General features: G+C 43.8%; 1 protein-coding gene across 2 annotated transcripts; it reads left to right on the forward strand.

The window, feature by feature from the left end:
- Positions 1-14944: 14944 nt before the first annotated feature.
- Positions 14945-55631, forward strand: LOC147615390 (SAWADEE protein). Of its 2 annotated transcripts, none has more exons than XM_086779490.1 (4): positions 14945-16116; positions 16446-18712; positions 55069-55150; positions 55251-55631. In XM_086779490.1, exons 1-4 carry the CDS (start codon positions 15772-15774, stop codon positions 55251-55253), a joined length of 2697 nt encoding a protein of 898 aa, XP_086635616.1. In that variant the 5' UTR covers positions 14945-15771; the 3' UTR covers positions 55254-55631. The 2 variants fall into 2 exon arrangements, with proteins under 2 accessions (XP_086635616.1, XP_086635615.1); XM_086779489.1 differs by having other exon boundaries at positions 55279-55631.
- Positions 55632-72089: the final 16458 nt, after the last annotated feature.

Consider the following 72089-nt stretch of genomic DNA (forward strand, 5'->3'; position numbering starts at 1 on the left):
TTTTTTCAAGCTTTTTTTTAAAGCTTTTCAAAAGGTTTTTTTAATAAAAAAAACTCATTTAAAAAAATAAAAAAAACTAATTTTAATAAGCTTTAGCTTAAGCTTATACAAAAAAAATTAGGAGGGGAGGGGGTGATTTTCGCCCGGCGGGCTGCAACGCACCCCCCCCCCACGTTGCGCCTGTTGAAGATAAGGAGAGGGGATCCTCTCTCCTCTCCTTCTCCATCCAATACACCTTCCTCCTCTCCCCTCTCTCCTGTGTTAACAAGGAGATTAACTTTAATCTTTTGATTAAAGTTTTTAATTAAACTTTATTTAATCATAATTAACATTAATTATGATTAATATTTATTTATTTTTTTAAAAACCCTTTTAAGAGAAATTCTCACAGAAAAAAGAAGGAAAAATCAGAATTGAGAGGCGAAGAGGATCCAACGCACACGGGAGAGCATTTCATGCATCAACATGCTGCCCCCTATTGAATACACTCACTAGCATGCATTAGAGAGAGAGATTAGCAAGAGGATTAGCAAGTGCAAGACTCTATCACACAATGGGAGGGTTCTCTGTATTATGAGATATTTTCACTTATATACATGGCCATAAGTGTTCACACTCACTTAAACTATGGCTAGCCGGACACTTTAGGCTTATAAGAGGCCTAATGTTATTACAATGACTACTCTCATAATATATCCATGAAGTACACCGTCCAAGTTGTAGATTTGGACACCATTGGTTCATATCTTGAATGTATGACCTTTTGGTGTATCTACCTTGACTCCTTGATGTAAGATAATGCAGTAGCACTTGTTAACCCTAGGAATAGGTTAACAGATACACCTAAATTCATGAAGGCAAGATGAAGGAAACAAAACAAGGATTTTGAAGCAGAGCGAGAGGCAAGGCGATGGCTCAAACAGAGGATAATGAGAATGACAAACCAGACCTGCTCTCTATGGCGGTCCATTTCAAAACCTACACCATTGAGGAACGAAAGGTGTGGTCCAATTGATGGCCAAATGAGTAAAGGAAAATGACAAATCTACATCTTATAATGGGCCAGCAGAAGTTAAGGAGATAGATATTGTAGAGCCAGGGGAGGATCCCAAACCTATCTACATTGCTAATTACTTAACTCCTGCTGAAGAAGAAGAGCTCATTGCTAATTACTTAACTCCTGCTGAAGAAGAAGAGCTCATTGCTCTCCTAAAGGAGTTCAAGGATTGTTTTACCTGGAAATATACAAAAATGAAAGGTGTGCCACCCAAGGTGGTTCAACACACTATCCCAATCAGGAAAGGATCGAGACCATCCAGGCAAAAACCATATCAAATAAACCCAAAATATGCAGTAATTGTAAAGGAATAAATTGATAAGCTCATTGCTGCAAATTTCATCTATGAGATTGAGCACACAGATTGGCTTTCACCAATCGTGATTGTTCCAAAGAAGAATAAAAAGCTAAGAGTCTGTGTTGATCTCAAAAAGGACGATGCAGCCCCTCCAAGAAAGACCACTACTACCCATTACCATATATGGAGCATGTATTAGAATGGGTAGCAAGGGAGAAAGCCTATAGCTTATTAGACGGGTTTCCACGTAATAGTTAGGTGTCCATAGCACCAAAAGACCAACACAAGACAACCTTCAATACGATGTGGGAGAATTATACTTATAAGGTTATGTTTTTTAGCCTCACTAATGCCCCAGCAACTTTCCAACAATTGATGTGCATGGCCTTCAAGGACTACTTGCAAAAGTGGCTTGAGGTATTCATTGACAGTTTGTGTGCACACTCACAATGAACTAAACACTTAGCTTGCTTAAGAAAGGTATTTGAGAGATGCCGATTATATCGCATATCTTTAAATCCTTTAAAGTGCCAATTTTGGGTTAAACATAGAGTAATCTTACGGCACATTGTGTCTAATAATGTTATTTCCACTAATGAGAGAAAAGTGAAGTTGATCTTGGAATTACCCCCACCAACAAACTATAAGGATGTGCTCATCATCTTTGAATGGACTGAAGAATGCCAAGAAGCATATGATAAGTTAAAGAAAGCACTAGCTAGTACACCAATTTTGTGACTACCCAACTCGGACCTCATATTCCATGTACACATTAATGCATCAAATGTTTCCATAGGATGCGTATTAGCACAACCTAGGGAATTCAAATTGGATTACCCAGTTTTCTTTGCCAGTCGACAACTCAATGATGTAGAAATAAACTACAGCACAACTAAGCTGAAGGGTTTATGCTGTTAAGAAATATAAGCATTACTTGTTGGGCCAACAAGTTTGTATTCTTTGTCGATCACCATGCCTTATTATATCTAGTGAATAAGCCATGCACCACAGGGAGAATCACATGATGGTTGCTTTTACTCCTAGAATTCTACTTTATGGTCACAATGAGAAAAGGAACACAACACCTTTTGGAATACCATATGTCTAGAATTCCAAATGGAGAACTTGTGCAATTGGCATTAATGATGACCTCCCAGATGCATGTCTGTTCAAAATTGATATATTTTTTGAGTGGAGCGAAGAAATATCAAAGTACCTAGCTCATGGTTTTCCACAAGATCGGCCCTTGAACAAAGATAAGATGCATTGGCTTATTAAGCTGGCCAAACCATATCAATTGATTTACGGAAGAACTATACAAGAAGCTAGGCAAAGACGATATTCTTAGGAGATGTGTGCAAGAAGATGAGTTCATCATGATATTAGAAGAAGCACACTTGGGAATAGCCAAAGGACATTTTGCTGAAGAAGAAGCACACTTGGGAATAGCCAAAGGACATTTTGCTGAAGAAGTTATCGCTTTTGCAAAGTACTTCAAGTAGGGTTATGGTGGCCTATGTTATTCAAAGACGCCATAGAATTTGTGAAAAGATGCAAGAAATGTCAATGATTCACTATTCTACAACAGAAGGACAAAATGCCACTTACCCCTGTAATTGTGATACAACCCTTTGAGAAATGGGGTATTGATTTTGTTGGACCCATTAGTCCAGCAGTGCATCTATCCCAAGCTCGTTATGATCATGGCTACGAATTATTTCACCAAGTGGGTAGAGGCAAGAGCCTCTAAGAAAGCTAATGCTCAAACTACAGCCAAGTTCTTGTATGAATAGATCATTTCTAGATTTAGCCACCCACTATAGTTAGTCAATGACCACGATTCACATTTCATCAATGAAGTGATTGAATCAACGGGATTCCACAAGCAAATCATCACCTTATTATCCAGAAGAAAATGTCCAAGCTAAGAGAACTAACAAGATTTTTTACCATACATCGTATAAGGTGGAAACAAGATACACTCCCTTTTGTCTAGCTTATGGCATTGATGCGGTAATGCCCATGGAATTCTTACTTCCAAGCCTACGTATATTGTGGTACAAGAAAGTCTTATAGAAAATGCATTAGTCGAGAGGCTGATTGACTTAGAAAAACTTGATGAAACCCAGCTTGTTGCATTGCATGGGCTTATGGCCGAAAAATTATGAAGAAAACACTGGTTTGACCATAACCCAAAACACAAAGAATTGGAATCGAGGGACCTTGTCCTCATGTATGGTATTGGAACAAGAAAAAGAAATTGAAATATAGAGGGTTCAGACCTTTTAGAGTGTCCGAAATCACCCCTCAAGAGTGAGTCCAAATTGAAACCATCAATGGGGTATAAATGAAGTGATACATCAACGGGATTAAGTTCAAAAAATATTATGGACTCCTGTCCCAAGAAATGCTCACACAAGAGCATCTTTTAAAACAAAAGAAAGATCTAGCCAAGGAAAAAATTAGACAAGCTTGAGAAGAAGCCAAGGCGAGGGAAGCCAAACCAAAACAGAGACTCCAAGGGAGAATGTTACATGTAAACATGACTTCACTCACCTTGATTGAACAGGATGACCTGGATATTGAGCCAGCATAAAGAGCATTGCATTGATTGATACGGGGTCAAGTCATAACTTGATCTCCTATGGGTAGCTCTAAACAAACCCCACCTAGAAGCCACTAATGCATAGGTTCACAGTGTGAATCTATCTTTTATGCAAACAATGGGATTTTCGATTGTTAACATCTCCATCAAAAATAATCCCTTGGTCGGGAAGGTATTTGATATGCCTGCTCAGGAACCATGAAAGAGGAGATAACTCTTGGACGATCCTGGATTTGCACCAACAACTGTAATATCCAATGGGAAAAATGGGCACAGTACAACTCAACAATGGCAATGACACAATCACCATCCCATTATGGAGTCCCTTGAATAAGGGAAAGTAGACAATGACATGCAACATAAAGCTGCCAATGCCAAGCAAAGTGAAAGAATCTACAAAACAAGCATCCACCTCAAACCAACATCACCATTTAGAAAGACCACAAACAACTCAACGATGGAGATAACACGATCACCATCCCATTATGGAGTCCTTTGAATAAGGAAAAGTAGATAGTGACTTGTGACATAAAGCCGCCAATCCTAAGCAAAGTGGAAGAATCTATAGAACAAGCATCCACTCAAACCAACATCACCATTCAGGAGGACCACAAACAAGGCAGTATATTTACCCAGTCAGGCAACAATGGATTCCCAAATCCCAACTTCAAGCCCAAGGATACTATGATAAGGACAATACCTCGTGGGTGTCAAGGTAGGAAAGCAGAGCTACAGGCAAGAGACAAGGGAATCAAACCAAGGAGAGGAAGCAATAACCCAAGCACGCTCAAGCACCACTTGGCATTCAACAACGATGGCTAAGGAAAATTTTACTAGCAGCATAGGGCTACTATCAAGGAAATGCAAAAGTATGGGTACTAAAAACCAACACAAGTCCCAATGTGACATGTACCTCCAAAAGCACAAATGAGAGCCATAAACACAAGCAGACTCAAGTCCCATTTAAATTAGCGGCGGTCAAGGCAGTATCAAAATTGGTCTGGAAGAAGAAAGCTGCTCAACCAAGTAAACAAAGGAGTGCGACACCTCTAATGTCACCCACCAAAGATATCAAGCTGAGCCAAGTTGTGGGGACCAAGGTAATGCAGGTGTGCACTCACATGCACATGAAACAAAACAAGTTCACCAGGATTCAGTATTTGTACTCCTCCACTAGATGGAAGGAAAACTTAGAAGTTCCTACTCAGAACTAAAGCAGCTACAGCAACACATACCCAGAAGATCCAAAGTATGAACTTGGTTCCCATGGTAATAAAAGTAAGGAGGGTGACAAAAGGAGTACCTAGCTCCAAGCATAAATCATTATGGGTATAATGTAAAGGGGTATGCATTTCACGACGTGAAACATGATCATACATTTCACATGTTTAACTCTACTCCTCCAAATGTATATCATGTGGCCTTGGAATGTTTAAGCATATAGGAGTCCATAGGGTATCAATAATTACATGCATAAGGGAACATGGCTGTTTCACGTCGTGAACCACAAGAAGTTGTTTCACATCATGAACCGCTTTGGGCTATTTCACGTCATGAAACACTTCAAGCTAGTTCATGTCATGAACTGATTCATGCCAGTTCATGCCGTGAAATGATCAAAAAGCCTCTACGTATCATATTTGGACACGTAGCATACCTAATAAAGATGGCCACCGGTGCTGATAACTAGATCATAAATGATTCGTTTCTCCTATTTCGTGTGTTTTCCTCATCTTTCTTTGAGAGCTTCTCCTCCATCATCATCTATTTGATTGCAATTCATCATGGCGCTCCATCCATCCAACGCTTCACGGTCATCATTTGCTGAGGTCTAAGCTTAACTATGGGATTGCTTCAATCGTGGTTATCATGCAACTATGATTAAAAATGTTTGCACATGCTCACTAGCCCCATCATGCTTGCATTTGTTGCTTTTCGTTTCCCTTATTATTCTTTTATCTTCCCATTGCATCATTTCCATCAACACTTCTCGCATTCAAAAAACAAACTTGTGAGATTTAAAATGTGAAACAATAGTCTATTGTTTCATGATATCAAATCCTCTTCTGCTCCTTCACAGAAACTAAACTGATGTCTTGCATCCACATACTAATGATAAATCACTGACGAAATAATGCAGATCACTAACACACATCACAGACTTTTAGCCGTGAACAATACCCTGCTAGATCACGAACTGCTAGTTCACGGCTTAGCCAATTCACGAAATAACACTTCACAAAAACTACTATAGCATTCATGGCTTAGCCAATTTACGTCTTAGCTAATTCACGACTTAACACTTCACAAATTGCTAGTTCACAGCTTAGCCAGTTTATGACTTAACACTTCACGATGAAATAACACTTCACAAACTGCTAGTTTTCACGGCTTAGCCAGTTCATGAAATAACACTTCACGAATTGCTAGTTTATGGCTTAGCCAATTCACGAAATAACACTTCACAAAAACTACTATAGCATTCATGGCTTAACCAATTTACGCCTTAGCTAATTCACGACTTAACACTTCACAAACTGCTAGTTCACAGCTTAGCCAGTTCATGACTTAACACTTCACGATGAAATAACACTTCACAAACTGCTAGTTTTCACGGCTTAGCCAGTTCATGAAATAACACTTCACGAATTGCTAGTTTATGCTTTAGCCAGTTCACAACTTAACACTTCATAAACTGCTAGTTCATGGCTTAGCTAGTTCATGACTTAACACTTCACAAAATAACAGCTCATGTCGTGAACTACACTCTTGCTAGTTCATGATTTAGCAAGTTGCTTCATGACAAATACTAATTCACAGATTCTTGATTGTTCACCATGTCACTCCTTTATTGTGGATTTCTCACCACACTAACACTCTTTCCATCATACTCCAACACTTAGAAAATCACTAACACACCAAAAAAACACACAAGCCACGCATGTGCCGCATGCTCCTACCAGTCAACAATGATTGATGCTCTATTAATAATGTTACAGATGGCATCCTCAAAAAACTCCAAACGAGAGTTTAAAGGAAATCCAGGAAGCATGCACCACGAGATACCAAGCTTACATACCTTGGACCATATGCACAGGATCTAAAGGGGACAATGCTCTAGGCAGATTTCCAAACATATAAAGGAAAGATGCTCTTCCAATACCATATCCCCGAGTGCCTCCAAATTCTAGAGGACACAGACGCGTAACATAAGCTGGAAAGGTGGGGCTAGGAATGATGGCAGAGGTACTACCCCAAAAATTTAACAAATCAATATGTGTAGAATTCCTCAATACTTATGACTAGAATACAAAGAGGGGTACAATAATGAAGTTGGATGGATCTACAGAGCAGGTACTCATCGAGGATGATAAGAGAGGCCATGTAATTGTCCCCCCCCATCCAGGCACATGTTCATCCCATAGATCAAATGCCACTGGAAGACATGCTCAAGAAGATTACATATAATTCAAATGGGGATGATTATGCGGAAGAAGTAGATGAACAAGCCTACCATGCCATGTCAATGTTCCTGCAGGTAAAACTTGTGGACAGGTACAACAGGGTACCACTTCACAGAATTTCCAAAGTCCACAAGGAGAAAGAGGAGGATTGGGCGTGGTATATCCACAGGGAGATGGAAAACTACCGCAAGTCACACCAGTCAAAGGTGTGCAATCCATACATTCTCACCAAAATACTTAGTCATACACGAAATATTACACTACCCCAAGGAACTCAGGAACATGAAGAATCACAAGCCCAAGCACAATGAGAGGTCATGGTGGCGGATCAGGCACAACTCAATGCAGAGTTGCAGAAAGGACAAGCTGTCCTTAAAGACACAAAAGAGATCCTAAAGGACATAACCAAAGAAGCCAAGGAAGGTAAGAAGCACGAAAACCCGAGAAGATGAGATGCAGCCTCCAACAAGTGGAAGTAGGACCAAGCGCCTGGAAGAGGAATGGTAGGGATGAGTGGTGAGGTGTGCTCACTCTCAAATAAATGCATCTTACATGTAATCTCTCTCTCTCTCTCTCTCTCTCTCTCTCTCTCTCTCTCACACACACACACACACACACACATGTACACACCGCACATACACTAATCTAAACGCACACTCTCTCCTCCCACACAAACTATCTCCTACGTAGAAATTATCTGTCACCTCTCTCTCTCTCTCTCTCTCTCTCTCTCTCTCACACACACACACACACACACATGTACACACCGCACATACACTAATGAAAACACACACTATCTCCTCCCACACAAACTATCTCCTACATAGATATTCTCAGCCTCTCTCTCTCTCTCTCATGCACACACACACACTCTCTCTCTCTCTTCACGCACACTCTCTCACATAGAAACTCTCTCTCTCTCTCTCTCTCTCTCACACACACACACACTTAAATAGATTTACACATATATATAATTTTAATTAATTAAATTTTAGATTAAATTTTAATGGTAGGGATGAGTGGTGAGGTATGCTCACTCTCAAATAAATGCATCTTACATGTAATCTCTCTCTCTCTCTCTCTCTCTCTCTCACACACACACACACACACACACACACACACATACACATGCACACTATTTATATATACATGCTTACATACCTATAGATACACATACATACATAATATATATAAGTGTGTGTATCTATAGGTATGTAAGCATGTATACAAAGATTTCATTGAAAGATGTGAGATGAGATCTTCTTAGATTCAAAATCAAAATTGCATTGGAAGATGTGAGATTTGGCTCCTCCTCACGCTTGCAGGAGGAGTGGTTATTTTGAAATAGCCCCACCTCCTTTGCCCACGTGGAGGGAGGTGGGGTTGTGGTTAATCCTGTATAGATGGGTATGCTACATTGGATGAAGAAGTATCTAATGTTTTTCAAGAAATCCACAAATTTCCTTCTAGTGGTTTGGGCCCAATTTGCACCTTAAATGATATACTTCTTACACTAGTACCTAGTCTACTCTATTACATATACTTTAATAACCTCAGTAATGTGTTGTAAGAGAGATGTTGACCAGCAATATGATAATATTTTCTCCTTTCTTCCAAGCCTGGGTTTTTCAAGCAATTGGGCCCCCTTTTTATAGTGGAAGCCCCCTTCTCTTGTATGAACATGGCCCAAATAAGCATACCCTCCAAGTGATCTAGTTATCTCATACATATTTGAGTTTATTGGGGCTAGACTAATGCATGCCTTAGATTATTGTGGGCTATCTAATATGGAACTCAAGTTTCTCAAGTTAAGCTAAGAGTGCTCTACACCACTAAACCACTAGCTAGACTCAAAACCATTGACCTTTTCCACTTTCCACAAACCATCTTGGCAAAACTATGGGTAGCCAAACTACTTTCCACTTTTCCACCTTGTTTTAATTTAAACCATCGTTTCTCCCAAACCTCTGAACCTTAAAGTATTTTTTTAAAATTTCCTAAGAGTGTGTACACGCTTAATCCAAGCCCATTTAATTGATTTTTCTCAAGATGCTACTAATATCTTTGCCCAAGCTCTTGGTCTTAGGCTAAACCCCATATTTTGGATTTAATTATGGATTAAATTTTTATAAATTCATTTAGCATCTAACACACACGTGTGCACATAGGGGTACACATAGGGGTACACATGTATGCACATGTGTGCACATAGGAATACACATGTTGGCACATGTGTGCAAATACACTTTTACAACTTTTATGAGCATATGAACCTTATAAATTTCAATGTTATCACTAAATTTAATTTCAAAGGCTTTTTCTTATTTTTGAGCACATTTCCCATATACACATTTCTTCTTCTTTATAAAAATTTAAGCCAAATTTTATTTTAAAACACTGGTAGGAGGGATCTTGCACTCCCAGCAAGGCATGTGAACCTTAGCATTTAGGGCAAAATTTAAGCTTTCCATTAAATTTTTTTTTCAAGGACTTTTACCCTTCTCTCATAAATTTTCCCATGTGTTCATTTAATTTACACGTTTTACCGTTCTTTAAAAGAATACAATTTTATCATTCTTGGGCCAAAAAAATTTCATTTAATAATTTCTTTCTACATAAGTAGGAGGGATCTTACATTCTCCCCCACTTAAGCATCTAGATGTCATCTCATGAAATGGGGATAATCTTTGGCTAGATCCTCCTCTTTTTTCCAAGTTGCACCTTCAAGAGGGATCTTTTCAGTTTGGCTATTGGTCTCCGAATGATAAGTTATGCACATAAACTTTTTGCACCTAGAAGGATTCGAACAAAGTGCAATATAAGCTCTTCGTACAACCAAGTAAATTTGACAATTTGTGTATTCTTATATTGAGCGTGTGTGAATGATGGCATTAGATCTTCTAAAACTTGGTCAATCACCATTGCTAATTGGTCCAAAATTGATCACCTAGTTCAATAGATGAATGTATATATGTGTCCTTACCTATTGCACCTCATCTCCTCTTTCAATGCTTTTATAGATGGAAGTTGAATTTATGTGTGAAAGGCATCAACAATTATTGGACCAAGTTCCTGTGGCACAATTGCATGAAAATCTCTATGATGCTTGTGTGAAAACATTGTTATTACTTTTCTACCCACAAATCTTTGAAAAAGATCTTGAAGAACCCCAAATATATATGTAGGTTCTTATGTTTTCTTTCTTCTTGATTCTCTGCACGGCATCCTTTAATGGTTTGGTGCATTCAAAATAGAAAGTTTGTTGCATTCAAAATAGACAATCGGCACTCAAATGAATGAGAAGTTGACATATTAAATCATCATTTTTGTAATATTATAAAAAATCCTTTGGTTTTGGTGAAAATCCTTTTTTCACACAGTTGAGCAAAAACCTGGACATAAGTTCTTGTCTACGATTAAGAGGAGTTGAGCTAATCGCCTCTAGGATCCTTCGCAGGGCTAGCGCTCCACTCATAGGCCGCTTCCTTGGTCCCTCATCCACCGTACCGGAAGCTCACCATTTAAATCGAACCGAGGCTGGTCAAGACCTCGGTCGACCTTGCTACGCGAGACGTCCTCCATTGACTCTGCGCCAGCAGTTGCAACTTTATCAATTAGGTCTCTATGACCTTAATCCACAAGATGGTCAAAATGCTTCCCCAACATTCTTGACATAAAACAGTCATTTACAAATAGGTCACAAAATACAGTTTCTATATCGAACTCTCGTCTTTCCACATTATCCCTCCTCAGTCCACATTACTTATTCCACATTCCATTCATATGTGTACTCATTCTCTCCCACTCCATTCATATGTATATGCATTCTCATCCATTCACTCATATGTGTACTCATTCTCATCCATTCACTCATATCAACGACACATTATTTCACATACACATTCACATTCATTATTCTACATACACATCCATGTTCGTACATCCACATCATACATCCAATCCCATATCCGCATTCTTACATACACATCCATATCCACATACATACATCCACATCCACATCCACATCCACATCCACATTCACATCCATACATCCACATCTACATGCATACATCCATTTTCACATCGTCATTCATGTATCCATATCCACATACATACATCCACATCCGTATCTACATCCATACATCCACATCCACATTCACATTCATATCCATACATCCACATCTACATGCATACATCCACATCCACATTCACATTCACATCCATACATCCACATCTACATGCATACATCTATTTTCACATCCTCATTCATACATCCACATCCACATACATACATCCACATCCGTATCTACATCCATACATCCACATCCACATCCACATTCACATCCATACATCCACATCTATATGCATACATCCACATCCATACATCCACATCTACATGCATACATCCGCATCCACATTCACATTCACATCCATACATCCACATCTACATGTATACATCCATTTTCACATCCTCATTCATACATCCACATCCACATCCGTATCTACATCCATACATCCACATCCACATCCACATTCACATCCATACATCCACATCTATATACATACATCCACATCCACATCCACATTCATACATCCATATCCACATCTATATACATACATCCACATCCATATTCACATTCACATCCATATTCATATTCACATTCACATCCATACATCCACATCCACATTCATACATCCACATCCACATCCACATCTACATTCATACATCCACATCACATCCATTCTCGCCCTATCACAACCCGTATACATCTTATCCCATTAGATACATTTCTTACCTCATCCCATACACATCTTATCACATCCTAACTCATCTTAGCACATCTTAGCACATCTCATACACCTCTTATCACATCCTATCACATCTCATACACATCTTATCACATCCTATCACATCTCATACACCTCTTATCACATCCCATCACTTCCCATACGCATCTTATCACATCCTAATATCTATTTATAGAATACAAGAGAATTTTTATTTTTGATATAAGATTTCTTTATGCATCTATTTATGCATAAATTCCATTTAAGGAGACTAACACTTTCGAAATAAAAATCAATCTTTTATACATCTTCCTATTCATAAATTCATTTTAAATGAGAATGACACTTTTGGATTAAAATAAATTGTTTATGCATCTTTCCATGCATAAATCTAATTTAGTAGGAATTACACTTTTAGAATAAAAGAATTTCTCTTATGCATCTAATTTATGCATAAAATCCATTTATGATGAAAATCACACTTTTAGTATAAAGAAAATATCTTTTATGCATCCATTTTTATGCGTAAAAATCAAATATGATAAAAGTAACACTTTTTTAATAAAAAAAATCTTTTATGTATACCTTTATGCATGAAATTCAAATATGATAAAAGTAACACTTTTATATTAAAATAATAATCTTTTATGCATACCTCTATGCATGAAATCCAAATATGATAAAAGTAACACTTTTACATTAAAATAATAATCTTTTATGCATACCTCTATGCATGAAAATCAAATATGATAAAAGTAACACTTTTACATTAAAATAATAATCTTTTATGCATACCTCTATGCATGAAAATCAAATATGATAAAAGTAACACTTTTATATTAAAATAATAATCTTTTATGCATCTTTATGCATGAAAATCAATTATAATAATCAATATGCATCTTCTATGCATAAAAAAGATACTTTTAGAGTATAGAATTGATAGGAATTACTCTTTTAGCATAAAATTTAATTACTAGAAATTCTCTTTTTCTTAATTCATCAATTATGCATAATATAAAATTAATTTCTCCATGATTACAATAAAATTCTTTCAATTAATCTAGGATGATAATTCCTAGAATATAGTAGGAAGTCCTCTTTTCATGCTTTGAATGAAATTATTTTATGTGTAATTTTTATAAAAATTTTGCCATAGCTCCGCTGCTATGACTGATACCATAGCTCCGCTACTATGACTGATAAATCTTAATTATTTTAAAAAATAAAGCTTATCATTAAGAGAATGATTAGAATGATCCCTAATTGGATCATTAACCCATAATGGATTGAATCATCAATATTCATGAAACACATAAACTAAAAGCATAGAAAAAAGCCATTAATTTAGCCTCAAGCATAGATTAATCTTGGATTAAAGAAAAACTTTATGAAAAGCTTCATTTGGATTAAGAATAGGCCATGAGTATGACCATTTCTTGAGTGAGAGAGAGAAATTACATAAAAACCATTAGAATTAAGCATAAATAGAAATTTATGTAATTCTTTACTATCATTCATCAAATTCTTTACTATCATTCATCAATTAACTTCAATACATCAATTTATGTAATTCTTTACTACCATTCATCAATTAACTTCAATAGCATTCAAAAACCATTCCAATTAAGCTTCTCAAGCTTGAGAGAGGTTGAGAAGAGAGAAACATTGAGAAATTATAGAAAAGATCAAAATTCATTATTTACCTTACAAATTGCTTGATTCTTTGTTCACGATAGAGGCCCCCAACCAATCAATTGGTTTAGTATGTTGATGGAGCCACCAATGGGGATTGAAGAAAGAGGGAAGCTCCAATTTCTCCAATTTGGAGAGAATTTTAGAGAATAATAAAAATTAGCATTATTTCAGCATAATTTTAGTATAGTAAAATTCTCCTATTTTTTTCAAAGGACTCATGTTCTATTTATAGGAGAGGGAGGCTCTAACCAAAGCTAACTGATTTCTAGAATTTTTCAGATTTCAGTTTGGTTGAATTTGGACTAGATTTAGACCTAGTTTGGTTCCTTTTTGATTCGGTTTGGTTCTTTTTTTATTTGGTTTGGTTCAAGAGAGAGGAGAGATAAAAATATCACATTATTTTTGAGTTTAAAACTCATTCAAGCATGTGAAGTAGGCGCCTCATTGAAGGGACTCCCCTTCCTTACATATGTGTCAAAATGGAATCATTATACCCAAAATATCTCATATTTTTGATATCACTCATAGTTTCTTACTAATAAACCTTGTACATAGTCAACTCTTCATCTTATGTGAGCATTTACTCATTTTTGGATACCCAAAATATCTCATATTTTTGATATTACTCATAGTCTTTTACTAATAAACATTGTACATAGTCAACTCTTCATCTTATGTGGGCATTTACTCATTTTTGGGTATCTTCTTTTATAAATTGGATTTATCTCCTCCCCACACATGGATTGATTCTATTGGCCCACAGGAACCTTAATTGGACCATAATCCAAAAATTTCTGAAAATCTAGACCCTTAGGCTAAGGTCCTTTATACCCATTTCCAATTAATTCCAATTGCACATTGGAAAGTTTTTTTTGAATTTATGTTTTAGGGAAACTTATTTTAATAATATGAGAATTTTTTCTATCTAAAAATATTCAAAATCTGAATATTCTCTCTCTAGAATATTTTCTCTCTCTATGTCAAAATAGACAGAGACAAGATCTTTTATATTTCTGAAGAGGGGATTGATTACAGGGGAAGATGCTGGACATCTTGAGAGGCTGGGGAGGAATCTTACACAAGTCCTTCTCTGTCATTGATCAATAGAACTAGTTCATTCACATGACATATGACAGGGGATCTGGGTTGGTTTTTAGCTCAACCCTAGCTTCTTTTGGGAGATCAGACATGCCAAAGTTTGCACAAACTAGTTGAGTGCGTGAACCAGTCCCAAGGAAGTGGGTGTTATGCTTATGGGAAGCTATGAGGTAAATGGGTTCCATATATGGCAAAAGGCCATATATAAGGTAGCAAGGCAAGGATGAAATATCTTGTACTGGTAGCTGATGCCGTAATGCTATCTTGTACTGATGTTGCAGAACTTCAAGATAAATTGTACACAGTATTCCATGAAGATGGCATTGCACAAAAGTAGTTGGGCTCTCTTGAACCCAACACTAATGTTGGTTTACCTTCTTCTATTTTTGACGGTGCTTCGAAAGCTCCAACTGCAGCCATGGCACATGCAGCAATAGTGCCTTGAAAGATCAATGTACAGAGAACAGCACACAATTGAGAAGCGATTCCCTGAAAGAGTTGAAAGTGCAGCCATTTCTTTTCCTTCTGCAGCTATGGCGGTGGTGCTCTGAGTGCAAGTTTTTCTTTTCAACATGCAGCTATTTCAGCGTGCAGCTATGGCGAAGTATGCTGTGAAAGATCACCTGTACCAGCTATGGTGATGCTGTGGACAGGGGATCTAGTGGATTCTCTGCAGATTGGGTATTGGTGACAATCTCTTTTTTTGCAGGAGGGGGGAGAGATGGATATGGTGTGGGGGGTTTGAATAAAAGCAAATTGAGCTATGGTAGAGAAAAGGCAACATCAAGAAGGAGAAGAAGAAGGAGAAGATATGTTCGACCCTGTGCTGGAGTTCAAGGCCAGAGATGGAGCCTGGTATGCAGGCACTGCAGCCTTTGAAGGGCCATTTCTGCGTGTTCATTTTGAGCACTTCTCTGAGGAAGAAGATGAGCGATGGCGGGCAGAAAAGTTTAGGTCTCCCCAGGAGGTGAGGAAGATGATCCGGCCAGCCTCCCAGCCTATGCAGGACTTCCACTGCAAAGAACTCCGCCGAGGAGTGATTCTCTGCGTTGCATGCAGACATCCCAACTCCGACTGCTTCGAATACTACGACGCCAAGCTTCAGCAGGTAACTCTATTCTTCTTCTTTTTCTTCTCTGTATATTAGGGTTTGCATGACAATCTCTGTGCAGAAGAAGTCATCTAGGGTTTGATTGTGCTTTACACACACACACACTCTCTCTCTCTCTGTCTCTCTGTCATGCTCCTAGGGTTTGCTTGCGCTCTTTTCAATCCCTGTCTGTGCAGCAGAGGTGACAAATGTGTGTATAACGATGCTTTGTCATAACATATTTTTATAGGTGGAGAGATTTAAGCATGGTGTAGAATTCAGTAAGCTTGTTTTGTCTTGTTGCAGAGCCTTATCTCTGTAAGTAAGACATCATCCTTTTTGTGTAGTTGGACAGGTCTCCACACCATTTTGGGGAGGATAATCAAGAGTGCTGCAGATGCCAATTTGAAGTTGAGTGGCTGGGCGGACCTTTGCAGCATAGAAGGCAATTCGTTGGTTGCGGAGACATATGTATATTGACACCCGGAGATATAGAGGATGATCCTGTCATAAAGGAATTCATTGGTGAGGTCAAGTCTCTCAAATTTGCAAAAACAGCTTCTAAGCTTCCGGGCAGTGAAGCTTCTCTGCAGAAGAATGCTTCTTGGACTTCTAAGAAATGCAGAACACTGTCCCCCCTTCATGAGAAGGGGTTGCAGGAAGGCTGGGATGGGCGTGAGCATTCTGCGTGCTCCGTAGAAAATGAACAGAATGAACAGAAACGCCTCAAAACCAGTTCAGGTTGTGGGCAAAGCTCAAATCAAACAGGAGGGTTTGCCCCTAAAGATGGGGAGAACACAGAAGCCTCACCTTGGAAAAAGCCTGCAAGTGACATGAATGATTGTCATTATAACACAAAGGCAGCAACCAAAAGTGTCGAGCCTTCTTACAGTGGCAGGCTGCTGGACTTGAACAAATTGGCACGAGAATCGAGTGTAGCAAAACATACTTCAGCAAAAGAGGACTCTGCTCAAGTTTTTCCTTACCAAGCTGGTTTGCCTGACTTGAATGATTCTGCAAACCAATCAAGTTACTCGGAAGCTGGTCAGTTTCCAACCTATCCAGCATGTGTAGGTGGAGCTCAAAGATTCTCAAGGGAAGAGGCCACGGAAGACTCTATCTCACATGAGAGTTTGACTCTCCGTGACTGGTGTAACCAGGAAAGTAGTTTGCACGATAAAAATCAGAAAAGGAAAGGGGGGATTACCGCTAAGGAAGGGAAATCTGCAAATGCTACAAGAACACCCGGGAACTTGGCTGACAGTAAATGTGATCTTCCCTTGAAAAGTGATGGGAGGCTTAATAATTCACAGGTTCCTTGTGCTGTGAGTACAGAGCTTCAGTATACATGCATGGATTCCCAAGACAAGTATGAAAGACCCCACTGTATTGCCCTGGGTGATTCATCAAAGGTCTCTCCATCTAAACAGAAAGATATCATAGATCTTGATTCGGATGGAGAGGAGGATTCGAAGCCTTTGATATCCACAATGAAGTGCCTGCAAGCCGGCTCGGGGAAGGAAGCTTTTCCTATACAGATGACTTCAACCTTTGATGTGGATTCTCATGATACACTAGCATGGCCAACTATTCCCGATTACATTCCTTTTGGAGCAGACTTGGTAAATCAAGCAGTTGCTAGCAAGGACAGGACTGACCCTGTTATGGTGTTTTCAAATGAAAAGATGCCTGATACAAAACTAGGAAGCAGAAATTCTGATTACGATACATCTATCCAGAGCCAACCACTGCCAGAAGAGAGGCCTGCGAGTTCAATGGAGAAACTTGCAGACTCCCCTATTGTTGACAGGCTGCATGCCATGTCTTCTATGCCAAAGAAGGCATCACAGCACCACACTTCCATCTTGAAAGAGAGAACTCCTGAAACAAACAGCACACAGCAACAGCCATTGCAATCACCTTTGGTAGATGAATCAAGTAACAATGATTTCTCTGGTGTTTCCAAAGAACAAGCTTTCTTTCAGTCATGCATGGGGCATATCTTGCCCTGTTCATGCACTACCTTTCAAAGGAGCTGTTATAAGAGCAGATCTTGTCATGAATGTGGTGCTATGGGTTTCATTTCAATTGCCCCCTTGCATCCGCAAATAAGCATGTGTGGTCATGCATCAACTTGCCTCTGTGAAGGATATAGTGAGTGTTGCCATGACAGTGTCAAATTTTCAAATAAGTGTACAAGGAAAAGTGGTCATTACTGTACTCCTTCAGCATGGTCTCAAGGTGGTGGCAAAATTTCACATTCTCAGGGTGGTTATACCATGCAAAGTCAAGGTTGTGAAGAAGACGATGATATCAAGCAGAAGCCTAAAGCAGGTGGTGCAAGCAAAAAGGAAGTGCTTCCTAAAGACATGAAGGTTACGAGTCCTTCCCAGGTTTTACTCATTGAAAACCTTGAGAAGGACATAACACCTTCTAAGGCGCTCAAAATTGTTTTGAAGGTTTCTCCTGGTGCTTTGATTGTGTACATTTGGCCAAGCTTGGAATATGAGACAGCTAGAAAAGGGTATATATGCTATCAGGATTCTCAAGCTGCAGATACTGCATACTCAATTTTTCATGCAGGGAAGTTCATGATTATTTCATCGAATGGAAGGTATGTCGCAAAATCAGGAATTTCCCTCTTGGATCTTTTTGTCTGGTCAATTTTACTAGGTTCAAACACAACAGCATAATTGGATAACATGCAACATTGTGATGGGAGTGTTTCAGGAATCACCATAATCATAGGTACAGTAAATTTAATGAATTGGTCTCATGAAAGTTTTATTTTAGGTATGATGAGTTTTACAAGGAGTATCTCAGTAATTATCCATGTGGGTGATAACAATAACAGCTGGTATAACTGCTGTTGAATACTGTTTGTGGTGTCAGTAAGCCTCACTATGAAGAGGTTTATTTAGAAGGTTAGGTACCCAGAGAGAGAGTGTGTGGCTGGGGAGATGCAGAGTAGTTATGCTGTTAGAGACACCTGTAGCACTATTGCAGAGGGCAGAGAAGTTTGTGCCTGCTAGTTTTAAATGTACTTATGAAGTTTCTAGTCATGTGGTGAGCCCCTCAAGGCTGAAGGGAGGTCTAGGGGTTATTGGTTGTTGTTTGCTGATCTTGGTGGCATGTCTTTGTTTGGGAATTTGGTCTTGGATTTGGAGTGTAAGCCCTGCGGGGCGTGCCGTGACAGCTTCCACCACGTAACCAAGAGATATAAAATAAAGAGAGAAGATAGAGAGAGGAAGAGAGAGAAGGGTTTAGGAAATTTTGCACAGGACACACACACACTAAGCGGGGTACAAGCCCCGCTTCCTTTGAGGAATTTATTCAAGAACAATCCACGGGCTCGCAAGCCAGGATCAATACATCAATGGATACAAAAGCAAACAAATATGCCGATGCTTGTACTTCAAATACATCTAGACCAAACCGCTTCCTCAAGAGCTCGAAGTATCTCTGGATAGTCCTTGAAGTACTCCTCTCTGGCATTCATTTCACATCCAATGGCAAATAATTCTTGAATTTCAAGAGGAATTTTCTGATGACTTTCTTTCCTCTTTTTCTCACATAATGAAACACAATCTATTCTGTTTGCAAAAATCTCTTCTTGCTCTTCCACCTCTGGTGGATCCTCTAGGGGTAGTCCCGTATATGGTTTCAATAAACTGATATGGAACGCATTATGTGTCCTCCAATAATCTGGAAGGTCCAACCGATAACATATATCGTTGATCTTCGTGGTAATATGAAAAAGGTCCATATACCATCATTTCCATTTCCTGACTTTGGGTAATCCCAAAGATAAAATCCATAGCAATATTCTCCCATGGAATATTCGGAATCGGCAATGGTTGCAATAATCCTATTGGCTTTTGTCGATCAAACTTGACCTTCTGACAAACCAAACATTCTCGAATATATAACTCAATGTCCTTTCTCATGCTAGGCGAATAGGAGTAGCTCTTCAAAGCTTGAGTTGTAGACAAGATGCCTCTATTTCCCATGTAGGGTGGAACATGGTATTCTTCCATCACCTTTGGCCTCAAATCCTCACACATAAACGGGTTTGCATCATAAGGAAACCCTTCTTGATGAGATAGGAGATCACCAAATCTCCATTCTGCAATCTGTTCCAAATATCGTTGAAATCCTCATTGATAGCATAGAGATCTTTCATCAAAGTGAAATCCATATGATAACCCATAGAAACCGCATGGCTCATGGGTCTCCGAGATAATGCATAGCTATCTCGTTGTCTTCATCTTTCATAGGCCACAACATGGCCCTCTTGGTTCAAAACTGCTCCAATGCAATCTCTTGAGGCATCACATCCAATCACAAAAGGCTTTGACAAATCTAGAATAATCAACACCGGTTCTTTGCTAACATAAAATTTTAACGCTTCAAAGGATTCTTTTTTAGTTTTGGTCCACCGATTCTCGAAATCCCATGGCTTTCTTTATCAAAACTAACAATGGGCTAATCACCATTGCAAACCACTTGATGAGCTTCTTGGCATGATGTCAATCTTATGATCTTCCAGTCTCTCTGGTTTCTTGCTCTGGCTTGTCGAGACAATTTGCAGCTAAGTGTCTCTTCTTTCCACATCCCTTCTTTGGCGTTTTCCTCAAGTTTCTTGAGGGACAATTTTTTTCGAAAGAGTGGAGGTTTGTCCTCACTCATATCCTATTGGGATCCACCTTCAAACTTCTTCTTTTGAGGTGGATCCCAGTTATCATTCTTCGTCTTGCCCTCCATCCAAGACATGTATAAAGCCTCGGCTTGCAAAGCTTTGTCTTGGGCTTTCTCCAAAGATTTCGGACCAGCCATATACACTGCTTGCATAAGCTTAGGCTGAAGTCCATTCAGAAACTTACGCATTTCCATTAGCGGTGGAATAGGATTATATGAAGTAAACTTCAATGAAACAGCTGAAAAGTTGTTAAGATAAGTTGTCACATTCTCACCAACTTTCTGCTTTACCTCATCCCATTCTTTTTACTCATCTATGGTACTCTTTTGATGATATGGCCGCGATTTAATGAGTAATGGATCGACGACCCTGGTTCCCATCCTGAAGTCTTGGATTGGCCTCATAGTTGTTCCCTTCATTAGGCCTTGGTTTTCCTCTACTCTCGACATGGCCGTGTCACCCCAAGAAAGATTATGTAACATGTGGAAGCTTCGGGGGAGATTGGTAACTTCTTTCTGGTTTCTTGCTAAATCTTTACACTTGAAGTAGGCTCTGATACCAGTGTAACATGCGTTGCGGAAGCGTGTTCATGATTAACGCTAAGCAAAGAAGATAACGCTAATCCTATGTTTAGCAAAGACACAAAAGAGAAGATAGACCTAATCTACTGTATGTTGCCAAAACATGCTATATATACAATGATCTTGCTGATTCACAGCTTCACGATGCATACCAAAGATCCTTGCAACCTTCTACTTGCAATCGAACAAGAGAAGCTCCTACTGATCCACCACTGTCCTTGCTGCCTTGCAGACTTGGATCCTCTCGATCTTTGAATGATGATTCTAATGAATGCCTAATGATCCTATTTATAGGAAAAAGGTATGAATTCATAATCAAGTTGGTTTTGTCTATTTTACCCACAAAACATTGTCCAAAAAGTCATATTTTGTGTCCCAACTATGCCCAAAAGGTGTCCCAACCATTGGGCGATGTCTTGGGCACTTTCCGGAGCATGTAGGGCTGCAAAATCTGCCCCTAAATCTGCCCATATATTTGCTAATGAGAATATCCATGTCTACGAGCATCGGGATTAACGGATGCACACGACAGATTCCTCGAGAGAAATCCTGCTTTGATACCATTGTAAGGCCAGTGGGGCGTGCTATGATGCCACACGCAAGGTGTGGGTCTATCCTCTTCGTTTGAAGAGTGATACATTCTCAGTGTTTCAGAAGTTTGTTGCTCTTGTTGAGAATCAAACTGGCAAAACACTGAAAGCTTTGCATTCCGACAATGGTGGAGAGTATATGTCCAAACAGTTTCAGGACTTTTGTGATGCTAAAGGCATCAAGAGGGAGCTCTCTACTCCTTATGATCCTCCACAAAACGGGACAGCAGAAAGGATGAACAGGACCATACAGGAGAAGGTCCGTTCTATGTTGTCACATGCTGCATTACCTCATGGTTTTTGGGCTGAAGCTGTTATGACAGCCGTTCACCTTATAAACAGGTCACCTAACACGAGGCTTGGTGGGAAAGTGCCAGAAGAAGTATGGACAGGGAAGCCTCCGTCATACAAGCACTTGAGAGTGTTTGGTTGCGTTGCGTACGTGCACATACGCAGGGAAATGCGCACCAAACTTGATCCTAAGTCTCACAAATGCATATTCCTAGGATATGGTGACAGAGGTGAAATGGGGTATAGACTTTGGGATCCCATGAATAGAAAGATCATACGCAGCTATGATGTCATTTTTGATGAAACATGCATGTATAAGGAGCCTGCAAGGCAACAGGAGCCTGGCAGAGTCATCTTTGATGATGATGGACATCATGGACAACAACAAAGGGTTGTAAATCAGCCATTACAGCAGGAAAACCAGCCCTTAAATGGTGCTGAAAATGGTCCAAATGGACAGCCAGAGATGGCAAAAGATATCCCTATGGATATACCACAGTTGGAGGAGATACCGGGCATGATTTTTCAGCCTTATGGCATGGAACAGGAGCCACCAATGGGTGATATGCAGGCTGGACAGCAACCTGCAAATGATGGTCATTGGGTACGGAGGTCCACAAGACCCTCCAGAGCCCCTGACAGGTTTGTTCCAGGGGTTGACTACTTGATGCTCACTGACTGTGGGGAGCCCTCATGTTATAAGGAGGCTTTACAGAGGGCAGACAAAGCTCTATGGGAGCGTGCCATGAAGTCAGAGATGGATTCTCTGCACAAAAATGGAACATGGAAGTTGGTGCATTTGCCTGCAGGCAAGAAGGTTTTGCCATGCAAGTGGGTATACAGGCTCAAAGTTGCACCTGACAGCCAGGTTAGTGGCTAAGGGCTTCAAGCAGGAATATGGTGTGGACTTTGATGAGATCTTCTCTCCAGTGGTCAAAATGACCACACTTAGAGCTGTGTTAGCTTTGTTTGCGCATGATGATCTGGACTTGATTCAGATGGATGTGAAGACTGCTTTTCTTCACGGTGATCTCCATGAGGAGATATATATGCAGCAGCCAGAGGGTTATGCAGTGAGTGGAAAGGAGAAGCTTGTATGCAAGCTGAAAAAGAGTCTTTATGGGCTCAAACAGGCACCAAGAGAATGGTATCATAAATTTGATACATTCATGAAATCTCAGAAATTCAGGAGAAGTGACATAGATCACTGCTTGTACACCAAGAAAGCTTTGGATGGCAGTCTATTGATCCTCATCTTGTATGTTGATGATATGTTGATTGCCGGGAAATCTCGTAAGGAGATGGATGCCTTGAAGCAGAGGCTGCATGAAACCTTTGATATGAAGGATTTGGGTGATGCAAATCACATCTTGGGTATGCGGATACTTCGGGACAGAAATCAGCATGTGTTGTATTTGTCTCAGAAGGAATACATTGGCAAAGTCTTGCAGAGGTTCAATATGGACGGGGGGAAGAAGACTAGTACTCCTTTGCCTCCATATGTGAAACTCAGTGCTATGGACAGCCCACAGTCAGATAGAGACAGGGCTGATATGGCCAAGATTCCGTATGCTTCAGCTTGTGGCAGTCTCATGTATGCCATGGTTGCTACTAGGCCGGACATTGCATTTGCAGTGGGAGTGGTTTCTAGATACATGGCCAACCCTGGCAAGAGGCATTGGGAAGCAGTGAAAGGTGTCATGAGATACCTGAAGGGCACACAGGATATGTGCATATGTTTTGGCAAACAGGATGCATTAGTGCATGGTTACACGGATTCGGATTATGCCGGTCATCCAGATAATCGGAAGTCTACTACCGGTTATGTGTTTACATTCACAGGAGGTGCTGTGTCATGGATATCCAGGATGCAGAAGTGCACAGCCTTATCTACTACAGAGGCCGAGTATATTGCAGCCACAGAGGCTTGCAAGGAGGCATTATGGCTATCTCGGTTAGTGGTTGATTTGGGCTATACAGGGGATATTCCATTGTTGCATTGTGACAGTCAGAGTGCCATCCAGTTGGCAAAGAATCCTGTCTTTCATGCAAAGACGAAGCATGTGGATGTGAAGTATCACTTCATCAGAGAGGTGATAGAGAACAAGCAAATTCAGCTTGTTAAGATTCATACGGATGACAACCCGGCTGATCTGTTGACAGAGAGTTTGCCTCCGGAGCGGTTTGCTCATTTTGCAGACACTTGATGGGCATTGGATGAGGCCAGTTTCAGCCTTGATATGGCCTTGTATATTATCATGTACATGCTGATTTTTCTTTTCCTTCATTTAAGGGCACTTTGCCTTTAAGTGGGAGGTTGTTGGGGTAAAGGCGTTATGCCCACCCTTATAGTGTGTACAAGCCCATAAGTTATAGTACATAGTACACTTAGTACTTTTAATGTACTAAGTGCACTATGTGTACTAGTGCAATATACATGTGTGATAGGGGAATCACACACTTATGCCTCATGAGTTGACTTATTCTTACAACTCTCTCTCTCTCTCTCTCTCTCTCCCCCTTGTTCTCTCTGTATGTCTCCCACATTAACCTAACCCTAATTCTCTCTCACACACAGTTCAGGCAGCAGCGCTGGCAGCACACAGGCGGGTGGCAGTTCAGCAAGTGGTGGTGGTTCCTGTCGGTGGTGCTCAGAACATACAGTAGCCAGGCGTCTGGCTGAAGCACGGTATGGATGGCGGTGGTGGCGAGAAACTCCATGCTTCAAGGCTGATGACGATGGTTAGCTCCACCCTTCACCGATGAGATTGATGGTGATAAAGAGGCTCATGCTAGTTCTATACCTGTGGGAGGTCTTTCTTTTTGCCAAAAAGCTTGCCATGCTTTTGTTTTTACTTTTTGCTTTGCTTTTGCTCTTTTTCACTTTATACAATAAAATATTACTCAAATTACCAAAGTTCTTGTGCTTTGCTTTTTTGGCGTTAGGGCCTTGCTTTTCGGCCTTAGAGTTGCTTTTTGCTTTTTGGTCTGGTTCATTGTTATTGATGGGAAAGGAGGGTGTGTCTATTTAAAGGGCAGTCTGGGGCCTTTTCTAAGGGCTGGCCTGTTCAGCCAGCCCCAGAACTGCTGCCCAACCTGTACCCAGGTCCCAACATGTCTGCGCGATGATTGTACGGCCACCTGTCCACCTTGCTCAGCTGCCCCTCCAGTGCCCGGGTTAGCCCATCCCTGACAGGGGCTAGCTGTTCTCACCTGAATGGTATCTAAATGTGTGCCATGTATAAGAACTGAAAACTCCAATCGAGTCTCACTCAAGATATTGGATGTCTTGAAAGCTGTGAGACTACTTTGCGTCCTGTTTTGTAGCTAGCATTGTGCCCTCGATTTGTCAACACGAAAGCCCACAAAAGTATCTCTTAACAAAACCTCTGATCAAGCACCATCTCATGAAGTACCTGCCACCGGTCTAGCACCTCCTAATGAAGTACCTCACCCTTGATCACAATCCTCCTGCTGAGAATGCTTCTAATAGACTCCCTTCCAGAAAATACAGAAACAGCTCCACCCACTAGAGCATCTTGTCACTCACGAGCATCGCACACTTGGATGCTGAACAAGTGCAAGGCCCTAAGACCGGACACCATGCACTTTCATCACGAGCCCTTTTCCCGGGATGAGTTGCCAGTGCACCGACAAGGGATTGTTAGAGTCGTGCACGCCCCGCACACATCAGTGTCATGCACCTTCCCCACATATTGCTAACCCTCTTGTGTGATGTAATGTTGTCGTGGCATCCAGGCACTTATTAGGCCATTTGGTCAGGTGTCCACCATGCTTGGTCATTGTCTAGAGTCAATATTCCGGTGTTTACAAATCCATCAGATACGGTACTAGTGACACCAACCTTAGGGGATATGGCTAAAGGTCACATATAAGGTTGTATGCACCCGATTGGCCACCCAAAAAGCCTAAAGGGGACCATGGGTAGGTAAGGGTGCCCAAAGCCAAGGGGCATGGACCCATGTGTGGGGTGCACTTGTGGTGCACCTTTCTCAAGGTGGAATCAACCCACAACCAGCCCACAACCAGGGTCGGGCAGCATGGATGCATCTCCTACCCTTATATAAAGGGCAATTCAGCCCTATGCCAGATCTCACATTCTTTCAAGTCATAGAGTTGATACAGCTAACTAGAGGCAGCCATCAACCACAAACGCAAGCATATGGAGGTCTACGATTCAGTCCACAACATCAGCATTAAAGAAAAACGAAGGTCCCATGAGCCTATAGAAGCATAAACTCAAGTCCCCAAGCTGCCCAGCAGGAGCAGTCCAAGGGAGCCAGCATTGATCCCTCTTCCTGTGCACTCCTGCAAGTCTGGTCAATACAAATCAGGGTTTACAGCCTTTAGGTCAGTCCTTTACATTCTCATGCAACAATACAAGCAAATTGAAACCGATCCCGTCAAGTGGGAATAGACTCCGTTGGACACCCACACGCGTAATAGCACAACTTAAATTTCACAATATAAATGGACAACTCAATAACAACTGAAAACTGAAATGAAATGAAATGTTGATCAATGGACACCAGCACTGGGGCCGGAACGGGCCAACCCCCCCCTCAATATATGATATATTATTGGGAGTATTTAAGTGATACAATGCTCCATGGGTTCAATGAACCAGATGATGTCCATGTACAACTGAGATGAATACAGTTACCAAACAAGAGACTTGAAGTAGACGTTCGAAGGAGAGTGATCCACTTGAAGAAGTCTAATCTCTATGGTCCCGTGCCTTCACTGGAATCCGCAAAGAGCACCCCACTGGTGTTCCAGGACCACGCACAAATAGGCGCTCCCGTACTAATGCCTGGCTCTCCCGATCTCGGCACCCTTGGACCGTGGTTCTCCAGAAGCTTGGACTACCTGGCACCGAAAGCAGCAGAGAGTATCCCTTATAAGATTTACATCAAAGACCTTTGCTTAAATCTCAATCCACTTACCTTGCAAAATAATGGATATGGCCTTCAGAAGTACTAGGCACTGAAAGGAGAAGTCTCTATTACTGTTGTTGCTGCTAGCCTGCAAGTGAGAGTCGCCTGTAGCTCGCAAGTGGGATAACAAATATCAGAGGCGCCTAAGTGCAGGTGCATAGGGGCTAGAGAAGGACACCTGGGCACAGCCGCCTGTTGGCCAGAGAGGTGAGTCCTGTGTGCAGCCGCCTGCAAGGTGGAGAAGGTGGCGTCTGGGCGCAGCCGCCTGTTGGCCAGAGAGGTGAGTCCTGTGTGCAGCCGCCTGCAAGGTGGAGATGATGGCGTCTGGGCGCAGCCGCCTGCTGGCCAGAGAGGAGTGAGATCTGAGCGCAGCCGCCTGCAAGGTGGAGAGGTGGCGTCTGGGTGCAGCCGTGTGCTGCCCAGAGAGGAGTGAGATCTGAGCGCAGCCGCCTGCAAGGTGGAGAGGGGGGTGTCTGGGCAGCCGCCTGCTGGCAAGAGAGGTATATGGGCGGACCTGCGCACAGCCACGTGCAAGGCAAGAGCAGGAACAGTCGCCTATATGTAAGCGATGGAGAGGTTGCGTGTGCAGTCCGATCAGAGAGAAGGTGGCCATGCATAGCCGTCTATATGCAAGAGGAGGATCACCTTGAGCGATGGAAAGGGCACACGTCCAACAGCTGGCCGGCCCACCTTGCTTGCATAGAGGCGGCCAGTTCCAAAGGTTCCAAGGTGGGAGGGTGGGTAGGTGGCCATGCACCCACCCCCACACACGAGGGGTTCCCTTTCCCACCATGACCCAAACGTGGGTGCCCACCCTTCTAAAGGTACCATGAAATATTGGGAAGGGTGCCCACTCATTAATGAGAGTGAAACTACAACCTTATAAAAAATAAAGGTTAAAAAGAATGCTATGAAATAAACAAATGCAATACACTTACCACTTGTTCACACGCAATAAAACTCGTCAGAAGACAGAGCAAACTTCACGACTCACTGGCAGGCGTCCCCGCTCAGTAAGTGGCACGTCAAACAAGCAAACACAAGAATACAAGTCACGCGAAAACAGTTCCAAACATGCAAAACATGAATGCATGTGCAAACAGTATCATGGACATATCTCCCGTTCATGGAACAAGTACTAAACATTTCTGTCGGGCACAATGATGGCACGACAGAAAACATAGATCCCGGTCTTCCTATGGAGTGACAGTCCCATAGGTAAGACACAGATCCAGGCACGAGCCTCCCTATGGAGTGACAGTCCCATAGGCAAGACACGGCACAAATACTGCATCTTCCATGGCGTGACAATCCCATGGATAGAACACAGTCCAGGTCATACACGGGTGGCACCAGTCTGGTTCCTGTCCATAAGACACCATCCTGCTAACACACGGGTGGCACCAGTATGGCTCCCGTTCATGTTATGCAAAATACTAGCCCCTTCACATGAGACACAAATCTGGAGATGGACCAAATGGTCGGCCAATTGGTGACACAAATACACCTATATGAGGGATATTGGGATCCAATCTTATGTCCTCATCTTAAGAGGGTTCGGATTTTCCCGGAACGACTATCCACTATGTGTGGGTTGCTTCTTAAAAGGCATCAATAAACCATCCACAAAAAAAATATTCTGCTCTGCACTAAGTATACAAACTCAAGGCTCTGATACTAATGTTACATGTTACTAATGTTACCTTTGATTTGTTAAACATGCAGAGATCATAACTGAAGTTTGAGAGAGAGAGAGAGAGAGAGAGAGAGAGAGAGAGAGCTGTCCCACTATGGACATGCAAGAGGAGATAAAAGAGATTGAGGCCCTCGAATCTCAAGATGCGCTTAAATCACAAGAAGCGCCCCTCTACTGGGTTGTGTCACGTGCATCCCACACTTGAATTCCGTGGATATGACTGTATAGGAAAAGTGCAAGCCCTATGGCTGGACACCTGGTCCCTTGTGACTCAGGAGCATAGTCACCAGAAATGAGAAACGGGAATGAAAACATTGGAGGAATGGAAACGGGGAAACAAGTTTTTAGGGGTGGAAACGGCTGTTTCCTGTGAGGCTGTGACAATATCACTTCGGAAACGAGAAACAACCACAGAAATGGATGGGGTCCTGAAATGGAGAAACATGTTTGCAAGGACTGAAACGGCCATTTCCTCTGACTATGTCCAAGAGCCCTAGTCCAAGGACATGTCAGTTAGTGTGACACCACATGAATGCCAAGGTCGTTTGTGCACACGTTTGGCACAGGTTGCATGCGGGCTGGCTGCAGGAGGCGCACAGCAGAACTGCAGGAAGGCTTCTCACGCGTTCTCTCTTGGAAGGAGGTGGGCTGAAGGAGGCGCACAGGGGTTGACAGCCAAGAGGCTTCTCTCTCTCTCTCTCTCTCTCTTTTCGTGAGGAGGTGGGGCTGCATGAAGCGCACAGCCGAGATCTCTCTCTCTCTCTTCGGGCTCCTCTCTATCTCTCTTTTCGTGAGCAGGTGGGGCTGCAGGAAGCGCACAGCCGAGATCTCTCTCTCTCTCTCTCTCTTTCTTCCGGCTCGTTGGTTGTTCGTGAGTCCTTTTCTCGGTCCTTTGTGAGAGGATGGATTCGTAGCTCAAGAGGGCAGAAACAGGGCACAACCCGAGAGAGAGTTTTGGATGAGTTTGTGGATTGATGTATGGCTGTGTTTTTGGTTGCAAGTAAGGGCAAATTGGCTACGTTGTTCGGGGCCTCTTGAATGTATTTTCTTGGCATGAAGGGATGCTAAAACTGGCCTGACGGGCGGTGAAACAAACACTCGCACATAAAACACTTCAACGCCATTGAGGACCTAGAAAAGGAAAAACAAACAGGGGGAGCTAGAGTGCTCCTGCAAACAGTACACGGACACCGATTGGCCCCAAAACGCAGTGGTGCCCCTTGCGGTATTTCTTTAATTGATTATAAGAGCTTTGATTACAATAAGGCTGGGAACTCAGCCGTCACAGTAGAACCCTTGAAGCCTGCAAAGAACCTGCATCATGGCTTCTTGTCCCGTCGGCATCCACAAAAAAGTCCAGCCATTGTTCACATCGAAAGACTCTCACACATTGAGTCTGCATACAGAAGCTTTCTCCCATGATCAAGGCTGCTACAACCATCCATAGCCTCTCACACTATGAATAGCATCACACCCTGACACATCCAGTGCTCCTGCATCACAACACAGACTCCCAAACTGTCTCTCAAAAGAGTATCACAGCACAGCATACCATACAGTCGACACACCTGTACCAACCCTCTCTACCTTCCAAGGGTACTATCCATCTCTGTCATGGATTCCCTGTCCCCTGTCCAATCAGTAGCAAGGCTGTACCAAACATGTGTCCATTCCTGTACCTTCTGCTTGCATGTGACCTATCTCTTGGAGAAACCCAAAAACATGTTTCTTCGAGAAACCTACCACCTGTTTCCACATGAAACCCTTAGGCCTGATTATCTTTGAAACTTCTGTCGTGTTTCCATACAGAACCATTCATGGCACCATTCAACAACAGTGCCAACAACGGCATACATCTAGTTACCTGTTCCCTCATGAAACATCTGGAAACATAGAGATGCCCATAACTGTAGGTCCCTCTGTTCCTTTCTAGCAGGAAGAGAACAATCTGCTCCATGAGCACGCAGCCATGCGAGCTTGCATCACTCCCATGCCAAGAAACATAACCAAATGACCTGTACTTGCAGCCAAAAACCCAAGCACATAGCTGAATTTGCAGCCAAACAAAAACAGCCCATAAACTGTCCCAAAATAGTCCCGGCTATGCGCCTCCTTCTGCCCGCCTCCTTCCAAAAGAAAGAGAGAGAGAGAGAGAGAAAGACCTGTCTTGCACTTCCTAGAGCCGGCCTCCTTTCAAGAGAGAAAGAGCGTGGGAATCTGTTGGCTGGGCGCTTCTTGCAGTCAGCCCACAAGCCTCTCTTCCAAACCAGTAAAGCACGTGTCTGTGCTGCATCTGCCCGCCCAGACCTTCCTGCAGGCCTATCCACGTTTCAGCAGAGAGAGAGAGAGAGAGAGAGAGAGAGAGAGAGAGAGAGAGAGAGAGAGAGAGCAATACTGGCTGTCCCCACGTGTACGTCCCTGTTTCTCCTGTAGTCCCTTCTTTCCAAGAGAGCCTCTCATGCCCTGTTCAGTCCAGCATCTTTGCAGTCCATCCACGTGGAGTCCATGCCGACAGTCTCTGCGCCAGCTCTGTCCGCCTCCAGCAGCCCTGTAACTGCCTGCGCACAAAGGTACCTTGCAGCTTGTACCAGCACTGTCCAACTGCCAGCATGCCTCTGTCTCCTGCCCTGCCCTTCATAGACACCTGGGAGAGAGAAAGAGTTCAACGTGCTCTCCTGTGTACCCTGCCGAACAGCCCTCCTCAGTGAAAAAGCACACACGGCTGAAGCTGCAGCTCGACTCCCTCTAAAAGAAGTATAGGCCCCCATAAATAGCATAAAGGCCACGATTATCCCCTAAAAGGGGTTCTTTTATTTTTAAGGGCTTTTAAACCTTTGTCCCCTCCAAACCCCTTTGTCCCCATGAGTTATGAGAGAAGACTTTAATCACTTGGCCTCCCTTCACACTTGGGGTTCCACACATGGGCTTCCTTTTTCACTCCAACTTGATGCCATTCACACTGTCCACCATGTCCCCGTGCACACTTGCATATTGTCCAGAGAAAAACACAGGGTCGTGATAGATGCGGGTTTCTGTATTTGAATTAGCACAAGACTGTGTGGGACTTCTATGTTGAGAGGATCATAGGTATGAACATATTGAGCATGCTATTACTTCCAGCCATGTTTGGCCATGTTGTGTTCAGTTGGACTCTTACTGGAATGTGAATAAAGAAATACCGAAAGGGGCGCCAAGCTTTGGGGCCAACATGTGTTGTTGTTTTCTTGTAGGAGCACTCTAGCTCCCTTTTATCTGATTTCTTTGTTGACTTATAGCTGTGTTAGGGCGTCAGTTCGTCTACCACACTTTGGTTTCTACTAAAGGCTGGTTTCAAGGTTCCGTTGCCGGGTCAATCACCAACTTTCCCAAGGGGGTGAGCTTGTGGTTGTCTCGAGTAAAGTCGTCGCTGTAAATTTCAGCAAGATGTCTGATCAAGAGGAAGTCTATGACTATGATGAAGAGGAAGAGGAGGAAACCACTCCTGAGAGGATTGAATTTGAGGATACACATGTAGAAGAATAGGCTGGCAGATGCACGCTATGAGGATATAACGCAGCCAGAAGAGATGCCACGTAAAGAGGAAGAGGATGCCCAATTCAAAGCTTGATATGCAGGTGCAGTGGATGTGCTCATGCAACTCACGCAGAGTGAGAAGTTTGCTGAATTTATGAGGGCCCCTTCTGAGCCTAAGAAGAAGAAGAAAAGGTGCGTTCTAAAAACCCACCTCAGGTCAACAGTAGTGCTATCCCACATGATCTTGCTTATGGACAATTTTCCAACATGCAGAACACTCATGGTGCTAATCCACAGAATTCCTTTTTTGGGCAGCCACCTATTCCGCAACAATCTTTGCATCTAGGATATTTTGGCGGAGGTTGTGTGTTCCAAACTATGATTGGGGGTTATCCTCAAGGAGGCATGGGAATGCAAGGGAATTCTGGTGCTAGTTTTTAGCCTGGAATGCAAGGAAATATGTATGGGGGCATGTAGCCCGGAATGCAAGGAAACATGTATGGTGGTATGTAGCCCGGAATGCAAGGAAATATGTATGGGGGCATGTAGCCCGGAATGCATTGCGGCATGTTTGGAAACATGGGTGGTACAACAGGATTGCATGGTATGTAGGGTGTGGGAACTGGTAATGTTGACCCTAGTATGGGCATGAATGCAGGGGGTAGCAATGTTGTAAAGCCACTTCCTTACGATAATCCAATGCCTCTGGGTAAGGTGAAGGATTATAGGGAAGGGGTAGCTGCAGTGAAATTTAACACATTCAGTGGGGCAAAAGATAGGCTCAAGGCTCTTACCTTTTTACATCAGTTTGATGCTGCCCTTTCTGGTGGCACTTACACTGAGTCCTCAAAAGTGAGAAAAGCTGCTACTTTTCGTAAGGGCAATCCATTGCAGTGGTGGTCTACTCTTCTCTTGCAGTGCATAGCACCTGTAAACCGGCCTCGATCTTCAGACAAAACCAATGGGCAGTGCAAAAACAAACTTGCACACAAAACTCTTCAACACTATCGAGGATCTAGAAAAGGAAAACAAACAGGGGCAGCTAGAGTGCTCCTGCAAACAGTACACGGACATCGATTGGCCCCAAAACGCAGTGGCGCCCCTTTCGGTATTTCTTTAATTGATTATAAGAGAGCTTTGATTACAATAAGGTTGGAAACTCAGCCGTCACAGTAGAACTCTTGAAGCCTGCAAAGACCCTGCATCATGGCTTCATATCCACTCGGCATCCACAAACACGTCCAGCCATTGTTCACATCAAAAGACACACCCTGACACATCCAATGCTTCTGCATCTCAACAAAGACTCCCAATGTCACATGCACTCTGCACTCAATGCATGGTGACAAGATGGCTCATCATCAGAAGTGCAGCAGTTGTACAGTTTTAGAACCCAATAGGATGATAATTGTCGTACGCCGTGACCCCATTGTACATCCTCAGTCCAGGATAAGTCAGGCACGAGCTACGTAGGTCATTCCTCAGCCTTAGCGGGTCAGTCAGTCAGTCAAGTCCCTTAACCCACTTGGAGAGAATCATTCATGCATGTAGAGTTTTAGAACCCAATAGGATGATAATTGTCGTACGCCGTGACCCCATTGTACATCCTCAGTCCAGGATAAGTCAGGCACGAGCTACGTAGGTCATTCCTTAGCCTTAGCGGGTCGGTCAGTCAGTCAGTCAAGTCCCTTAACCCACTTGGAGAGAATCATTCATGCCGCAGTTGTACAGTTTTAGAACCCAATAGGATGATAATTGTCGTACGCCGTGACCCCATTGTACATCCTCAGTCCAGGATAAGTCAGGCACGAGTTACGTAGGTCATTCCTCAGCCTTAGCGGGTCAGTCAGTCAGTCAAGTCCCTTAACCCACTTGGAGAGAATCATTCATGCATGTAGAGTCAGTAGAAGCCTTAGGGTTTGCATCAGAAAGCACTCTGCATCCTGCATAATATGCATTCATATGCCTGTGCATCATTTAGAACATCCCCGAAGCCTCAGGGAATTTACTGGGATTTATCTGGTATTTTTTCCATATTTAATAGTATTTATTTAGCATTATTTGCATTATTGGGCATTTATAAATATAAAACTTTATTAAATGACCAACCTCCAGTTAGTATAACTAGGCTTGCATAGAGCCTATTTTCTCATTCAGTCTTCATTGTGCTAAGAGCTCTCCTCCTCAGCCCTAGGAGTATCCTTGCCTTCAGCCCTAGACTAATCCAGCCCTTGGAGCTCATAAGCTTGCTTCTCCAGCCCCTTGAGAACCCCTTGCTTCAGTCAGCCCTAGGCGTCTGTTATCAGCGTCCAATCAGCCTGTTTCAGCATCAAAGCAGTCTTGATTCAGTCCACCATAGTCTCTAATTCAGCATACAGCCCCACCTCAGATCAACGCCAGAAATCAGCAGCAGTCCATCAGCGTTTCTGTCCAGCAGCCTGCGTTTTCCAGCAGCAACAGATCCTTAGCGTTTTCTGTCCAGCAGCTCAGTACTTCATGCGTTTTCAGACCAGCAGCTTCCTACAGGTCTGCGTTTCTGTCCACAGCAGTCTCCAGCCCTGAATCAACAGTTTGCAGCAGTTTCCAGCCCTGAATCTGCAGTTTGCATCAGTATCTAGCCTTCTGTGCATCATCCTTACATGCAACAGTCATCTGGTGAAGGTAACACAGCATTCATAAGTGTTTTCAGCATTCTAACATAGTGTAGAACAGTCCACCTTCTTCTTCTCTCAGCCTCAGGTGTGCAGCCCTTCCTCATGCCCTTGGGAAGAGTGCATAGGCTCGAGATCAGGTCATCGAGGTGTTTCTACAGCAGTGTACAGATCAGCCACTCTCCGATCCTCCGAGATCTTGCGTTTGGCTTATCTACAGTCCACAGTCATTCTCTCTAAAGAAATAAAGCAAATACTATCTCGTTATCGGGATAGGGGGTCCTTCAGTGGGTAATTCGGGACCCAATCTGGTGTACAGTTCTCATATCTCTCTCTCTCATCTCTTTAAAGTTTGAAGTATTAAAGTGGATTGCTAAACTCACGAAACTCAGGATACAGAAGACGGTGTGAGCATTTGTGTGACAGGATCTCCCAATACAAAGACTTCCGCTGCATATCACACCCAAATTGTTTCTCAAAAGAAAACTCGTATCACAGCATAGCATACCATACAGTAGACACACCTGCACACTCCCTCTCTACCTTCCAAGGGTACTATCCATCTCAATCATAGATTCCCTGTCCCCTGTCCAATCAGTAGCAAGGTTGTATCACATCCTTCCAAGGGCATGATAAGAAACTCCTCTGTGTCCACATAACTCTGTATATGCATGCGAAGTTTGCCAAGTATAGGAGTGACAGGAACTGAATGCCCAGGGCATGCCAAATCAGCCTGTCCAACTGGTCCCATCTCTTCAGCACGAATTCCCAACTTGGCTGCCAATGCCGGTGAAATAAAGTTGGCTCGAGCACCAGGGTCAAAAAAAATCAGCACTGTAGCATCTCTGATTTTACCCCATGCTTTGCACAATTCTGTAGCATTATCACATGGCTGGTCACCAACCATGTCAGGTACCAATCCTGCACTCGGCATGTCTTCTTCTTGGGTGGCCTTTCTTTATCCTCGGCATCTTTTGCTGGCTGTTGTGGACATTTTGCAGCCATATGCCCTTTCTGTTCATAGATGAAACATTTCCCAGCTTGCATCAATGCCTTTCTCTCTTCAAATGACTTGCCATACAGTGGCCTCTTCTGTCCTTTGCCTTGACCAACACTTTTCTGAGGCTGTGAGTGACTGCCAAGTCTTGTTCTCAAATGGCTTCTTTCCATAGAATGGTCTAGGTGGGAAATCCCTCTTCACAACTGGTTCCTGTTTGCCCTGAGGTTCCTTGTTCACTGTGTTCTTAAAGCCACGTGAACCTCCCTGTAGCAATGCATTAGCCATGTTTGCATTCTCAATGAGCTGAGTCATATTAGAAACATTGGTCTTAATGCAATAATCCCTGATTTCTTTGGGCAAACCACATCAATACTTCTCTATTTGCTCTGACAATAGCACTGTCCTGTAGGAAGTTACTGGCAAGAGTGCATCCCAAAACTTCTTATTATACTCTTCCAAATTTACACAATTGGCTGCATCAAGTTTGTGCCATGTTGTCATAACAACCACTTCAAAAGTATTTGTAAGCCAGGCAAAAGAGAACTGCTGCGCAGGTGCTTGTCCTTGCATCAACAGTGAGGTCCACCACTGCAATGCATTGCCTTTCAAGAAAGTAGCAGCCTTCCGCACCTTAGAAGACTCTGTAAAGTTACCCCCAGTGTATGCTGCATCAAACTGCTGAATAAAAGTCAGTTCTTTCAATTTGTCCTGCATCCCACTGAAAGTCTCAAACTTTACTGCTTGACCTCCTTCTTTGTAATCCTTTTGCACCTTTTCTGCATCAGTCCTTACTGCTCTTTGTCCACTAAGTTGAGAAAATTCAGCCACACTGACAGGTGCTTGGGGCCCCAAAGCTGGACTAAAATAAGTTTGAAATCTGGGCTGCACACCTATATTGGCATAAAGAGGGTTCATAGCTTCCATAGGCATCATTCCTGGTGACCCTCTTGACATCAGTCCTGGCAAAACTGTGGGCGGCCTAGCCATGGCCTGGAAAACAGACCCACCACCAAAATAGCCAGGCTGGGAAGCAAGGAATGGAGGAATGGTCGGCATGACCCTTTGCACAGTACTGCCCTGGCCATTAAATGCCTGTACCTGTGCCTGGGTAACATGTTGCACTGGATCAGCTAGTGTCACAGGTGCCTGCTCAACATGCTCTACCCTCATTTGCAACTGTTCTTGTGTCCTCTCTACTGCATGCTGGGATGCTTCAACCTGGGAATCCCTTGTACGTGACTGCAAAAATTTCTTCATTCTGGGATTCTTAACTAGCTTCTGAAAGGTTCCAAGCATGCTAAGAAGCTGTGCCTGAAACAAATCCTCCTGTTCCTGTTCTTCCTCTAACAAGGCTGGCTGTACTACTGGCTCCATCCGAGCAGAGGCTGACACCTGGGCACCTGTCACCTCTATACGCTGTCTGCGAGTAGAAGAGGAACTCTCTTCGACAGGGAGCTTGCCTTTCCCTTTGTCTGTCATACTGTCAACTGAAAGTTTAAGGGAACCTGTATCCAAAGAAAGAGACCGTACTCTTTCCCGTACTCTTTCTCAGTTGTACCTCACTATGTGTGTCTCCTGTTCACCCAATCCAATCGTGTTCGGGCTCTTGCAGAAAAGAGGACCCCTATCCCGGCAATGGAACCATAAAACCGGTCTATGGACACATAAAGCGGTAATTCATTCACAAATAACATGGACTTACTCAGACACACAATCACAGAATCCTCGCTCCCTCGCTCAACAACACATTGGCCCCGAAGTCCGACGCCCCTTGTGGTATTTCTTTATTGTTAAAAAGTTGGAAAATACAAAGCACGAGTGCAACAGAGCACTCTACTTGCACCAGCTGAGTTTTACAAATTCTAGGAGAAATTTGCCAGCATAACTGCACTAAAACTGCTCCACAACATCTCAGAATGAGTCCCAACTGACAGGCTCACTTCCATAGACATCAGACTACCCAATGGAGTCCAAAACATCACAATTCAGCTTGCTGTGATTTTCTGCACAGACCTATTTTCAGCTCTGTTTTCAGCCCAAATTAACCCTTGTACTGTCCTGCAAGACGTTAGCAAAGTCATATTGCATTCTGGCATCAACCGGGCAACATAACAGCCCAAAAAACAGCACCTAAACTGTCACGTGCACACCATTCAGGTGTACAGTGACATGGCATCATTTTAGCATCATTAGCATCATCAGGAGTCATCAGGTATTTTACTGGCATTTATGCAATTTTATAGGCATTTTACAGGCATTTATGGGGCAGCCGACAGCAGTTGTGGACATGGCATCTGGCCGACAGCACTTATGCTGGCCGACCAGCAGCATGCTTGCATATATATACAGGCGCCTCTCCATTCAGCCAACCAAGCTCATCATAGTAGCATTCAGTCCAGTGTGCTCCAACGCATCTCCTCCAGGAAGCTTTGGGAGCAGCATTTCCAGCCAACGCATCAGCATATGCAGTAACGCATCATCATCAGCATCATCTTCAGCAAACGCATCATCATCAGTTCAGTTCAGCCCATCGGATCTGCAAACGCATCTGCGTTTCATCATCAGGTCAGCATAACATCTGTTCCAAAGCTATCCCTTTAGCGTTTCCTTCCCAGGAGACAAGGGAAAGATAGCATATTCAGCATATAGGCAGCATATTCAGCAGTATAGATCCATTTGGATCTCATTGTAACCGCATTCATCATCTAATATAGCTGCATTGCATTGACACATATTTGTCTATCTCTTAAACATCATTAAGTGCAGTTTAGTTAGACTAAGGTTGTGATTACTACGGTCGAAGACCATCACATGTCACATTGGTATCAGAGCGTTACAGGGTAACCAGCCTTAGAGCATTTTCATTCCATCAGTCATTCAGTCAGACATCATGTTAATCGCTTCCGCACAGTTAAATCCAGTTCTCAAAATTTTGCAAGCCACCCTTAGGGATTTTCCCTTAGATCTGCATCAGTAACCCATCCATCTGCATTCTTGCACAGCATATAGGGTTGCACATGGCTTGCATAACAGACATCCTAGCAGTCAGTCTTGCATACATGTTGCCCATGAACTCTTAGGGAAGAATGACATCCATCATCAAAGGAGGACATAAGTTTTGGGCTTCAACTGGCAGCAGTAGGGGGTTTCTCTTCCACAGAAGACGGAAGTTTGCTCCAACATCGCCTCAGGAGGTTCAGAGCTTCAGGTACGACGGAGATGGTAGGTGAAAGGTTTCCAGAGGCAGGTTAGGGGTGACTTAGGTATTTGCCATTCAGTTCCCGCAGTACATAGAGTCTTGGCTCGAAGGATTTCACTCCTGCAGACGGCCTCAGTCCAGGCAGCAGAAGACAGAAGGGGGCGGTGGTTCAGAGGAGAAGGATCACAGAGGAGTCGAAGGTTGCCAGGTATACCACCTAGCAACAGTTTAGCAGCGGGGAATGTCACGTGCACACCATTCAGGTGTACAGTGACATGGCATCATTTTAGCATCATTAGCATCATCAGGAGTCATCAGGTATTTTACTGGCATTTATGCAATTTTATAGGCATTTTACAGGCATTTATGGGGCAGCCGACAGCAGTTGTGGACATGGCATTTGGCCGACAGCACTTATGCTGGCCGACCAGCAGCATGCTTGCATATATATACAGGCGCCTCTCCATTCAGCCAACCAAGCTCATCATAGCAGCATTCAGCCCAGTGTGCTCCAACGCATCTCCTCCAGGAAGCTTTGGGAGCAGCATTTCCAGCCAACGCATTAGCATATGCAGTAACGCATCATCATCAGCATCATCTTCAGCAAACGCATCATCATCAGTTCAGTTCAGCCCATCAGATCTGCAAACGCATCTGCGTTTCATCATCAGGTCAGCATAACATCTGTTCCAAAGCTATCCCTTCAGCGTTTCCTTCCCAGGAGACAAGGGAAAGATAGTGGACAGCAGTTCATTCAGCATGTTCAGCATATAGGCAGCATATTCAGCAGTATAGATCCATTTGGATCTCATTGTAACCGCATTCATCATCTAATATAGCTGCATTGCATTGACACATATTTGTCTATCTCTTAAACATCATTAAGTGCAGTTTAGTTAGACTAAGGTTGTGATTACTACGGTCGAAGACCATCACATGTCACATAAACAGTGCTGAAACAGCGTTGTATTGAAGAGGTTATTACCCTCTTCCGTCCCTGCTTTGGTGTAGGAACTAACTACACCGGTTCCTGTTCAAGGAGGCAACTAGCCTCTGCATATAAGCATGAAATTCACACAACTGTACGTGATTTTATCTGATGAGAGCATTACCATAGTCTGCAAGAGAGAGAGAGAGAGACTGCGGGGAGCAAGCTCAACCCTCAATACATGAGTTGCAGGGCAAGGGAGTGCACCACAATAGCTCTTAACCTGCAACAATCCACCATCATGGCTGCAAATGAGCCTCATTCAGCCCAAAATCCCACGCTTTCCCCTTCCCAATGTGGAAAATGCACATAAATTTGACACTTGGCACATTTTTAAGCCTTTTCCCACATGCAATCTTCCAAGCTAAAAATCTCCTGACTGGTTCACACTCTCACAACAGTCCTTTGCCAGCTTTTGGTCCCCTTGACATTCCGCACAAACTGACGTGAACACTTTTCAATTCCGACATTGCCCAAAATAGCAGTTCCCTAGATTTTAGGGATGATGTCATCTGCATTCCTTCTGGTCTCCTGACCATCTTTGACCACTATGGTCACTTCAGAATTTGCTTAGAATTCAAGATACATTCACATTTCGGTGGCGGCCACTTACTAGTGTAAACTGGCCTATGCCCTCATTCAGTGGCCATGTCCTGGACACTGTCATTCATCTTTCAGTGCAGTTCTCAGGCTTAGCCAACCACTGGTCCAAAGTCCCACTGGCTGACCCATTCTGACATTGCAATGGCCCAAGCCCTTCCAAGAGATCCCGGGGGAAAACAACAGCAACCAAAGAGAAAGGAAAGAAAAATATATATATATATTTATAAAGAAATGTAAATAAAGAAAACAACTGCAAAAAGTTTCACCTCCTGGTGACATACACAATATCATAGAAGTCCCATAAGCAGATGTACTATCAGCTATCAGTACCTTCGGGTAAATACAAAGATATCTCCAAGCGACTCCTAGATGACAATTGAACCTGTCTGTAACAAGGGAGCGGAGGTGCTACCCCCCTCTTGAGCATCAGGCAATGCTCCAGACCCTAGCTCTGCTGAACCTGAATGAGCTGTAACAAGAGTCGGCTCCAAATCAAGGGCATCAAGATAAAGTTGCAATTCCTGAGGTGAATCTGCTAAGTCACCCTCCTCCATCCACTTCGCATTCATCGGTGAATAGTTCTCGAACTTCACAAGACAACGACGGGAAACTTTACCTCGTACCTTTCTTTCCTTGTGTGCCAGTATCTGCCCGGGAATAAGAACCTCATCAAGTTCCTCCACTTCCGTCTGAGCCTCATGTGATACATCCTCAGGCACCCAAAACCTGCTTGCACTCCACCCAAGTGGTAAGCACAAGTCCCCGATTAAGCATAGTAGATCACCATTTCCAAACATAGAAAGAAACTGCCTTCCGAACCCATGAAGCCTTCGTGAAGATACCACCAGTGACAAAGTGTCGAAAGTCATAACCTTCAACCCATCTTTTACACCATAACACCTCAAATGCTTCTTGTTACTGGCCGACGACTCCTTGTCCTTGGTGTTTTTTCTCCTAAGCTTCATCTTCAGCTTTTGCTCTTCACCTCATATAGGCAAAGATACACAATCCTGCATTACCTCCTACACTTCCTTTTCACTTTCCACATGTTGAAGCTTTTGATGTGACTCTCATGAGACAACCACAAGCTCACGCCCTTGGGAAAGTTGGTGACTATCCCAACCAAAGCAACCATGGGCTCGTCTACTTGAGAAAGTCGACGATGTCCCGGCAACGAACCTTGTAAACCGGCCTTGGTCTTCAAACAAAACCAAAGGGTGGTGCAAAAACAAACTTGGCACACAAAACACTTCAACACCTTTGATGACCAAGAAAAGGAAAACAAACAGGGGGAGCTAGAGTGCTCCTGCAAACAATACACGGACACCAATTGGCCCCAAAACACAGTGGCGTTTCTTGCGGTATTTCTTTAATTGATTATAAGAGAGCTTTGATTACAATAAGGCTAGAAACTCAGCCGTCGTAGAAATCCTGAAGCGTGCAAAGACCCTGCATGATGGCTTCTTGTCCACTCAGCATCCACAAACAAGTCCAGCCATTGTTCACATCAAAAGACTCTTTCACATGGAGTCTTGTATACAGAAGCTTTCTCCCGTGATCAGGGCTGCCACAACCATCCATAGCCTCTCACCCTATTAACAACATCACACCTTGACACATCCAGTGCTGCTGCATCACAAGAAAGACTCCCAAACTGTCTCCTGTAAATAGAAGGGGCAACTAAACATGGAAAATCTAATCAATCATGAAATCTGAAAATACACATATGCATGGCAGATAAAACAAGATGACAACTTTGCACAGTACACCACACTAGGGGCTAGAAGATGGGTTGACACCCCCCCCTCTCCCCCCCCTCTCCCCCCCCCTTTATGGTTAAATTACCAAAAAGGAGTCTGCTTCCAATACAACTTATGCGGGTGCCCAGGGTTCACCACTAGCTGCACCTGTTTCTTCCAATACAATATGAAAACAAGGATACATCACATACTCTGAATTTGCTGACAATTCTCAGCAAAAGTGAGCATTCCCGGCATCAAGCACATGCATGACAACTATGGACAGCCCATAGCACTCCCACATCAGCTGGGGACAACTCAACATCTTCATCTTCTTTCTGTTTGGCTCATAGGGTAAGTCGACCAGCCCTCGATCAAAGGGCTCGCTGAAGCTCCCGCGCTCCCCCCTGCTCGCGCTTCTGTCTGCACACCCCTCACCCTGCCCGCCCTCGCGCTCCCCCCCCTCCGCCTGCACTTCGCCTTCGCCCCCCCCCCTCAGCCTGGTTTGCCTGCGCTGAAGCGCCCCCCTCCCCTGCACTTCGCCTTCGCCCCCCCCCCCCCCCCTCGCCAGCTCTCGCTTCCCCCTCTCCCGTTTTTTTTTCGTGCTACTTCCGCCCCCCGCCCCCCCCCCCTAGAGTTCCGTCTTCGCCGCCTCTCCCCCCCCCCCCCCTCCTCTTCCTTCTGTTTTTCTCTGTCCCCAGGGATTTTTTTAACCTTTCGCCTCCCCCCTCGCTAGCTCTCGCTTCCCCCTCTCCTGTTTTTTTTTCGTGCTACTTCCGCCCCCGGCCCCCCCCCCCTAGAGTTCCGTCTTCGCCGCCTCTCCCCCCCCCCCTCCTCTTCCTTCTGTTTTTCTCTGTCCCCAGGGATTTTTTTTACCTTTCGCCTCCCCCCTCCTTCGTGTGCAGCTCGGTTCTTGTAGGTTCTCCGTCTCCGCTCCGCCTTCGACGCAGCTTCAGACCATGATGGAGGTTCCTCCCGTCCCACCTCAGAGGGACTCATCTGCAGCCCCCTCGCCCGCCCCTGAGGACACCCCCATCAGGCTTTCTCTTTCGCCGGAAGAGGAAGCGAGCCTCGCCGCAGAGGTGGAATGCCTTCAGGCACATTCCACCATCTGCCGTATAGTCGGCACTCGCCCCAGCAGAGGGGAGATCCGGGATCTTCTTCAGGCCCGCCTTCTTGCAGATGTGGGCAAGATCCTGGACGTTCAGCTACTGGGCCGTGGACATTACCAGATCGAGTTCGAGACAGCCCAGAGCGTGGCCAAGGTCCTAGCCATGACTCCCCTTGACATCAGGGGTGCTCGGGCTTTCTTCAGACCTTGGCAGCATGGCTTTGACCCAGCAGCGGCCGAGCAGGGAGAGCGCCTTTTCCATGTTACAGTTTGCTTCCCTGGACTCCGCCGTGAGTACCTTTCGCTCCTTCTTAGGCTAGGAGCATTGGTGGGTTCGGTGCTAGAGACTGGTCCCACAGCAGCTTCAGTGGTGGCCAGAGCAGCTGGGCTACCTTTAGTCAGAGTTTTGGTGTCTGACATCTCCTCCCTTCCGAAGGTCATTCAGCTACCTAGGATAGGGGGGGGGGATGGATTGATCAGAGAGTGGAGTTCTCGGGGCTCCCGAACCAGTCCTTTATTTGCAGGCAGGTCGGTCATCTGGCCAAGGCCTGCCCTCGCAGGAGACCCCGACCTTCACCGCAGCAGCAGGCCCCTGATGGCCCGCCCACAGATGCGGCTCGGCAGGCAGCCTCCGGGACACCTGCTCAGGCCACAGAGACCTCGGAGTGGCAGCCTGGACAGGGGCGCCGTCGAGGGAGACAGCCGCAGCAGCACGCCCAGAGACCGTTGCAGCAGCAACCACAGTCTCAGCATCACGGGTTCCCGTGAGGAACAGCTTTGCTCCCCTCCAGGAGGAGACCCCTGCGACGACTGAGGACCAGGAGATGCCAGCACCCCCTCCTTCACCCCCCCACCCCCATCCCCCCATACCGCCTCGCTTCCACCTTCGCCGCCTCCCGTCCCCGCTCCGGTTTCGGCAACGGCTCCTTCTCCACCTCCCTCGCCCTCGCCCCCTCCTCCTCCCCCCCCACCCGCCTCAGCTCCCCGGGAGGCCCTGGCAGTCCCCTGGCGTTCACCTGCAGTCAGGAGGGCTCTGAGCACCGATCTTGATCGAGCATCGCAGAGGAGACTTACCATGCCGATTCGGGCTTCACGGATATCATCTATCCGTAGTCGGCTGAGTCGCCTCGGCACTAGACAGCGCTCGAAGGCTTTTGATTACTCCTTCACACGGCTTTTTGGAGCAGAGGACCCCCATGAGCCAGCACCCATCCGAGTTCATGTAGTGATACCTCCGGCCCGCGGGGAGGAGGCCCTTGATTCAGCGGTGGCCTTCTCGCTCCCTCTCTGTGGCCCATGTGACCGGGAGTGGACTCTGGAGCTCGCTCTTAGCACCTTGAAGACTCAGGCAGTTGAGTTTTCTCACCATGTGAGCGATCTGGAGGTGACAGATGTGATAGGCCGACTATGGGAGTTGGCTCACTTTTTCTTGGATCCCGGGAGTGTGGACGCCTCAGGGATTTGTCATTTGGTCGTTCGCATAGTGGCAGACTTAGCACGCGACCCTGGATATTTATGTATACACGAGGTTGCTTTGTCAGAGCGGGAGGCAATCGCCATGGGCCACAGCCAGCCACCCACTGGCGCCTGATCCGTGATTCTTGCACTACACCGGGTGGGCAGATTCGCAGCCGCTCGGATGGGGACTACTCTCCATCCAAGCCGCTTGCGAAGGCCCGTCGTATGGCTGAGACAGCATCCACCTCAGCAGGTCATCCATGAGAATCATCTCATGGAATGTACAGGGCCTTGGCGGAGCTCATTTTATACGCTATCGTGGTTGCTTGAGGCAGGAGCTTCAGAGATGCCTGGTTGGTGGCAGCATTGATATTTTGATGATGCAGGAGCACCACTTGGGTGAGAGCAGGATCCGGAGATATGGTTCGGTGATGCCTGGTAGATGGGACACCTTTTGGTCTGCAGGGTTTGGTCCTTTGGGTGGACAGGGAGGAGTATGCATGGTCATTGCAGATGTATGGCGGCAGGCCATTGTGGATCGAGGGATCATTGTGCCTGGTAGAGCACAGTATGTCATTCTGAGGATGCATGATGAGCTATTGGCGTGCTCAACGTCTATGCGCCCAACCATGCTAGTGCCAGAGCAGAGTTCTGCACCCAGGTTACGGATGCATTGCCAGAGGCCCCACATTGGTGTGTTGGGGGAGACTTCAACATGCTTGAGGACCCGGCCGATAGGGTGGGAGGCAGTCATGTTACAATGCACTTCACGGAGCTTGCAGCTTGGGACCGGTTTTGCATGTCACTGAGGATCACTGATGCATGGCAGCATGGGGCCTTCTCCCGCTCTGAGGATAGTCTTAGTTTCTCTCGGTCGGATCGCCGGTAGGGAGGGACTAATCTATCACGGATTGATCGCTTTTATGTGGGCGACTGGTTAGGGGAGCGAGGGGGCTCCGTCGGCATTCTCGCTGGCACCTCATTTTCAGATCATGCGCCAGTTATCTTGACATTGGAGGAGAGGACACGGGAGCCCAGCTTGCAGTTGAGGATCCCAGAGAGGGTACTTACAGATCCTAGTCTCGCTGAGGACATTGAGAGGATCTGGCATGATAGTCAGTGCTCTGACCAGGATGTAGCAGGCCAGTGTGCCCAGGGACTCATCGAGCTTAGCTCTTTTCTGCACGCTGCAGCTTTGACACGGCTGGGAGAGATTCGCGCGCGGGATCATCGGCTGAGACGCAGCCTTGCTTCGCTTCAGCGCCTTCAAGAGCAGCAGCCTGCATGTGAGTGGGTGGCGTCCCAGCTTAGCCAGGCACGCCAGGAGGTTAGAGAGGCAGAGGAGCAGAGACACGAGTTTTACTATAGTCGTCAGGCCTCTCAGTGGACGTAGCTTGGTATAGAGTGACTGGGGAGTTCTTTGAGATTACTGGACCCCGCCATGCTCGAGCAGGAGTCCGTCAGCTTGGGAGGCCGGATGGATCGGTAGCTACTGAGCCTGGAGAGATCAGAGCCATTGCCACTGGATTCTATAGAGACCTGCTTTCAGCGGAGCCAGCCACTGAGGATCAGGATACTTGCAGACAGACTGTGTGGGCCCATGTGCAGAGGAGGGTCACAGATCGTATGTGTGCAGTTCTTGGTGCGCCTCTTTCAGAGATTGAGCTTGCTGAGGCCTTGAGGGTCCTGCCACGACATAGTTGCCCAGGGGAGGACGGACTGACGCCAGCCTTTTTTATGCGCTATTGGGACCTTTTGGGCCCAGGCCTCCGCAGGGGCTTTCAGTATGTTTTGGACACTGGGGTGATGCCACAGAGCTTCTCAGAGGGCTTGATCTTTCTTATCCCCAAGGGGGAGGGAGTATCAGACGATATTCGACATTGGAGACCTATTACGATCCTCAATACTGTCTACAAGGTCTTAGCAAAGGCCTTGAGTTTGAGGATCCAGCCCTTCTTGGGGGAGTTGATTCATGCTACCCAGACAGGATTTGTCAAGGAGCGCAGTATCTTTGACAACATCTTCACCTTCTAGGAGGCGACGGCCCGAGCTAGATTTCTTGGTGAGGACTTGGTCGTGATGCTTCTCGATTTTGAGAAGGCATACGATAGAGTCGATTGGGGTTTCTTAGAGGGCACTATGCTTCGCCTGGGCTTTGAGCCAGGTTGGATTAGAGGGGTGGCAGCTCTGTATTCCACAGCTCGTAGCCAGGTGTTGATTGCAGGAGGACGGGGGCCGAGTTTTGAGCTGACCAGATCAGTCCGTCAGGGGTGTCCCCTCGCCCCTTTTCTTTTTCTCTTCTTTGCGGAGGCTATGAGCATGTATTTGACGGCAGAGGAGGTTGGTTTGAGAGGACTCCAGCTCCCAGTCCGGGGGGAGGACCTGCCCGATGCTGAGTTTGCTGACGACACGGGTTTATTTTTGCATGGCCAAGAGGCCAATCTTCTTCGGGCAGAGCAGTCACTCTAGGTTTTTAGTGCAGCTTCGGGAGCATTGATCAATTGGCGCACTGCTCTGTGCGAACCGCTGGGCTCCAGATGAGCGGCTCTCTGGCCCGCTCCTCAACACAAGAAGGAGGTCGCTGAGAGAGCCCCGGTCTCAGCAGCTCCCAAGCTCTCAGGATGCTCAAAGCAAATCTGTCCTCCCATCCTCTACTGAGGCATGTCCTCCTCATCTCTATGAAGATCCATCGAATCTCTGGTGCCCAAGTGCCCCCTGCTGGGGGAGCCCGAGCCTGCAGCCGCTGCAAGAGAAGCTCTTTCCAAGGCTCAGCGCCTGGAAGAAGCCCCCGAACAATAAGCTTTCCCAATAAGGCTCTACTCTGATCGACTGGATCTATAATACCCAAGCCTCCCTGAGCCAGCGGAAGTGTAATAACTGCCCATGCAACCTTTGCCCAGGCTGGCTGACCGTCCCGCCCAGACCACAGAAAGTTCCTGATCAGCCTCTGTACCTGGCTAATACAAGAGCTCGAGAAGATCCAGCAAGACATAATGTACCACATGGTCACTAACAGCACCTGATTTGCCACCACCACCCTCCCAACCAAGGATAGTCGAGGTGTACTCCAATACAAAAGCTTCTTCCGAATGCTCAGAAGAAGCAGGGCAATCTGCTCCTCAGGTGACAAATCTAGTCCAATCTGGCATCCCAAATACCGCACTGCTGTGCCAGGAGGAATCCATCTAAAACCGGGGTCCGGGCTCCATGCCGGAGTGGGAGCACTGCTGATCCAAAAGGCCACTGTTATATGCTGGGTTCTCGGCCTCGTCTAGCCTGGGGACCTTTGGCGGCAGGCCCAGCACGCAGTTTTGGAGACTGGCAGGCCTTCTGTAGTCTCCCAGAGGAGATCCAGGTGGAGAGGCTGAGTCACTTCAGAGGGGGATTGATTATGAGGGATGATATTCAGGAGGCACTCACAGAGGAGTGGTTCACGCCTATCGAGCCAGTGGCCCCACGGTGGATGGGAGCCTTTACACAGTTGGAGATCCTGATTGCTGTCAGAGCTTGCACTGAGGATGGCAGATGCCTCTACTATGAGATTCAGGACGAGGGCAGACTTCAAAGAGTGGAGGTGGAGTCGCCGTTGGTTGCAGAGTGCACCTTTCAGAGGATATGGGTAGTGGCCGCCGCTTCTCGGAAGTGGCATATTGACCCAGACCCTGCAGATGTGCTCCCGGATTGGCGCATATGGGCATATGCAGCGCGCCCCTTGGCCCGGCTACAGTGGGACCTTGGGGACTACGAGTGGCATGATCCTTATGTATCCCTTGAGGCCACAGAGATCACCTTTTTCCAGTATACTATTCGGCTGGGGCGGCATATTTTGACGGCGAGGAGGATGGTCTCTCTAGCGGCAGCGGGGCACTGGCGACTACAGGGACTCTCACAGGAGGTCTTGGAGGATTTTTGGGCCCGGCTCTGGGCTAGTCGACAGGTCCGCAGGATCTCGACTTTCCAATGGCTAGTCGCCCACAGGGGCTCAGTAGTTGCCACCTGGCTTGTTTTCAGCGGTCTTCCGGCGACCTGTGTCCGATGCGGCCACCCTATGGAGACACAGAGACATTGCCTATGGGATTGCCCTCAGGCGCAACAGATTTGGCTGCGGATGCTGCGTATTCTGGCCCCCCTCTCTCCAGAGGGTATGTTTACGTGGGGTGCCGCTGCTTGGTCGACTTCGTCAGGGCCTGCTATGGGTTATGAGATGGAGCAGGATAGTCAGGCCATCAGATTCATTAGGGGCCAACCTCGTCTTGTTCCGTCACCGGATTTCTCGTCCGCCAGCTGGACACAGGAGAGGGATTTACGATGGGAGCTCCTCAGCAGCCTCACCATCTGGTTCACCTGGAGGGCCCGGTGTTTCAGGGCCTTTGAGGGGAGACTGGAGCCTCCAGCAGAGACTGTACGGGGGATTTGGCAAGAGTTGATCCACACCCTGCGAGGACAGTATGACCGCATCCGGGCGACTCGGATGAGGCGATCTTGCGGCGCCAGGCCTTTCACACCACCTGGCGCAGCGGCCCCTTCTATACCCTACACACGGGATCCCCCCGTTGGCATTACAGGCCACCTGTTTGGCTTTTCCCCCCTCCTATTGTATGATTTAGCCCCTCAGTTCTTTGTACTGATGCTTGTATTTTGCAGCACCTAGGGAGAGTCTCCCAGGCTGCCTTGCTTTGTTCACTGCTCTATTTTTCTTATGAGCAGGAGAGGATCTTTTGTAGCCCTATGGGCGTTTTTTTATAACTAATGAAAGGATCTTTTCTCGGAAAAAAAAAAAGTCGACCAGCCCTCAGTGCATGTTTTCAGCAGTTAACTAGCCCTCGGTAGCCACAGAAGAAAGCGACCAGTTGTTGTGCTCAAGCCTGCAAACCTCGGGTCGGAAGGAAAGCTGTCTAGAAGCCCACGACTAGGTCTTCCTCCCTGTTTTTAACCTCTGTCCAGCCTCTATTCCAGCTGTAAATCAGCCGCCCAGCAGTGGAGAACATGTAGCAAGAGTCGGCCAGCTTCTCCCATGCATCCAGTGAACTTCAGTCGCGATGGATGTCTGTAGAAACTTGCCAACAGGCTGAAAACCAGCCGACCAGCCCTCATGCACTCTTGAAAAGCATGCGCCCCCCCCTCAATCTGGAGTTTTTGTCAATATTGAAGGCTCCCCTGCTGAAAATAGCCCACACGTGTGCTTTTCTGGTCCAGAAAGGGGCGCCTACATGGTCCAAATAATGTCCAGTGCCTGGTCTGTGGGGGCTGCCACGTGTATTAAATAAGTCCTACTCAATGCGTACTCACTTATAAGTTGTCCGGTCACTTATAAGTGAGTGTGAACCTGCACCCATAATTATTAACATGTGAACTTATAAAGCTGTAAATTGAGTTTTTGGGAATACTTACCACCTGCAAAACACATGTAGACCACCTGTCAGTCCCAAACAGGTGTGCACATACACGTCCACAGGGTGCCTAGGCGTCCCCGTCCCCATGGATAACATAGGAAGAAATCTCAGGCATTGTCCAGGCAAACAAGACAAGTCATCCAAAGATAAAATCAAAGTCATGCACACACGAGTGCAATTATATTGGAAGAAACACCCATCTGCTCAGTTGTATCCGATAAAATGTCCAGGGCTCATGATCCTTCCGGATCCTTCCCAGAACATAAATACACAAGATCTCTAGGATAGCTAGTCCCAGAGACTTTCATCATGTCAGGCTCCATGGCCATACATGTACACCATGTCAGGCCCCACAAGCCATACATGTACTGTCATGTCAGGCTCCAAATGCCACACAGACACACCATGTCAGGCTACACTACCCATACATGTATGTCATGTCAGGCTCCACATGCCACACATGAACAAAAGAAAAATAGAAGCTGTAAGGAATTTTGTGATATCTCCCAAAAGAGAACTCGCATCACAGCACAGCATACCATACAAATTTACAATAGACACACATGTACACTCCTCCTCTACCTTCCAAGGGTACTAACCATCTCTGTCATGGATTCTCGAACCCCTGTCCAATCAGTAGCAAGGCTATATCAAACATGTGTCCACTCCTGTGACCATTGCCTGCCTGTTTCAGCAAACATTGGGTGACCTGTTTCCCCTTGAAACATCTGATCTGGCCCAGCATGAAACCCATGTCTGAATATGTCTGGCTGTAGTTCTGCCCCTCAACTATGTTACATAGGTATGCCCAAAACTGCAGGTCTCTCTGTTCCTTCGAGGCAGGAAGAAAGCAATCTGCTCCATGGGTATGCACCCATGAAAGCTTGCATCGCTGCTCCCATGCCAAGAAACATAACCAGGTGACCTTGTACTTGGATTGTGAACCATACCCAACTGTACCATCTCATGTGACTAGTACACAATATCATAGAAGTCCCATAAACAGATGTACTGTCAGCTATTAGTACCTTTGGGTGTATACAAAGATGTCACCAAGTGACTCCTAGATGACAACTAAGCCTATCTGTAACAAGGGAGCGGAGGTTTAGGCAATGCTCCAGACCCCAGCTCTGCTGAACCTGAATGAGCCGTAGCAAGAGTCAGCTCCAACTCAAAGGCATCAAGATAAAGCTGCAATACTGGAGGTGAATTTGCTAAGTCACCCTCCTCCATCCACTTTGCATCCATCGGCGAATAGTTCTTGAACTTCACAAGATAGCGACAGGAAACTTTACCTTGTACCTTTCTTTCCTTGTGTGCCAATATCTGCTCGGGAATAAGAACCTCATCAAGTTCCTCCACTTCCGTCTGAGCCTCATGTGATACATCCTCAGGCACCCAAAACCTGCTTGCACTCCACCTAAGTGGTAAGCACAAGTCCCCGATGAAGCATAGTAGATCACCACTGCTAAACATAGAAAGAAGTTGCCTTCCGAACCCATGAAGCCTCCGTGAAGATACCACCGATGACAAAGTGTCGAAAGCCATAGCCTTCAACCCATCTTTTGCACCATAACACTTCAACTGCTTCTTGTTCCTAGCCGACTACTTCTTGTCCTTGGTGTCTTTTCTCCTAAGCTTCATCTTCAGCTTTTGCTCTTCACCTGATACAGGCAAAGACACACAGTCCTGCACTGCCTCCTGCACTTCCTTCTCACTTTCCACATGTTGAAGCTTTTGATGTGACTCTCATGAGACAACCACGAGCTCGCCCCCTTAGGAAAGTTTGGCCAGAGCAACCACAGGCTCGTCTACTTGAGAAAGTCGACGATGTCCCGGCAACGGAACCTTGTAAACCGGCCTCGGTCTTCAAACAAAACCAAAGGGCGGTGCGGAACAAACACTCGCACACAAAACACTTGAACACCATCGGGGACCTAGAAAAGGAAAACAAATAGGGGGAGCTAGAGTGGTCCTGCAAACAGTACACGGACACCGATTGGCCCTAAAACGCAGTGGCATCCCTTGTAGTATTTCTTTAATTGATTTTAAGAGAGCTTTGATTACAATAAGGCTGGAAACTCAGCCGTCACAGTAGAACTCTTGTAGCCTGCAAAGACCTTGCGTCATGGCTTCATATCCACTCGGCATCCACAAACAAGTCCAGCCATTGTTCACATCAGAAGACTCCCACACATTGAGCCTGATACAAAAGCTTTCTCCCATGATCAAGGTTGCCACAACCATCCATAGCCTCTCACCCTATGAATAACATCACACCTTGGCACATGTAGTGCTCTTGCATCATAACGACGACTCCAAACTCTTTCCCAAAAGAGAACTCACATCACAACAGAGCATACCATACAGTCGACACACTTGTACCAACCCTCTCTGCCTTCCAACGGTACTATCCATCTCAGTCATGGATTCCCGAACCCCTGTCCAATCAGCAGCAAGGTTGTACCAAACATGTGTCCATTCCTGTACCCTCTGCCTGCATGTGACCTATCTCCTGGCCAAACCAAAAACATGTTTCCTCGAGAAACCTACGACCTGTTTCCACATGAAACCCTTAGGCATGTTTCCCCTTGAAACCTTTGTCTTGTTTCCATACAGAACCATTCACAACACCATTCAACAATAGTACCAACAATAGCATACATCTAGTTACCTGTTCCCTCATGAAACATCTGGAAACATAGAGATGTCCATAACTGTAGGTGCCTCTCTTCCTTTCCAGCAGGAAGACAACAATCTGCTCCATGAGCATGCAGCCATGTGCTGGCTCATATAGTCAGGTTCACTCTATGGACTAGCACTCTTATCTTTATGTTATGGTTATAGAGAAGTAAGAAGAAAATGGACAATTCAGCCATCCTTCTCTCTTGTGTGCTTGTCTACTCGTGTGTGTGTATGAAAGTTTGCTTACAAGGAGCTCGAGCTCACCCACTCCCACGCATTCTTCTTAGACTGGGGGTTCATGGTATGGGACGGGCATGCCTTGAGTGTGGGATTTCCAAGGTTGTGTTGGGTCTCTAGCTTGGGGGGGGGGGGGGTAGCTTACCATTGGTAGTTGTTACCATTGTGTATGGTTTGGAGCCTATGGTTAGGTGGCAAGTGCTAGCCTATCCCTTCTATGCTTTGAGAGCACTTTGCCTCGATCATATATGGACACTCCGGACATTGCCAGCTTTCTGGCTCAACACTTAACTCTCTCTCTCTCTCTCTCTCTCTCTCTCATAGACCTTTTGGGTCTTTTGTAAACGTTTAATATGTCTTTCTTTCTTTCTCCCTGTGCCTAGTTGGCCAAACCAGACACTCCGAATTCCCAAACAAAAATGACACTCCATGTAACTATTTGGCCCTCCTAGCACTATTCACATGATGGAACCCTTGCCCGGACAGTGGACAGGTAGAAGAAAGCGTGGGAATAGGGACCATAAAGTTTGCTTATGGAAAAGCACCAGTTTTGGTCAAAAAGCAAAGAAAAGCAAAAGAGTCAACTGAGTTGACCGTGAGCCAGGAGCACCACTAGCAAGAGGAGATTTTGAAAGCAAGAATTAGTAGAAGACAGCCAGCATTTAGGGACAAGCTGTTATTCCATCAAGCATTCCTTCTTCAGCAGTCATGCAGCCTCGGAGAGCTCATCTCTGTGCTTGAAGGCAAGAATTAGCAGAAGATAGCCAGCATTTGGGGACACGCTGTGATTCATCAACCTGGGCTTCTGTTTGTGTGTTACTTCAGCAGTCATGCAGTCTCGGAGAGCTCATCTCTGTGCTTGAAGGCAAGAATTAGCAGAAGACAGGCAGCATTTGGGGACACGCTGTGATTCATCAACCTGGGCTTCGGTTTGAACTTTGTGTGTTAATCTTTTGTAACTTCTAGACAGCCATTCATACTTCTATCCATTGTATATCTGAGCTTAAGTTCTTGGAGTTAATAGAATTTGAGATTACTTGTGTGTGATTGTGTTTTTCCAAATCTTCTGCTGTTCTTATTTCTCTGTAAGCGATTTCATAGCACCAGTAGGTCTATAGTTGTTGTAGTGTTGCTTGGAGGATCATTCTAGATCTCGTCATAGTCGCCTGCGGAGTTGACATTGTTTATCTGGTTCTTGACATCATGTCTCAATGGCAAGTAAACTAGCAAGATGCCTAGGCATCTTTGATCTGGATATCTTGGACTGAATTTCTTTGGATCCTTCCTAATAGAAAGTGTTAGGTCAATGGTCCTCTGTCTTGATCACCTCTAGGTGGCAAAGCTGATGCGTGTTGTGGAGTATATACCCCAGACAACATTGTCTCCATCCCCAATTTATGGGAATGAACAGTGAGCGGGCTCATGCTATCCCGCAGTGCCTTTGACGGTGCCTTTGACCTGTATGTGTAGCAGGCCTCTGGAATGAAATATCAAGTCTCTCCCCATCTATAATAATACCCTTTGAGCCCCAAACAAGAGGGAATGATTTTTTTAAACAACAGAGTTGAATGATTGCAGACCTTGGGCTATATCGCGAGCACATCCTCATATATTGGACTGGAACCAACTGTACGGTGTCAGCGCTGCAGCTACTCTCAAGGTTATTCAAAATTTTTCACTTAAATCTCCCAAATAATATCTTCTTGGCAAGAATTCCTCAATTGATTGGATACATTGTTTTACCTTTTGGTTGCACTTAGTGATTGGCCTAATGATGAGTTTCAACAGTGGGAAGAGAACAAAGAGGCTGGCATGGAAGACATTGGAGATGCCAATGGAGGCCTGTCAATCCTTAGCAAAGGAACTGAGGAGTATACGATGGCTGTAGGCAAACAAAAGCTTTTCTTAGAACAAAAGAAAAAGCTTCGTCTCTGCTATCTAAGGTTTAGTAAGGAAGAGAGAGAATTGGAGGCTTTGGTTTGAGCATTCAATGCTGGTCTGTGCATTGTAAACTTTGTGAGCTGAAATGTGTCGGTTCTTTCTGAATGCTTGAAAAGTTTGGCTCCCAGGCTGTCTTCACACTTAATAGACCATGCAACTTTTGATTTTAAAAATTTATAAGTTTTTAAATGATCACTAAATTATAATGAATTTTTCGAGATTGTTTAAACTGAAAATTATTAACAGAAAAACTGAGAATCCTGCAGGTCCATTATACATAATTTGCAGGTTTTTTGTCAACACTGAAACTCGGGCAAGGCAGATGCATATCTCGAGCCTCATCTATTATAGCCTTGGCACTTGGTAGAGCTAAAATTGCTGGCTTCTAACTTGTAATAGACTAACAGTCCTGAGTGTTTATTCTATACTAATGTATTTTGTTACTACGTAAGTAGAGAGAGAGAGAGAGAGAGAGAGAGAGAGAGGTCTACAAAAGACCCGAAGGGTCTGTGAATGTACGAGTACACGTGAGTACTCTATGACCTTAAGTCGTCCCAATGGTGGGTGTCTTATAGAGGACATGCTATATCAAAATTATGTGGTAGAGTACTCTTCTGCCACAAGAGGATGCCCATAATGACCTAGAGCTGTTGTAATGATGTCTCAATAGATACAAAGAAAGAAAGAGAGTTCTATTAACGTGTGTAGAAGGCCAAATGGATCTATAAGACCAAATACATAAATAAAGACCATGGAGATTTTATGCTAAATGTGGAGTCGGAAAAGACCAAACTTAAGTTGTGGTGTTCATCTACTATGCCTCTAGGGAATACAACATTTTCAATAGCACAAGATTGGGGGTTTGTTGGATGTTGTAGATGCTGTTGACAGTGGTACCACTTAGAGAGAGAGAGAGAGAGAGAGAGAGAGGGTTTTGGTTCACCCACTTACATCAATAAGTTAGTGCCTTTGTTATTTTTTTCCATTCTCATACGAGTCGCTTCACTTTCCCGTGATTGTGAAACACAAATAGCTCTCCCTGTTTTGAGTGGATGTGATGTGATGTGAATCGGGATAGATGTGAATGGATGAGATGTGATGTGAGTGCCATGGAGTAAAAGTCATATCCTCACTTGTTACATGAGGTAATTTTGTGCTGTTTTAATGGGGATGCCAAACCAGGATGGGCAGCTTGTTTGTAAAGCTATGTTGCAAGCAATGAGATCCATGTGGGTGCAATACTATTGAGATGTGTCATTACTTTTGAGCTGTGGTGCTTGTTTTGATTTGCTAGTTCTCGATAAGTTACCTTTATGACTAAGGAAGCTCTCCCAAAGACTCTGTTACTTTTCACGTGCCCTATGTTATAGAGCTAAGAGGTGGCAATGCAGTGATGCAGAATGTATCTCAAATTCCAATGCAAATATATGAGGTGCCAAATTATGACGCCCATGCAACTGTTGGAAAAAGACAACTAAATGGAGCAAAGAAAACATGTCCATGTTCTTTTTTCTCGGTCTGCGAATCCGCTCTTGGTTTGCATCTCAAATTCAAATGCAAACATAAGAAATATGCTTTTGTAACTATTCGTCGTAGGCAGTAAGGGGAAAGGCAAGGAGCTATAGCAATGATGAGAATAGTGTAAGAGAGGATATGCAGGTATTCTTTTTTTCCTCCATTCACAAATCCTGTCTTAGCTGCCTTTCAAGCAATTGTAGATATTCTTTTTTCCTCAATTCACAAATCCTCTCTTAGCTCCTTTTCAAGCAATTGTTGTACTGCTAATTGTAGTTAAGTGTGTTTTTCTATGTCAAAGGGCTTGTAAATGGCGTCGATGTTTGAACAATTCGAAGTTTTACATTTTTGGAACTCAATTTTTGAAATGGGTGTGTAATTAGCTTTCTTTTAAAACTCAAAGTGATCCAGCTAGTGATGTTAAGGGCATAGGTGCAATGGTCTTAGCTTTCTTTTGTTGGTTTGCCTCACCATTATGTTGTATACGCCAACAATTTTCAGCACTTTTTCTGTACTAACATTTTATTGTTGTGAGAACATAAAGCAACAACACATCACAATCGGTGAGCATCCTTAGTGTGATGATATTAATTGTAACTTTATCTCCCCAAGCATGTGCTCTCTCCCGTTTTGTAAATTGATTTGTCCTTTGAAATGGATTTCCTACAAGTGCCTTCACACGTGTTATGACAAGATATGAAAAGCGTTTTCATTTGTCACAAAAACCAATCTCCATATGCGTTATGACAAGATATGTGGAGACTTGCTTTGTCACAAAAAACGAATCTCTACATTATAGAGCACAACTCTGCCTTGTAATAAATAGAAATAGGAGGTTGTCTGTGCTCTTAGGAGAAAAGGGCATATGATGGTTAGATGATGAACAAAGGCTAAGTGCTAATTAAAGAGTGAGGGAATGAAGAATGAGTAGAGGCTATGAAAGAGCTAGATCCTCCATGATGATCTATGCATGCATTCTAAATGGTTGGAACACTTAGAGAAGCTCTAAAAAGCGTTGAATCAATACAAGTTTTGTTGAATATTGTTGAACCTACTCAAGTTCATCATCAAACATGGGAAGGTACTTGGTCACATGGTATCAAGGCACCATAGCTAAGGATACCAGAATCTATTGATGCTAAGGAACTTTAGGGGACTGTGGATTGCAAAGACATGGTATCCACCATTTATCCAAAAGCCTATCCAACGGAGATCTATCTAGTAAGATCTCTACCAAACCCTCGAGGCATGTAATAGAGTTTTACCTAATCCCTAGGCTTCATTGGACTGTAGTCAAATTTGGTAGTGATGTGTGTGAACACACTAGGACTAGTCGATGCACTTTTTTCCTTTTTAGGAGGTTTTCTCTCCGTGCTAGTATACTTATCTTTTTTATACAACACACATTCATTATCTATCTATCATCTCATTGTGTGCTCCCTTGAGCTTCTCCACTCTGTGTGCGCACGCACACGCATTTTTGCAACCCTATTTTCAACATTTGGTATCATGGCATATGCTCCTTGCTCCCTGTGCTTGCCTACCCATTATCCCAAGTTACATGTCTTCTTGAATCGGATAAAGGAGCCCTTTTTGGAGAAGAAAGAAGACCGTGAAGTGTGTAGTACTTTGTACTACAGTATTGCGGGTGGTTAGATTTTGTTTCAAACGTGTTTTGGTGGGCGTTCGCATCGTTTCTGGTTTTTTGCAGACATCTTCGGGAATCGGATTTGCACTGTTCTTCATTGAATTTTGGAGTAATTTTGTCAGATCTACTACAAATGGGTGTGCAAATACACGAGAAAGTATCTACGAGCTTTACTTCAGTGACATCGATCTCTACATCTTATGAGTAAAATTTCTACTCACTATATTCTACATTTCTTTTATACACCTTGCAGGTCTCCATTGTCAGCGACCTTATTAGCAACCACCTTTGTTACATCAAAGAGTACTGAGCACTTTGCAGATTGCGTGATTACTTGCTTAGGTATTATCAGAAATGGTAGACAATGATGTATCTCAGATGTATGTCCCAACACAGGACAACTTGGCAAATTTGTTCATGAAGGCTCTCCCACAAGAGAAGTTTGAAGCTTTTTGCAAAGCTTTGAGCTTACTTCCCTTTGGGGACTAGTCTGGGCTCTGGACTATCACAGTCCAAAGAGCCTGGCACATCTCTGTACTTCTAGTGCCATCTCACCCCTTGTTCACAGTATCACTCCTAGGGGGGATTTGTAGCCATATTTGGTAGTGATGTGTGTGAACATACTGAGACACTTTTTTCCCCCGTATCTCAATATACACCCATCTTGGGGTATACTTATCTTCTTTGTGTACAACACACATTCATTATCTATCTATCATCTCATTATGTGCTCCCTTGAGCTTCTCCATTGTGTGCGTGTGGGTATGCGCGTGTGCATGCATTCTTGCAACCTTATTTCCAACATGGATCCTCGTTAAGATGTTAGAAGCTCAAGTCTTCTACAAGACATAAACCCTTACGAAAAACCTCATGGATTATACCCCAATCTTCAAAGCTAAAGAGAATCATGTTGCAGTCTAGAACGCCACTTAAAGCCTAGCAATTGACATTCTATTGGATCCCAACCAAGTTGCTAGAAGTGCAAGGCTTCTATGAAGGGAACCCTTATATTTGGGTTCCAAAGTCATGAAAACCCACACCATAAGCCTTTGCAACCATGACATCAAATGCTAGACCAAAGATGGAGTGCCAAGAGCCATGCCTTTGATGCCAACCCTAAAGCTTAAGTAGGAATGGAGAGCAATGGGTTCCACCTCGACTTATATGCCAACACCACCTTTAGAGAAGTTAAACCCATGTTTGTTCCAATCTTAATAAAGAGCCACCCATGGTGTTAAACCCCAAAGAGTACCATGCACACACTTCCATGGCATCACCAAGCAAACCCAAGGCTCAAAAAGATTACCATGATCCCACAACACGTGTGTGGTGCCACATTGCAATACTAACTTGGCCAGCTAAAACTTGAAAGACAAAGCTTAATCAAGTGAGCTAGTAAAGAGTAAAGCCAACAACAGTGATGTCAAGGCTTTCATGGTGGATGGTCTCTGCCTTCGCTCAATGAGGCCACACTACGATAAGTCAAAACCTTAAAACCCTATGGTACATATGTAACAATAGCACTTTATAGTAATTTTACATACACTTTTACCTTGGGAATGATAAAAAAATATGAAACCCAATACAAAACTAAAAATGGCCATAAATTAAAAAACTTAAAATCTCAAACAAAATAAAAAATGACCAAAAATTAAAAACATGTATATGTACACCTACACTCACCTGTATATGTGCACCCATATATACACACATGCACACTCAACCCCCCTCTAAAAACTACTCCCCTTAGGTCATTTTTTAATTTTTAAGTCCCTTAGATGCTTAAAAATTCTTTTCCTAAATTTTGAAACACCCTCCCGTGGAGAAAATTTCCTCACCCACATATACATAAGTTGCGACCAATAATAATAATATTAAAAAAAAGAAGTTACCATGTCATCACATAGGCTCCTATTTTCATGTCATTAAAAAAATACCAAAAAATTGTAATTGCCATAGCACTCTGACTGTCAGTGATAATGGTAGTGGATGAGGACTCGCCAATACCGAAATTGCAGTAAGGTGCATGAGCCAAACACACTCAATTGTAGCTTTAAATGCTACGGTGTACTCAACTTCATAGCTAGAAGTGGCCATAGTGGGTTGCTTCTTACTGAGCCATGATATACATGAATCACCAAGCTAGCATCAAAAGAGTCACCTGCATCTTCATGACTTAGTCGTAAACCTGGCTCCATAGGTGTAGCCACAGGTTTATAGTCTTTAAGATTGAACCTCTTCAACAATGCATCTATGTATTTCCTCTGCAGCATAACAATGCCATCATTACGCTACCAAAACTCAATGCCCAAATAATAGTACAATGGTCCAAGATCTGACATCTTAATAGACTTCTCTAAATCAGTTTTACTATAAAAGCTAAAATATGATCATCATGAGGAGTATTTCATCAATGTATAACATGATGACCAATAAAACATCCTTAGTCCCCTTAATACAGAGGGTATTGTCATAGCAGTTGGGTTGTTGCAAGGTTTCACCATAGTTAATGCCTTTCTCTTGTGTGTAATCCTTTGCAAGGCCTAGCTTTGTATCGCTCAACACTTCCATCCGCTCTACGTTTGAGCTTTTAAACACATTTCATACCAATGGCCTTCTTGCCAAGAGGAAAGTCTACTAAATCCCATGTATCATTTTTGAGTATCGAGTCTTACTCAGATTACATAGCACTCTTTCGATTTTTAGATTTCTTTGCTTCATCAAAGGATACAGGTTCCTCTTTATCACATAAACTAGCAATAAGAGCATGAGTTGCGTCAACATGAGATGCATGATTAGAACCTGCACATGTTCTACTAGGCAAAGGAGTGGCCAATTTGTTGTCATGTAGTGTTTGCACCAACCATTTTGGCATACTTTTTAACTCCTCAATTTTCCTTATTTTCTCATCAACTATATCATCCACATTTACCTCATCAATAGGCTAGTTTGTGGGTTGAAAAACATGTTGATTTATAATCTATGTGGGCTGACTTTCAGCATTTCTTTGATTACCCAAATGCTCTACATCAATGTATCCTACATTGAACAATGGAAGGAGAGTGTCAAATATGTCATATGAACATACATTTTGTTGTTTTTACAAGCAAGGCCGAATTGCATATCCCACAAATATAACATCTCTAATCATAAGAATCTGCTTGGTAGTAGGATGATAGAGATGGTAACCCTTACTTTTCGAGCTATTCTCCACAAAAATACATTTAACAGTCTTACCATCAAGCTTGCTGCGAAGTTGCTCAGGTATAAGTGCATAAGCAAGACAACCAAAAATATGTAATTGAGTCATAGAGGACTTTTCTTCCATTCCAAGATTCAAAAGGCGTAATTGTATGCAAAGTCTTTGTAGGACACCTATTCAAAACATATGTTGGCACACATGATTTTTTCTAGCTAGAAACCATGAGGTAACTCCTGATTTTTGATGACCATACAACGTGCCATCTCCATGAGAGACCTATTTTACGTTCACTACACCATTTTGCTGAGGTGTATAAGGTACAGTACATTGGTGTTTTATCCCATGATCAACCATGTATGCATGAAACTCCTTAGACATATACCGCCCTCCCCCCCTTTGATCAGTACGCAGGGTACACGTAGAAGCATTTTGAACCATAATAGCAAAGTGCCTAAAGCACATAAAAACCTCTAATTTCTGTTTCAATGGATATACCCAGGTGTGTCTGGAATAATCATCAATGAAAATGATAAAATAGAGGTAGCTCCCAATAGATGGTGTCCTCATAGGACCACATATATCGGCGTGTATAAGCTACATTTTTTGGACAGCTCTAACTGAACCATCTTTGGAAATTGATGCTCGTTGCATTTTTCCAAGAATACAGCCCCTCACAATCATGTTTGATAGGGGCTTTAAGATGTGGCAGCTCAGACACCATGTTATGTGTATGCAAACATAGCAAACTACCAAATTTCAAGTGACCAAAGCGTGCATGCTGCCAGAGCTTAGCATCACCCACTGCCTATATGGAAGAAACTGTACACATAGCATGTTTTTGTCTTTCATATGCATCTTACCTATAAAGGCCATGAGACAAAGTACGAGAAGCAACAATTGTCTTGCCGTCACTACGATCATGAAAAATACATCTGTTATCCTCAAATTGAACCACTAAGCCAACCTTAGTAATGGCAGAGATAGATAATAAGTTCTTCTTGATCCCTCGTACATATAATATGTCTGAAAGCATGATTATTCCACCATTTGCAATAGTGAGAACAATTTTACCAACTCCTTTTACAAGGTATGAGGAGTTGTTTTTGCACATGTTATAATGTTCCCGTGTGGAGTAGATTCAAGTAATGAGAACAAACTATGATGAGTAGTAATGTGCTCATTAGCGCCACTGTTAAAATACCAAACATGTACATTTGTAAACAGCATGCATACATCCTTATGCGAAGGATCATAACTGCATTGCATAATGAAAGCCCAATCATCATGTGCATAGTTTGTAGATTCTTTATTTTCTACATTGGATGTTGATGCATCAGCTTACAGCAGTTCATGAGTCTTTTTTTCTTCTTCTCCAGCCGTTTCTAGACTCATTAATGTAGTGACCAGGTTTCCTTCAATAGTTGCATTTGCCATTTTTCTTTGGCTTGTTACCTTCCTTGTCTGCAGGCTTGTCAAATGACTCTGATTTTGGATTTACCTTTTTCTCTTTCTTGACTGGCAGCAAAAGCGTGATCTCTTGTAAGCATGACAAATCTGTTTTGCCTAGATTACTCTTCTTGCAAGAGTACATAAACAAAATGCTCAAACTTTAAGGCACTTGGATTGCCTTTCATCTCATAAGTCTAATGGTAGAAGCACAACCTTGATACGAGTTTGGCAACACATTCAAGACAATAGGTACCAATGAACTGTCATGATATATTTCATTAACACTGGCAAACTACTCCTTAAAATCCTTGAATTTTGTAAGAAAACTATCCATGGAGTCTCCCTCATCCATATGCTCTAACTCTTATTGCTTGCGTATATAGACAATATATGCCTCATTATGTACCTGGTACACTGACGCAAGTGTATCCCAAGCATGTTTAGTAGTCCTACATAATCAAATGTGAGGAATGATGCTCATCTTAAACCAACAAAGCAAGCAACACATGTGCTTGTGCATCTCTTCCATCCCACTTTGTTTGTTTCTACATAGGAGGTATGTTATGCTATGGTAATGCACCATGTGAAACTGAGTCCATGTCTACAGATATGCCTTCTACATTATGTTCATCAGAGGAACCAAGATGTTTCTCAATACCAACCACAACATGCTAGAATTGGAATAGCTGACAACAAGATACGACACACAGAAGCTTAGAAGCTTGAAGTTGGTGTGCTCTTTAGAGTGAGATAATACAAGCCACACATTAAAAACAAGCCACACTCCACACTATCCTAAACCATGTGTCTAATTATGGTTAGGTTATTTTCTTCCACGTGTTAGATTATTAGTATGTACTTGAAAACACACACACCTTCTCTCAACAAGTACATTCACCCACAGTCATGAGCCAAGTTGAAAAGTAAATGTCACATACTTATTTGAGCCCAATGGGCGGCTTAGTAATTATGTTTGCAACTTGTTGATGTGTCAAACAATGAACCGCATCAATATCCCGACTTAGTGAAAAGATGCAGGGAGGAAGCGTGTACACACACACACAAACCCTAAAAAAAACACGCAAGATGAGAGGCTAAAAATTCTTCTTCTTCTTCTTCACAATAAAAGAGTTATACTAAAAAAGATAAGGGAAATACAACATAAGTACTAAAGTACTATGTACACGCGGTCCATAATGTGAACACACTAAGTGTGAGCTGGCAAGATAAGTATGACATAACTCAGTGGTGGACTAATAGTTGGTGTAGTCCAATGTAGAATCACTGGTAAAGATCTATCATGTCAGCATCCTACTAAATACGTCAGTGATGTAAGTGGCGGAAATGGTCACCCAAGCATATCATAAGTGTCACTTCGTGTGAAGCTTGACATCTTAACACTCCCCCCCTTAAGCTCAACTATATCTCTAGGACTTTAAGCATAGTCTGGAATCTACGAAGCTTCTCTGCTCTCAGGGATTTTGTGAAAATGTTACCTGCTCCTCTTTGCTAACATACACGAGATCAATGTCTCTTGATTTCTTAGACTCTCTCCTCTCTCTCTCTCTCTCTCTCTCTCTCTCTCTCTCTCTCTCTCTCTCTCTCATGAAGTGATAGTGGAACTCTACGTGTTTGGTTCGTGCATGAAAAATTGGGTTTCTCGCCAACTGTATAATGCTAAGTTTGTCACAATAGATAACAACCTGTCTGTCAACCTGCAGCTCCAAATCACCAAGTTGCTTGCGCAACCAAGCTACCTCACATGTTGCCAAGCTACCTCACATGTTGCCATTGCAGCACCCCTATACTGTACCTCTGTACTAAGACCCTCTCAGGGATAATGGACCTCTATGTGTTTGGCTCGTACATGAAAATCGGGTTCCTCGCCAATTGTATATTGCGAAGGTAGTCACAATAGATGACAACTTGTCTGTCGACCTACAGCCCCAAATGGGAATGGTCACCGAGGGATCTTGGTGGAGGGAGCTTTGGAGAGAGTTTTTCTTGGCTGTCCTCTCTCTACTTGAACAATCTCTCTCTCTAACTATTGCCACCACCATCTTCGTCTACCACCGCCGCCCATCCCGACCCACACCACTCTCTCTCTCTCCTTCTCCCAACCTCTTCCCTTCCCCCTCTCTCTTCCCTCTCCCACCCTCCCTCTCTCACTCTCTCTAGGAGAGAGAGTGTAGTGTGGGCTATATCCATCTCTATATCCTCCTCTCCCCTTCTCCCACCCTCCGTCTCTCTCTTCCTTTCACTCTCCTACCCTCCCTCTCTCTCTCTCCCTCCTTTTCACTCTCCCACCACCCTCTCTCTCCCTCCCTTTCACTCTTCCACCCTCCCTCTCTCTCATCTCCACCCTCTTCCCTCTCTCTATCTCCTTGCCCCACCACCACCACCACCACCACCACCACCGCCCAGTCCACCCTCTCTCTCCTTGCCCCACCACTACCACCGCCCAACCCACCCTCTTTCTCCTTCTCCCAGCCTCTTCCCTCCTCCTCTCTCTCTTTCCTCCCTTTTTCTCTCCCACTGTCACTCTTCTATTACCCTTTCCCTCTCCCACCTTCCCTCTCTCACTCCTTGTCTCTCTTTGCTAACACTCTCTCTTCTATTATCTCCCTCCATTTCTCTCCCTCCCTTTCACTCTCCCACCCTCCCTCTCTATCCTTCTCTATCCTCCTATCCTCCTATCCTCTTTCCCCTTCTCTCTCTCTCTATATCCTACTCTCCCTCTCTTTCCTTCTCTTACCTCTTATGCCCCTTCCCTCTCTCGCTCTCTGAATCTCTCTCTCTCTCTCTCTCTCTCTCTCTCTCTCTCTGCTCACTCTCTCTATTCTTCTCTTTACTCTCTCTCTCTCTCTCTCTCTCTCTCTCTCTCTCTCTCTCTGTGTGTGTGTGTTAACTCTCGCTCTATCCTTCTCTTGGCTCTCCTTTTCTCTATCTCTTTGTCTGTCTATCTCTCTCTCTCTCTCTCTCCATCCTTCTCTTTGCTAACTATTCAGTCCTTCTTTTTGCTCACTCTCACCTCCCTCCCTTTGTCTCTCTCTCTTTGCTCACTCTTCAGTCCTTCTCTTTGCTCACTCTTTGATCACTCTTCAGTCCTTCGCTCTCTGAATCTCTCTCTCTCTCTCTCTCTCTCTCTCTCTCTCTCTCTCTCTCTCTGCTCACTCTCTCTATTCTTCTCTTTACTCTCTCTCTCTCTCTCTCTCTCTCTCTCTCTCTCTCTCTCTCTCTCTCTCTGTGTGTGTGTGTGTGTGTGTGTTAACTCTCGCTCTATCCTTCTCTTGGCTCTCCTTTTCTCTATCTCTTTGTCTGTCTATCTCTCTCTCTCTCTCTCCATCCTTCTCTTTGCTAACTATTCAGTCCTTCTTTTTGCTCACTCTCACCTCCCTCCCTTTGTCTCTCTCTCTTTGCTCACTCTTCAGTCCTTCTCTTTGCTCACTCTTTGATCACTCTTCAGTCCTTCTCTTTGCTCACTCTTCAGTCCTTCTCTTTGCTCACTCTTTGATCACTCTTCAGTCCTTCTCTTTGCTCACTCTTGCCTCTCTCTCTTCCCTTCTCTTTGCTCTTGCTCCCTCTCCCTCTCTCTCTTTCAATCTTTTTTTTTTTGCTCACTCTCTCTCTCTCTCTCTCTCTCTCTCTCTCTCTCTCTCCCCCTTTCTCTCTCACCCTTCTCTTTGCTTACTCTTGCCTCCCTCTCTCTCTCTACCCTTCTCTTTGCTCTCGCTCCCTCTCTCCCTCTCTCACTCTTTCAATCCTTTTTTTTTTTGCTCACTCTCTTTATCTTCCCTCTCTCTCCCCCTCTCCCCCTTCTCTCTGGCTTTTTCAGTGCCATTCTTTGCTCACTCTCTTTATCCTCCCTCTCTCTCTTCCCTTCTCTTTGCTCTCGCTCTTTCTCCCTCACTCTCTTTCTCTCTCACTCACTCTTTCTGTCCTTCTCTTTGCTCACTCACTCTATATTTCTTTCTCATTTCTCAACAAAGCTTACTTAACTCATGCTTTGCGTACATATCCTCGAGTGTACAAATGCTTCACTACCTTATTCATTCATATAAGATAAAAAATATTAATTCTTTATTGGTTTGTACGACATGTATATAAATATCGTTGTTGCAGAGAGAAATGATATCTTATTGCAAAACCCCAACATGCGTTGCTCTCGCCCTCTTTCTCTCTTTTTTAATATGAAAAATAAGCTTATGACACAATTATAAACAATTGCTACAAATAAGATCATGACCCAGTCACTTGAATATTCATAAATAAATATGTTTACTGCACTATAATGAAATCTTCGTCAAGGCACGCTTCACTACATCCTCTTTCAAGATCAATATAAACAATATTCATGTCTAATTTATGTGCTACCATAGCACAATCTCCACATCTAGCATAAAGCTCTACTAACACTTTTCCTTGCTTTACATGAGGCCACAACAAGCTATCCCAAAAGTCATATCCACGTTGAGATCCACCTACAAAAAAAACCTCTCTTAATTCCACAAAAAATGTAAGGCTCTTATTTTGGAGCACATGAAGAGTTAACTCCATACCTCACCATGCTATCTGATTTGGGGGTTTGCCCTAGTGCATCATATTGCAAGGATCAATGATATAATCAGGTGAGAACGGTTGTGTATGGTTTTGTTCAAGTATGCTCGTGAAGGTAGCAATGACAAGGATATATATCTGCACAAGAGTATGATATGATTTTTTGTAGCAAAAAGTGATGCTCAATGGAAACCTTTATGGTTAGTGTTTCTCACCTCTTGTTCAAAGGCCCTTTCAATTTGCGTTGCACATCGCACATTCAAGAAGGTGTCCAAGGAGAAGCCAGAATGCTCGGCGAGCTATAATGGTTTCCAGTTGTTGATACATAGTACAGATAATAATAGAGCCATTGTTGGCTAAGATGGTCTCATAAGTCTAAAGCAATGCATGCTCCTCTCCATCTATGTGACATTAATTAGAATGACATACACAAAAAACGTAAGCATGACATACATACACGCAACATATGCACAACAACACACAAGGTCTTAATTAAGGAAAAATGATGTCATTACTCACATGTGGAGAGATTCCATGGTGAGACAATGTCATTGGGGAAATAAACAGAACCTCTTATGGGCAACCTCAATAGTACAATACAATCACATGCTATGTTTGTATTGATTCCTTTAACAGTAAACGTCCTGTTTTCCAGATTGGTCTTCAGCAATATATTAAAGACATGTTGTAGCTCCGGTGGACACTGCTGGTGTTTAGAAGTGCACGGCCTATCTTCAAAGGATCCCCAACACATGCCATCATCTTTGTGGAATGATGTCTTGCCACACCATGTTGAGTAGAGTTATACATTAATTGTTATTATATGATATAACACACCTTTATAATCATTTCACATGTGGTCACAATTGATTATTACACCTGTTAATGCCAAAGATTCTATAACGGTAGAGGAACTAGTACTTTGATGTTTGCTGGGAGCACCAAAAACTACTGTCGTGGTACGTCGAGACAATCCTATAAAGTGTACATTTTGTAAGTAAATGCATCACACAAATACTTTACATTATCATTATCAATGAGTAATACCATACCTGGAAAATTCATTTGGATTGGAGTAGGTCACCCATGCTAGGTGAAAGAATTGGTCAACAATGGTGTATTTGGCACATTATATCTTGCCAAACTTATCTAAATTCATAACTGAATCTATGTTAGTATGCAAACAATGTAACAATAATACCAATGAACCACAAGTAAAAGAGTGCCCTGCCTGTGTTGTTGCATGACCAACTTCTTTTTAGAGTTGCCTCAATCTTGCGTATGCTATCATCAGAATCGCTTTTGTCATATTCTGATGGGGAGATATCAGAGTCGTCCTCTTCCTATACTGACATTCATTTTCCGTTCGTTGCATCCTTTTTTGGCACTTTTACCCCTTCATCATCATCATCATCCTTTTTTACCACTTTTACCCCTTCATCATCATCATCCTCTTCATCTTCACCATCCTCTTCATCTTTCATAAGACCTTTACCTTTGTCTTGGACATGTGATTTGTCACGTAGACTTCTAGGCCTTATAATAGAATTCACCATTCGAAAAGATATAAGAAACAATATTTAAATTAAAGTAAAATATTTAATTGTATAGTTCACACGATGGTTGTTGCTTTTTGCTTTACAAGCCCGAGTATACATCTCCTTCTTACTCTTGGAAAATTTGCCACTTGGAAAGTGAAGGAACAATGGGCATCTCTTGTATATCTCTGCATCCCAAAGGTCTCGAAGTTGCTGCTGTGTATACAAAGTGCTTTCATTTTTTGGATTACGCCATTCTTTTTTGGATTACGCCATTCTTTTAAGGTTGCGAAAGTGAAGGAACAATGGGCATCTCTTGTATATCTCTGCATCCCAAAGGTCTCGAAGTTGCTGTTGTGTATACATAGTGCTTTCATATTTTGGATTACACCATTCTTTTAAGGTTGCAAGCACATCTGCAACAATAGATCTCTTTGCATGGTACTTATAAATCCATCTACAGATTATTACATCCGTTTAGTTTACAAATATAAGAGTACAACCAAGTAGCAAGTACACTTTATGGAATGTTACGCACTTAAACACAACACGCTTAGCCTTCACGACAGCAGGGTTCGAAGAAGCTACGACACCTTGTTTCTTTAGGAATCCCACCATTTCCTCGAATAGATTTTCAAAATACATTCTCTTAAGATTGGAGAGGTCAAGAAATGTATCTAAAAAAATTACCTTGTACTTTTTTGATATTTCTGTAAGGACGGTTACACCATGCGCTCCAATCTCATGCCATAAAACTTCTCTCTTCCTTGAAGTAAATGATATGGATGATATGCAAATGTTTATTATATATTGCAAGTGTCTAAAGATTGAAGGTTTACGTTGAATACCATTTGGGAAAGTTTTGAAAGCTCGCAGTTATACCAAGATGGGTGGTCCTTTTTTTTTTTTTAGTGTCGAGGCATGATTGTTCATCCATGCCTTGTTCATCTCTCTAGTGTGCTTCATAATTATTTCTTTGTTTGTCCCAGCCCAAGTGCCCTAATGAGGCACACTTTGTCCACAAAAGGGAAGAAGAAACCTAGCCCACTTCATTCATCCTACTACGACAACAAAATTTAAGGTTATGATGAAAGATTGAAATATAGTACGTCAAATATTCCTAATTCAAAGAGTCTTAAAACATATATTCTCTAACCTGTTTAAGCAAGCGATCACTGTGAGAACGTCCCCCTCACTATCCTCATTCAATAAGGATAGCATCAACACAAGGATATCTTGATGCGACATTCTTGAATGCTATAGTTAGATAGTGCAAATCTAATTAGTCCCAAAGTCATTTTATAAAACAAAAGACTGCATTCAAAAAAGTAGGTAGTTCAAGTAGACTCACACTTATTAATCTCCTCCATCCATGCCACAACGTGATGATTCCCGTCCCACACATCGGGTTGCTCATGAATTCCCACTCTATGCCTTTGATCATATTCTCGAACTCCTCGTTTTTCAATTGCTAGATATCATCTATGCAATAACATCACCTTGAGTCACTTCTCTAACAGGATTATGGGATGAGGAGATGAAGCAAACGAGCCTGCATCTATCGGTAGTAACATAGCCATTCATATGAAATTCCCTTGCTAGCTTCTTGTACCTAAATTGCACTCTTTGTATAGAGGGGTTAGTACAAGTCTACACAAGGGAATAGGTGGCAACGGAGTGGATTTCACCACCTGTAATGTACACATATACACACCTTATGCTTGGTAATCCAAAATATACCTTATGTAAGATTTGATAAAAAGTGGTTAACAATTACCTTTACTCTATATTAAGAGTATCGTCGTGTAGGATTTCTAATCACAAGCGAGTTGTGGGAGTCACCATGAAACTCTCTTCATTCTCAGCTTCTTTTTCAATTCCCCATCCACCTCTCTTGCTTCCTTAGTTTATTCAATGATTTTTGAAGAAGCACCTTTCTTTGAAGTCTTAGCAACTCGACTTGGATTACTTTGAGGGGGGGGGGACTCGAATCATCATCTTTCTCTTGTACTTTCTTCCTGTTTTGGTACTTATCACTTCTTGGCTTTGTTGCGCAGGTGTGCTCTTTACAAGTTTTACACGCTTTGGATGTGGAGTTTTCTTTGATGTGTTTATAGCAATCCAAACACATCAACATATACAAGACAGATTGCTCTCAAAAGAATCACAAAAAGAGTGTAATTGAAAAAGTGGAGAGAGATAAAATAGGACTTACACAATCTTTGGCTGGCCGCACAATGATGTATCCTTTAGTTTGATTTAGCTTGTTGATATTAACATCTTTGAGGGAAAAAGGAATAGGAATTTCTCCCACTTCAACATTTTCTATCGACACACCAACATGACCATGCGGAAAAGCAATTCCATGGATAGTATCCATGGTGGGATCTACATGCAAAACAGTCCCAGTAACAACCTTGGTATCACTGAACATCAAGGAGACTTGTGTCCCTCTTTTGGAATTGGGGAGACACCATGAAGAGAGTAACACGGAAGGAGAATAAACAAGAGAGAAAGAGTCCTAAAAGATATGAGAGAAAAATAGGGCAAAAAAGAAATGGATATTAATAGAGGTGATTTAAATAGAGGGATAGATATAAATAGCGGTATTGAAATTAGGCTTTTGAAAAGAACAAACAAAGAAAAGGAGAGAAAAAGGTGTAGAGAGAGAGGAAAAAAGAGAGTGAAGATAGAGTTGGTGAGAGAGAGAAAGAAAGAAAGCTTAGGATTTAGAAAAGTAGAGAAAAAG

Source organism: Cibotium barometz, chromosome 40 (assembly GCF_041138505.1).
Source record: "Cibotium barometz isolate CiBa-2024 chromosome 40, ASM4113850v1, whole genome shotgun sequence".
In the NCBI taxonomy this organism is placed as follows: domain Eukaryota; kingdom Viridiplantae; phylum Streptophyta; class Polypodiopsida; order Cyatheales; family Cibotiaceae; genus Cibotium; species Cibotium barometz.

What these genes read in the sequence shown, in the direction of transcription:
- LOC147615390 (XM_086779489.1), top strand. Translation starts at nt 15,772, where the DNA reads ATGGTAGAGAAAAGGCAACATCAAGAAGGAGAAGAAGAAGGAGAAGAT. An exon ending in ACGACGCCAAGCTTCAGCAG is followed by an intron (nt 16,117 to 16,445) that starts GTAACTCTATTC and finishes CTTTTTGTGTAG; the next exon opens with TTGGACAGGTCTCCACACCA. An exon ending in GCGCTGCAGCTACTCTCAAG is followed by an intron (nt 55,151 to 55,278) that starts GTTATTCAAAAT and finishes GAGTTTCAACAG; the next exon opens with TGGGAAGAGAACAAAGAGGC.